Source organism: Grammomys surdaster, unplaced genomic scaffold (genome assembly GCF_004785775.1).
Source record: "Grammomys surdaster isolate TR1022 unplaced genomic scaffold, NIH_TR_1.0 62, whole genome shotgun sequence".
NCBI lineage: Eukaryota > Metazoa > Chordata > Mammalia > Rodentia > Muridae > Grammomys > Grammomys surdaster.
Genome location: NW_021604564.1, coordinates 29,917,276 through 29,989,364, shown reverse-complemented (window position 1 = coordinate 29,989,364; position 72,089 = coordinate 29,917,276).

The following is a 72,089-nucleotide window of genomic DNA, read 5'->3' as shown; positions in this document are numbered from 1 at the left end:
AGGTCGGATTCTCCCGAAAGAGACAGTTTATCATAAAGGCAATTCATTAAGCAACTTTTGTTAGCTGGGATGGTGGTCCAGGGTCCCCAGCACCTCAGTTTCCTTTTCCTCCTTTCCTTCTATTATGTCTCTTCCTACAGCCTAGTTCTACCATTTCCACTGTTCCTCTATTTCCCTTTAGAAAAGAGATGGCTTCCCAGGGATATCAAGCAAGCATGGCATAACAACTTACAAATACACTAGGCACATATCAAGGCTAGACATGACAAACCCAATAGGAAGAAAGGAGTCCAAAAGCAGACAAAAGAGTCAGACACCACCCCCACAAAAAGAAGCAGCACAAGAATAACAAGCTACACAACCACAATGTATATGCAAATGACCTAGCTCAGATGCAAATAGGCTCACTGTTTTTAGTTTCAGTCTCTGTGAGCTCCAGTTAGCCCTGGTTAATTGATCCTGTGGAACATGTTTTTGTGGGACCATTGATTCCTCTGGCTCTTACAGTCCTTCTTTCTCCAGTTTCAAGGGATTCCTGAGTCTCAACTAATGGGTCTGGATCTGCTCCATTCAGTTGCTGGATAGAGCTTCTCTGATTTTACTAGATTCCAACCTGTGAGTTTCGCAGAATAACATTAGGAATCATTTCCTTGAATTTTGTTCCAGTCGTATTTGGGTCTGTCTTAGGTCTCTGGGTTATCCAGCCTCTGGTTCCTAGTCCTCCAGGCAGTATCCACCATGGGCTTCCTCTCTGACATGGGCCAAAAATTGAAACAGTCATTGGCTGGTAACTTCCTCACATTTTTCCCAGCGCATCTTGTTGGCAGGACAAATTATAGATCAATGGTCTTGTGGTAGGATTGATGTCCAGGTCCTTAAAACGGAAGCCTGGTCTTGTTCCAAAAAATATCCTGTTTAGGCTCTGTAACCACACTACTAGGAGTGTTATCTAAGGTCACTCTCCTAGATTCTAGGGATTTTCTACTCTGCACTAGGTTTCATAATACTCCCTAAATGCCCCCCATAAATTCTAGTTCTTTCTCCTACCACATCCTCCCTCCATCTTACTCCTACCTGATTCCTCCTATTTTCATGCTCACTGACCTCTAGCCCACCTGTGAAGCCTGTTCTTTTTCTCCTTCTCAGTGACTTTGGATATTACAGTCTTTGTTAAAATATATTTGAAGGTATGTACTTTAACACATGAGAAAGCTTCCTATTAAACCACCATCATGTGACAGGGATGTGTGTACCTCTTCTAAATCCTGTCTTTCTTCTACACTCCTTCTGTACATATGGTAAAATGCCAACACTTTTTCTTGTATAGATGGAAAGCAATAATCATATGGGCTAATTCCAGGTGTCATTATATCATAATGATTGTACAAGTAAAAGGAACTGTTTGTGGCAAGGGTTTATGGCTAGCCTGTGAGTTCACAGTGGTGTCTTTGTGAGTGAATTGTTGGATCCTGAGGTATCATAGTCTGCAAGAAAATATCTGATTGACAGCAGGGTGTTTATATGTGTCACTTACTCACAGCCTGGAATCCTTCCCAGAAAACAGGCACACTGGCACATTGGAAAAGTTTAAGGATTTTGCTGTAGGAATGTATTGAAGCTTAGATGAATTCCCTCCAAGTCTGGGAAAATGACACTCAATTAGGAGCCACTGGAGAACATTATTTCATAGTATGGAACAGCCATTCAGTCTAGATCAAAATCCACACCCAGACATCCTTTGTCCTCTAGAAGTGTGTCTTACATACTAAGAAAATATACCATTAATCAACTCACTTTGTTTAAAATTAGAATTTCTCCATTAAAAAATATCTATGGATTTTTTTCCAATTAGACATAAACTAAACCTCTACTGTTAGGTAAAGTTTATTATATAAATTATAAGTCTACTGATAAAAGTGAGATTTCATTCTACAGATGCTAAGGTAAACTTGAAAAATAAAATAATTTCCCCTGTTTTCTAATGAAACAATTAATCTTCCAGAATATACTTAAGGAAAGAATTTCTCCTTTCAAAAAAATATGCTAGATGTCAAAGCAAAATGGAAACTCCCTAACAAGGCTACATAATTCATAATTTTGTGTCACAATTTACTCTGGAGAGTTTTGTTTTAATAATCAAATCTCAAACAATATATTTACTTGTCACATTGACAAAATTGTAAGATTATGACATGGGTTTTATTCCCAAATCAAACAGGTTAACCCTAGGTGTGATCTTTATACTAGATAGACACAAATATCTAGCTCATAACCATGAGTAAATAAGCTGATCTAAATGAAGAGATCTTGCATGTTGAGAAAAGGTGTAATAGTGTACAAGAAAACCTTGTCCCTTACTGGTGAGTTTATAAAGCAGCTATACTCCATAGCTGTAAAGAGAGAAGCAAAGAGGCATATGGACATACTAGCATTAGGGTCATTCTCAGGATGAACTAGAGTCCTTTTTCATGCCACTATGTTATAATTTCAGCATTAATGATTAGACTTAATATTCGCATAGTACAATCTGCCTAAGCAGATAGTCAATAGCTGAGCATACAAGGATGAACTAAAACAAATGGAATGAAAATTATGAGTTCTAGTATAGAAATGTAGTTTTAAATGATGAAATAGATATGCACTTAATCATGTATATGTTATCAAAAGTAATGTAATCCAATAATGTGAATGAAAGCTATTGTTTTTTCCTTCATATTTTCTAAAAATACCAAAACACAGAGAAATATTAGTATGTCTTATGATTAACATGTTTATGAAGAAATATTTGATTTATTTAAATAGACATACTTTTTCTCTCCATTACTCTCTAAATCATATAGTTAAGTGCTGGGGGCCATCCCCGGCTTGGTGGGAGGAGAAGATGCTTCTTCTTTCTTCTCCTTTGGTCAGTTCTTCTTGAGGCAGCCGAGGGGGATAGGAATTGGAAGAGCTTCGGCGGTGGTAAGACATGGTCTTATGAGATTCAGGGTAAGATTTTGGTCTTATGAGTTATTTAAGGTTGCCGTATACATTACTATAGTTTACTAACTAAGCTACTGTAGCTGACCTGCAATCTATTTGATGATCCTCTGAGGCCAGAAACTGTTTCTGGCCACTAGCACCTCTGCTCAGGGACAGCAGAGAATTAGGCAATGCCTTTGTTCTGTCTCTGTAAGCACTGCTAGACTCTAACTTAGGTCTGTTGGTTTGAGGTCGCAGGAAGAAAAGACACTTAAAGAAGTTATTGTAGTTTATTACTAAGTATAAAAAGTTTCCTATGAAACCTAGCTAAGAGACAAAGTAGGGAAAGGTAAAATATTCTAACAAAGGAAAAATTCTAAGTGGAGAAAATCTAAGCAGGGAAGAAAGAAGAGGGAGATAGAGAGGAGAGGAGAGGAGAGGAGAGGAGAGGAGAGGAGAGGAGAGGAAGAGAGAGAGAGAGAGAGAGCACTAGAAAGAGTGGGAGAGAGAAAAGTGAGTGAAAAAGAGAAAGTGAAGTGAGAGTGAGGAAGTGAAGTGACCTCTAAGGAATGTCCCTTTGTCTTATACATCATTCAGAGTACCTGATCACATGTTACAAAGTTCATCATAAGTTCACACCAAAATTCAAATCATAAATCAAAATAGAAGTTTACAACAGATAAAGTTTACATGTATATCCATTAGGAGTAATTATCTGACTAAACATCCATCACCTGTCTAGCTCCACAGGTTCACTGAAGGTTTAAAACTATAACTAAGAAATTAGTGAAGTTTTGTATAGATAAACCCAAGTAATATTTTCTCTTCTGTCATAGCACCTATAATAAATCATGAGTTCCCTATGAGTGACCTTTGGTTAATTTTTTTACAACCACCTTGGAATGTGCTCTGAGCAGGAGAGCGTCTGGTTACTATCTAAGTGCTGTTAACTGATGACACTTGGGAGACTGGCAGAGTTCTCATAGCAGTCGTGACTATCAGAAAGGGACATAATACCAGTCCCACTATAAAAAGAGCTAAATAATCATTGATATAATTTTAGAGATTCTTATAGGATCATCATTAAGACTTAAGAAGTCGTCTATTTCTCTATATAGCATCACTACAAGAAAGTACATCTTCGTGGGTCTGCAGAGATCTGCTCCAAAGGAGTGCTATTGCTTAGTGATTGTTATGCATGTTTAATAATAATAATAATAATAATAATAATAGCATATTAATAGCAGGATCTTTCCTAAAATATGTCCGGCCACAGCCTTGCTGATGGGGCACACTTGTTGCAGATTATATAATAATCCGAGGCAACCATTTCAGGATGATCAACTGCTAATTATTAGCTTGTCCCATTATGGCTCCTGACAGTTAAGATTAATAATTTTAAATTAAAACTTATTTTTTTAGTTCATAAATATGTTTTAATAAACAGAGAAAAATCTATTCAAGAAATAATCCATTGGTGGGGGCTAGAATATGAAACAGATTTTTGTTCTTAATGCACAGGAGAAAGAAGTATATATACAAATTACTTACTTTCTCCTTTGCCAAGGCAAAATATTTTGTCATGTATAAAATGATATAAATCATGGATTTATTGTTGAAGTAAGTACTTTCCACTAGTGCAAGGGAGCCATATTGGCAAAACCAGAAAGCATTTGGGTACATATCATCTATAGTTTAAAAAAGAGAGATAATGATGCCAGTAGTCAGGAAAATGTTGCTTTATATTCAGTTTAGAAAACCATTCCATGGAATGGTGATTCCTAATTTTAGAGAAAGCTTTCACACCATAACTACGTACTTTATTATCTAGTGACCAGGGAAAATCCACATACTACTTTGAGAAGCATAAATGAAAACTTTTTATGCATAAATTTAATAATAATTTATAAGATTGGGTGTCATTTAAAGCATTTTTATACAGAAGCTAGGGGGTGATATAATATAGACACTAAAAGTACTTGATTTGAAATTATATTTGAACTGTGGAGACATGATCATTGATCTCTGAGAAAATACAGAAATAAAAATTCTGATACATTTTGTTATTCTACCTTTAAAATATGGAACATCATCAGGTGTTTTATGATTATCTTGTTGAAATTAAGGTATATGATTACATGTATTTAAAGAACATGGTCATCATAATTTTGTGGATTGTACTGATTGTTAAGAATCTCTATAGCTTATTAAATATAACAAAGACTTTTAGTTTAGGGATTTGTGTATAAGGAAAAAATATTTTTAAGTTTCTAGCTGTAACTTTACCATGACTGAATTTTTTTTTTTGTAACTGACAAGTCATATGTATCCTAGAAGCCCATGCGACCATGTCGTTGAAATATGTCAAAGTTGAGAATATCCAGGCCCTCCAGAGCCATCTTATACACAATACTTTTCTAAAGGCCAAAAAAGGATGAAAAATTTTCATCGTTATTATCATTAAGTCCAATTATTTAATGGAGTTAGACAGAAGTATGAGCTGCCTTTTCTGTCTCTGGGATCAATATTTCATTACAAGTCACTGCTTACAGGAATACTCATACTCAACTCCCTTTAAATATCTAATTACTGTGTTGTAACAACTATATCATCAAGGAACGGCATGATTTCTAAGCAAAAAAAACCATAGGGGCTCTTATTCTATTTCCTCAAATCCCACATGCTATTCATAATGTCTTCTCACCTACAAAAATACAAGACATTCTTAAGAGCAATCGCGGGGCTAGTCCAAGTAGCTCTAGGCATAAGACAGCAAATTACTCTTTTATTTGATTAATAGAACATATCTACTTTTATATGTCCAGTCATTTGAAAGAATAATTTCTTTATGACTACTGATATGTCTTTATATAGAGATGGCAGCATTAGATGTGAAATTCATCTGAACAGAACTATATCTCTGTAGATTGTCATGTCCACAGACAAAACAGTCCATTGTCCTTGAATGATCTACTTCACATTTCAGGACTTTTCTCTGTTATGGCACAAGCTGAGTTCCACAAAATAATGGGCCACTAGAAGACTAATTTTATCCTTCATGTCTTCTATTTGTAGTAGATCCTGTACTTTCAGAAATTGAAGATTCAGCTGCTAGAACAGACAATGTAGCATTTAAAATTACAAGGGCCAAGAAGAACCTCCTAGAGAGGAGAGACTTTGGAAAGAGCCCTGATCCTCTGAGAGCCACTCCACTGGCTTAAAGCCTGTGTCATTGTGATCTTTCTCGTGCATTTGATGGCTAGTAGAAATTACAGAGCATACATGGGCTATGAAAGACATAAACACACTATAAAAACTCAGAAGATAAAACTCAGTTCAGTATTTACTTCACTAAAACTAAAATTATTTATATCAGCACTAATCTCCAAGCTAGACATTGTAGCAAAAAAAAAAAAAAAAGAATTCATGTAAGCATAAAAGCCAGAACATAAAGAATAGCAAGAAAATGAGGAATATGGATTCAATCTATTTTAAATTTCCTGGGAAAATATCACATAATTTGTAATGATATAAAGCTTGAAGTTCTTACTTTGTAACTTAAATTTTAGAGGTTAAAAAAAAACCCAAATTCTTTTTGATTAAGAAATAAACCAAGCAGAAAAATGAATGACAATCATCAACTTCCTGTATTCCTCTTCTGTCCCCTCTCTCTCTCTCTCTCTCTCTCTCTCTCTCTCTCTCTCTCTCTCTCGTTCTCTCTCCCTCTTTCCCTCTCTCCCTTCTTCCCTTACCCCTCCCTTTCTTCTTTCTTTCTTTTTGTAAACAAGGGAGTTTTAATGAAGTTATAGTGGTTCCTTACAGGAAATGGATGAGGGGTTACTTACTGGGTAAGACAGCAACATCATGGAATCCCAACCTAGCATGGATGATAGCTTATTGCATCTGTGAATAAGAAGTAAACTTAACAACTAGCAGCAGTGTAGCAGGTGAGAGAATGTCTCTTTCAGGTCCCCCAAGTACCCCTCTGGCTCTTCTAGATATTTCAGCATCTGTAAGAGTGTTTCTTGGCACTCCTTATATAGCTTATAGATACCTAGGTAGGAAGAAGCCTAGCAAATATGGTCAGTTCTCAGGACTCCCTGAACCTGTTGATATATTTACTTCTTCTGTCCAAAATCTTTACTGCAGTTTGGTTGTTTTGATTTCTTTAGAACATCCTATATTCACAAGTTTTATTTCATGATGGAGTATTTAATCTCAAAGAATACTTTTATACAACTCCATAAGATATTTAGTGTAGTGTAAGAAGATATAATGTGTATAAAAATATGTTAAATTAAATCAATATGCCATTTATATACCTTGTTTTTTAATATTTTTTCCTTATTTAGAGTAATTTTTACATTTAAATATAGTTCTTTACTGTCTCTAAATTTGTCTATATATTCTCCCATCCTTATTTTTCCAACATTAAGTTTTTACTCAGTAGACAAAAAAGTCAAGTAAAATAACAAAATACCCACAAAGAAAATGATATAAAACAACACCCCAAAACACCAAACTGTCAACAAGCAAAAGCACATGAAAATCTGGGGAGTCCATTACATGTTAATCGAGGACTGAAGATGAGCATTTCTCTGTCCTGGTTGATATGCTCAGTGCCACTCCAGTGGAGAAAACTGATTTCCCTTTCCCAGCACCTATAAATGATTGCTCAGTTGTTGACTTTACTTGGGTAGCCACATTTGCATTCCTTAATTCATTTATAAATAAATAACAATAAATTAACTAACTATAGTAAGATAAAAACAAGAATTATCATAATGATGTTGGGCAGAACAAACCAACAGAATAAAGTCAAAGAGAAGGCATAAGACTCAGAGACTCACTCCCTCACACACTCAGGAATCATATAAAAACACAAATTGTTTTATATGCATGCATGCTCTTATAGTCTCCTTGAGTTCATATGACCCTTAATATTGTTGATTTAGAGGGCTTTATTGTCTTGGGGTGTGTCCATCACTTCTGGCTCTTGGAATCTTTGGTATTTCTCTTAGGTGAATTATCTCAACTCTGAAGGGAAGGTTTGAATGGAAACATCCTCTTAAGTTCTTACTGTTCTAAGTTATCACACTCTGTAACGTCTGGCCATGGATCTGTATGTTTGTCCCCTATGCATAGTAAGAAGTTGCTCTGATGATGGCTGAACAAGACATCGGACTATGAAATAGAAGAAAACCATTAGGTGTCATTTCATCACTATGTTTTATTTGGTTTGCTCATTTTCTAAAAACCAGTATTATTTGATTTTACCCTCGATCCTTAGTCTAGTTTTGGATCTCTTGTTCTTAGTTACACAAGGAATGCCTGATATGATTTCTATCTTGTGGAGTGTGTTTTTGTTTTAATTTTGAGCTTTTATTTTAATTTTTAATATAAGTATTTTTTTACACTCCAGACTTTATTCCACCCCTCAGTCAACCCTCCCACTGTTCCACATCCCATACCTCCAACTCACCCCTTGTCTCCATGAGGCTATCCCCACCCCCTATCCCCTACCCACCTGACCTCTAAACTCCCTGGGGCCTTCAGTCTCTTGAGGGTTAGGTGCATCATCTCTGCTTGAACAGAGACTTGGCAGTCCTCTGCTGTATATGTGTTGGTGTTTCACATCATCTGATGTATGCTGCCTTTTTTGGTGGTCCAGTATTTGAGAGATCTTGGGGGTCCAGATTAATTGAGACTGCTTGTCCTCTTACAGGGTCACCCTTCTCCTCAGTTTCTTTCAGTCTTTCCATAATTCAACAAAAGGAGTCAACAGCTTCTGTTCATTGGTTGAGTGTAAATATCTGGATCTGACGCTTTCAGCTGCTTGTTGGGTCATCCAGAGTGTGATCAATGCTAGGTCCCTTTTTCTGAGTGTTCCATTGCCTGAGTAATAGTGTCAGGCCTTGGGACCTCCCCATGAGCTGGATCCCACTTTGAGCCTGTTGCTGTACCTTCTTTTCCTCAGGTACTTCTTCATTTCTATCCCTGTAATTCTTTCAAATAGGAGCAATTATGGGTCAGAATTTTAACTGTGGGATGGCAATCCCCTCCCTACTGGTGAGCATTTCATCTAAGGCCCCTTCTTTGTGGAGTGAGTCTTAAATTAAGTTATTGGTGGGATAGTCACATAAGCTTTGTCCCACCATTGCCTTAATGTATTTTTTAGACAAGGTATCATTATAGATCGAAGGATTTGTGGCTGGATTAGTGTTTACATTTCCTTTCTGATAGTGTGCATAGTAACTTCATATACAAAAGAAACTAGATTATAGGAGTTAAAGCTCTATCTAGGTGCTCTCTCAACATCTCAGTGTTCAATGTAGTGTTGTGTTCAGCAATATTCTTGACAATTTTGGGTGGTTTGGGAATTCCCAAGGAGCCAGCAACTCAATTATATGTAACCAAATTTCAGTATTGGAAGCTTTGTTTGGTTACAAGAGATATCCAGTTGTAACTGTGTCTTTTTCATTATTTGGTGATTTCATCTAGTTCTCGTTCACATATGATATATTTTAGGAAGTTTTTCTATATTATACTTCTATACTATCCCACACTTGCTCCTTTAGCTGTCTCTCGTCTTCTTCTGTTCCACAGTGAGCTTTGACTTTTTTCTACTGGATCATTCCATTCCAGCCTCCTCATCCCATTAATCCATAATTATCCATTCTATATGCCATTTAATAAGATCTAACCCCTTACTCTTTACTCTCTGTAGTTCTACAGATTGCAGCTTAGTTATCACAGAAAAGTGAATATATACCGTATTCATGTTACTAAATCCGAGATACTTCACTCAGTGTGATATTTTTTAAATTGCCTGCAAATTTCATTACACCACCTTTTAAGCCACTGAATAATACTATACTATATGAATGTATTACATTTTCCGCAGCCACCCTTATGTTGAGGCTCAACTAGATTGTTTCTAATTTCTGGCAGTTATTAATATAGCAGCAATGAATATTGTGGAACAAGTGCCAGTGTGATAGGATGAATCATCTTTTGGTGTTTCATGTTTTATGTTCAGTGGTATAGCTACTTTCTTATTAATCGGTTATTTATTTATTTATTTATTTATTTATTTTTACATTTCTAATGCTGTCCCCTTTCCTGGTCTCACCTCTGCAAACTCCTACCCCATTACCCCTCCTCTTTGCCTCTACGAGGGTGCTCCCCCACACGCCCACACCCTCCTCACTCCTCTAGCATCCCACTAATCTGGGGCAACAAGTCTCCACAGGACCAAGCACCTTCCCAGACATTGATGCCAGATAAGACAATCCTCTGCAACGTATTTTACCAGGAGCCATGGAATGACTCTTTGGTTGGTGGTTTACATGTTTTTGAGTTTTTAATTGTGTGATTAAATTGCTCATATGAGATATGACATATATATTATTAGGAATTAGATTTAATGGATTCCCAAATTACATGGGGAATTCCATGTTTGCTTATAAGACACTACTGGTCCCAGACCCCAGTTGCTTTTGATTGGGAAAAAGATCCCAACAGCCAATGGTTGGGCAGATAGCCTGAGGTGGTACCTAAAGATTTGAGTGGGCTAAGAAATGAGAGAAAGGAAGAAAGGAGATATTACCATGGGGAAAAGAAGAACAACCAGACCATAAGGTGCTCAGACATGTGAGATTAAGGGAAAGTGGCTACAGAGGACACTTCCCAAATTGTGTTAGAGTAGCAAAGATGAAACATAGGTTTTAAAAGATGTTAACTCATGAGTCCTGGAAGGGAGTGTTTACAAGAAGCAGGATGGATTAGAAACCCCCAGCAGAGGATGGCCTTATCTGTCATCAACAGGAAGGGAGGCCTTCGGTCCTGTGGTAGCTTGATGTCCCAGGTTATGAGAATGCTAGAGCACTGACTGATGCTGGAGCGGGTGAGTAGGTGGAGGAGCACCCTCATAGAGGTAAAAGGGAGGGGTGAGATGGTGGATGGGATGGGGGGGTTTATGAAAGGGTAGCCATTCCTGGGATATCATTTGAAATGTAAACAAATAAAAAGATTAATAATAATAATAATAATAAAGAAACATCCAGTCATTCAGCTTAGACTTCCAAATTACTATTCATCACCAAAGGATGTCAGGACTGGAACTCAATCAGGTCAGGATACAGGACCTCATGTAGAGGTCATGGAGGGAAGTTTCTTACTGGCTTGCTTCCCCTGGTTTTCTCAGCTTGCTTTCTTATAGAACCCAAGACTACCAGCCCAGGGATGGTACCACCCACATGGGGCTGAGTCATTGCTTTTTTCATATCTGTACTGGCTCGTTTTGTGTCAACTTGACACAAGTAGAGTTATCACAGAGAAAAAAGCTTCAGTTGAGAAAATGCCTTCATGAGATCCAACTATAAGGCATTTTCTCAATTATTGATATTTGTTATTTTGTTTTGTTGTTAGTGGTTGTGGGGTGTGTGTGTGTGTGTGCGTGTGTTTCATTTCTTTTGATTTTTCTTGTCTAAGATTATTTATTTTCTCTATTTTCCTTGATTTAGCCTCTTTAGGTGAACTTTATCTTTTAGTATGTTATATAAGGGTGGATTTATAGATAGATATTGCCTAGATTTGTTGTACTATGGAACGTCTTTTTGTTCCATTTACTCAAGGTGAATGTTTTGTTGGGCATATTAGTCTGTGCTAGTATCTGTGTTCTTTTAGAGTCTGAAAAACATTTATCTAGGCCCTTCTGAGTTTTAGAGTCTCCACTGAGTAGTCAGGTGTAATTCTAAATAGATCTGCCTTTATACATTTCTTGGTGTTTTCCCTTTGAAGCTATTAATGTTTTATCTTAGTTCTTTATGTTTAGTGTTTTGATTATCATGTACCAAGGGGATTTTCCTTTCTGGTCCAATCCATTTAGTGCTCTTTCCTTAGGTTAAAAAATTTTTCTTCTTTGATTTTGTTAAAAATATTTTCTGTGCTTTTTTCTTCTTTAATTCCTATTACTCACTGATTTGCTCCTTTCACAGTGTCTCAAATGTCATGGATGTTTTATACCAGGACTTGTTTTAGATTAACATTTTGTTTGACTGATGTACACCTTTCTCCCATACTGTCTTTAATATCTGAGATTCTTGCATTTCTTGTTTTCTACAGATGAAAATTACCTCTGTGGTTCTGTTTAAAGTTCTAATTATTTCACTCCCATATTTTCAGGTATTATTATTATTATATTTACACTTTTTGTTTTCTATGGTTTCACTCATATTGTTCCACTGTTCTTGAGTCTTAATAGATTTGTTTCTATAATGTTTTCATTTCCATAAAGGATATTTTAAGGTCTTTTGCTTGTCCTTCAGCTATGTTGGAGTATTTTGGACTTCCTGTGATACAGTCGCTAGGTTCTAGTAGATAAATATTATGCTCGATAATTTTATTGTGATTTTAAGCTGTCTTCTAAGCATCTTGGATTGGAAGGATTGTAATTCTAGATGCTGATATACTGATATATCATCTTATCTTTGTTAAGTGAATATTCTTTTTTTTTAATTTCTTGTCTGATTCTTAGGAAAGTGTGGTAGATTTGTATTAATTGGTAAGAATATCTGAATTCCTCATACACATCAGCATAGAAGTTTCATGTGAAATATCTTTCTGGCTATTAGTGCCTGTGACTTAGGAATCATAATGGACTGCAGGCAATTTAGGAGCAAGAGTGAGGGAATCAAGGAATTTTACATATATCTGCCTACTTACTCTCCTAAGAATGAAGGCAAAGGGTGAGGAGAAGCAACACCAGAAGATCTTCTTAAGAGCTTGGGATGAGACTGAGGAATTGGACTTGGAAGACTGGAGGGCAAAAAGAAAGTGTGCAGTTAATTTCATAATTCACTGGTCAGAGGGGCCTGTGATTTCGAGAGAGTAACTACTGGAGTTGGGTTTTGGTCAAAGCAATGGATAGAGGGAAGAGAGTATGAAGAGAAATACATGTGTGATCCACTGAAGAAGGAAAGATGATCAGCAAATGGTGAGCTGTAGGGAAGAGGGTGAGACTGGAGAAAAAGATTTGGAAGAGATGAGGGGAAACTGACGGTCTGGTGTTAACCTAATTCCTTCCCTTTCTAGAATGCCATCAGATTTTTTTTTTAAGTATTGTAACCTTCCCTCTTCTCAACAGGTTATAGATCCCTAAATAACATCTCCAACATCTTAATGGGCAAAAGACAACAACTGTCCAGTCTTACAAGCAAAGATCAGACATATCTCTAAAATATTATGTGATACTCATTATGCAAAAACTAAAATCCATGTGGTTGTACATACAAAAGAAGAATGGAAATATTAATATAGAAATGTAGAAAAACATTTTTATCATTAAATTATACTGTGTAGTTACAAGAATGACAAATAAAAAAGATAGCAACAGAGCAAGAGAGATGGCAACAACTAAAACTTTGATAACTCTACAAAAGTAGAATTTGTGTCTCAAAGTCACTGGCTGTGTCAAATCACTAAAACATCATCAAACACAATGCTTACATATCCCAAATAATAGATTTGTTAGTTAGGGTTACTATTGCTATGATGAAACAGAATAACCAAGGCAACATGAGGAGGACAGGATATATTTCATCTTACACTTCTGAGTAACCATTCAGCAATGAGGGTAGTCAGAGCAATAAAAGACAGGAACCAGGAAGCAAGAGCTGATGCAGAAAAGCCAATGAGGGTTGTTGCCTACATTGTCATACCATACATGGCTTGCTAAGCTTGCTTTCTTATAGAACCCAGGACAAAAAGTCCAGGGATGGAAGGACTCACCAGGGCCTGGACCTGTTGCCGTAATAATTTAAAATAGCGGCACGTGATCTCTCTTGTGGGTTGGGGCTGCCATCTTCCTGACTAGGCAATGCCTGTGTCCACAAGCAGAGGCATGGCTCAGGCTGCCAGCTGAGGAAGCCAGTTGAGGGGGGGCCGAGACACTGTCCCTGCCACCCATGAGATGCCAGTGTGGGAGGTGGCTCTGTCAATCTTCCACGCTGTCTCCACAAAGCTGAGCTGAGCCCAGACCATCCCACCATCCACAGGGTACCTGGTAGAAAATGAGACTTTAATGCTTAGATTATCCAAAGGCTTTATATGTTTGGTAATGCTCAAGAACAAGATGCCCCCACAATTGGAGGTGTTTCCCAACTAACTAACCTAGATATAAGTTGTTATCCAGGACTGCTCTCCATAATGCGTGGCTCTCCGTCTTCATGCTCCTGTAGCTCCTCCTCTTTCTCCTCCTCTTCCTCTCCTTACTCCTCCTCTTCCTCTCCTTATTCCTCCCACCTTAGCTCCTCCCAACTTGCAGGGAAAATATACTGCTACATGGATCCTCCCCTATTATTCACTAATTAAGAAAATGCCTTAGAGTCACATCTTATGGAGCCATTTTCTCAATTGATACTGTTATTTTTCAGATAATATTAGTTTGTGTCAGGTTGACATAAAACCAGCCAGCAGAATAGAGGAATGTTAAAAAAAAACAAAAAATAAAACAAACAAACAAACAAACAAACAAAACAAAACAGTAGAAACAAATCTGAATTTCTTATAAAAATTCCCAATTCCCTTTAAGATGACAAACAAATCGACCTATAATACTTAAAAAAAAAAGTTTTTCCTCGAACTTTTAAACAAAAGACTAAAGAAAGTATGACCATCATTCAATGGTAGTTGATTAGCATGGTTCAAAGACATATTTATTAAAATCTGAAATTGCTTTATATACATATATATATGCATATATATGCATATATATTATCTGAAATATAAGTATATCATATATAGTGAGAGTAAAGTTTCTGTCATATAGTCACTATTGTTACAAAAAATAAAATATATATATATGGGTATATGAATATCTACTTATATATATTGTATATATATACATATATATATATGTGTGTATATACATATATATGCTCATAAATAAACATACCAACATAAATGCATGAACTATATGTTGAATTATAAGCATATATGTCTATATATCCACTGAAATGGCCTACAAATAAGGAGGATAACTAACATCTAAATTTTGGTTTTAACATAACAGTCTAAAGTAAGGTAAAACTCATATAGGGATAAAGAGGTTTTCAGCCAAATTTACAGGTAAAGCACACTGGAAAATATCCTATTTTCATGGAATAAGAGAAAGTTACCAATAAGGAACAGAAAGCAAGAATGCATGAGTACTTGCATAGAGGAGAATCACATACTCAGACCTTGATCTATGGAATTAGACAACAATGATTACACCAAATTGTAGGTCTTAGGATAGTCAACATGCTTATCTCTGTAACTGTAGAAGCTCACATGAGTAGTATTGGTCAGAGTGTGTTTATTGCTCAGTTGTATATTCACAGTTACCCTACTACAAAAGTGACTGAAGCTTCCATCCTCATTACAGGTCAAGGTACTACAGTTTGAGCCACAGACCCCACTATAAGTTACATCATTGCCCAATCTTGTTCAGCAATCTCCACTCTAAATCACATTAAAGCCTGCTATAGTAGAGTAGTTCAGGTTGTAAATCACCTTACTACATTACCTAGTATGTTCCCACTGTAAATCACATTATTAGACAGTCCATTATATTCCAAGTCTCTTTGATGAACAGGGCACTTCCTTCAGCTAGACAGCCCAGAGAGTCAGAGAGAGTCTTGCAGAAAATTAAGACAAACTAGAAATCTTCTTGGTCAAAATAATAGCTCTGCTATATATCTGGCACTCATAAAAAGTAGTGTAGTATTTATTTAATAATGGCTTTATGGACCTAAATTTCATCCTGCTTTTTTATAGTAGGACAGTTTCATTAAGAAAACATGTGCCTTCTCTACTATGTTTTCTGAATCCCGTTGTGTACCACTACAGAGTAATATTTTTTTTCAGTCTGATGTTAGTATTTAAATAAACCTACTCTATCTAGGTTAAGAACAATATAACATTCCATTTTTACTACCTGAATTCTGAATGAGTGGTGTAATATATGCTATTAAATTGCCTAGAAATAAAGAGTTATATCTAATAAAATGTTGTATACTATATTTATTTATTTATACTTAGTTCTCTTTATAAAATTTTTGAGAGATTAGATCAGTAGTTCACAGAGAAAAATTATTATTTTTCACGTTAAAGCAGCCTCTTACAAGTCACAGTTAGAAAACAAACAACCCAACCCAAACCTTTGCTTAAATTTCAGCATCCAACATGAAACATGACAGTTTGCTTAGGCAGAGTCTATTAATTCATTGAAAATAAATGATCTGTGTCCAGTGACCCTGCTGGTTAAGTGCATTTCATGTATGATACTGGGTGCCAAGCTTTAAACCTAGTGTTTCATTTAAATGAATATTCACTGTTAGAATGTCAGCTTCTCCTGCAAATGATTTATTTTGAACCATAATTATAGGTATAAATTAAAAACTTGTTTATATTTACATAACATATTACTATATCAAGAAAAAATGTAGAATGTGCCTTTGTAAAACATTCTTCTAAAGAGGACATGTTATTTGGTCAAGGTGAGCACTTTAGTAGGGATGAATAAAAGCCTGAAGTGCTGTTTGTACACAGAATCTATACATTTAAAACACTTCCAGTAAATAGAAACCTTCATGTCTGGTGCATGACATTGCAAGTAATCTATAGCTTGAGTTTTTGCATTGTGCTTCAATTTTATCTATTAAACTGAAACATTAAGGAGATTGATATCTAAATGCTCATTAAGCAGAGATTCAGATTGCATCTTCTTGAAAGTATGTTTGTTTCTTTTCTGTTCTTGATAATTTTATAACATTTCCATCAAATCAATAAAGTATCCCTGATATTTCACAACTTAGTCTGGACCCTTCTGTTCTTGCTTAAAAAAAAAAAAAGCACACATATGGTGGAATTTGCAGACTATCCTGTCAGCTTAAGTCTTAAAACTCAATTTAATAAATAAAACTTAATTTAGCTGTCTACGTTCATAGCAATAATTTTTCGGAACTGTATAGACAGTGCCTTAATGTTGAAGAGTGTTTTATTCTGGTGTAGAAATTACAGAAATCAGTGAGAAGCATTAGATATAATTTGTTTATCTAATTTCTAAAAGGATTAGGAAATCTGTTGGTCAAAATTTAAATTTATTTATTAAATAGCATGCATCACAACGGAACTTTTTATTTTAAAGTCAATGTAAACATGGTAATTAAAATGTAAAGTCTTCCAAACATGTTTACAAAAGTGTTACAAAAATAAATTAGTGGCACTGGTCCTTTCTCAGGTTCAGGAATGTTGGAATTGCAAGTGGACATCTTAATGTCTTATAGACAAATTAACTTACATAATATCATTTTCCATTTTGTTCTATTTTACTGCTTTCTGATTATTTAATATAAGTGCACCTACACTTGTAGCTAAATGTATCTAATGTTACCATTTTAATATATGCAATATTAAAAACAGTTATTCTTTCTTAATAGGCAAGAATTCTAAGCTGGATTTTTAGAATATTTTCCTAATCCCCCAATGGGTAAAGTGTGAATTATCCTATTTAATAGTTTACATAATTATATTGTGTCAACGTTCATTACATACAAAAATTTTATCTAGCAATTTTGTTAGGCATACAATGTTCATGTGCCAATGCATGAACAAATAAACACTGCAATTTAAAAAATCTCCAAAAAGAACTAATTGGCTTTATCATCACATAGCTTTCATGGAAACATGATGGCATCTAAACTATTGAATAGGATAGCCAAATTACTTCATTTTAACTAACAATTAAATTGAAATAAGTTGCATAGGAATCAAGTGTTGAAGAATAAAATTCTTAAATGTAAGACCACACAAAATAATATAAAGAAAAATTATCTTAATTAAGACAAGAAATATTAGTTAACTAATATAATATTCACTAAGTTATATGCATTATGTACAGTAGATCATGAATTTTAAAAAGTAGTTGGCATAAAAATATATATTTATGGTTAGACTGTGATATTTTCATATATATATATATATATGTAATATGTGGCACTAAGATCAGTTTAATTGACTCATACATCACACACACACACACACACACACACACACACATATATATAATGAATTATTCTAAGCCACAGCTAGCTGATTTTGCAATTCTACATTGGAAGTTATTTATCCTTTCAAGAGAATCTCTACACATATTAATTATCTCCCCTTTCCACATGTCTTCTTCCATCCTTCCCACAATGTGACATTATTTAACATATACTATTCTATTGTCCACCTTTTACATATTAACATTTCAGTTCACTTCATGCCATCTACAAATCAAGATGTACAATTCTCAGCTCCTTCTCAAGCTGGAGAGTTTGCTCTGGTTGTGTGGATGTAGGAAACTCAGCAGGCTGACCGGCTTAACTTCCACCCAGGCCCAGATTCCAGAATTTAATTTGGCCCACCATAAAATCTACATTATCTATGAACTATTGCAGCATGTTAAAGGCTAGTTCCTGCTGACCCTAAGCTGGAGGGTCTCTATGACACAAGGCAACTACAGGATAGCTGGAAGGACAGCCAGTGAGGATCCAATGGTGATGGTATCACAGAAGCCAGAGACTTTGAACCAGACCAACAGCTCATTGCAATGAATATTTGAAAGTAAAGATGTGAGGACAAACAGTGAGACACTGTGTGACAGCATAAGATACACTACAGCTTCCATGAAAAGACTTTTATATGCTGTGTTTTGTTTATTTATTACTTTTCTTTGAGTATTTTTAGTTTCCTTTTGGGGGTGAGTTTGCAAGTGGATATAAGAAGACAGGGAGATGATTTGGGAAGGGGTGCATGAAGTAAAATTCACAAATAATCAATAGAATTATTAAAAAGATATACTAACATTTTAATTTCTATGTGTACGTGAAATTTGTTCCTATGTGTTGGATCTCTTTCACTTCACAAAATGCTGTTGAGATTCACTCAGATGTACCAAATTAGAGAACATCAAGCTTAATGACTTAATATTGTTCAATTTTGTAATAGTATTATATTATCTTTACATATTCTTCAATCTATGGACTTACTGGCATCTTCAGAACAGATTAATGAAATCTGCACAGCTAAGAGACAATCTATAGAGTTCACAGAAACACCTACAAATAACATATCTGGGAAATATTTAGTACCCAGAATACATAAGACACTCAAATAATTCAACACTTAAAATTAAGTTATCTGGTTTAGAAAATGTGGCAGCAAGCAGTACATAGACATGTGGATATGAACCATGAAAGTTCTCAGCATCACCAGTGATCTTGGAATTGCCATAGTTGATAGATCCTTTCCCAACTTAAAAAGCCGCAGCCCATAGAGCACACTCAAAAGTGTGGTATACAATGCAGAAAGTAGGAAACTTTCAATAAAGGTGAACTAGGAAATCAATATGGGAAACTCTAATTTTCCCCAAAATCTAAGAATAGAACCTCTATTTGATCCTATCTGATCTGTTATTCCCAGTATGCCCAAAAGAAAATCAATCAATCAATCAATCAAAAAAGTAAACTTTCAAAATACACATGACATAAAATTCAGAATAGTACTTGTTTCTGTGAAGAGGTCATTATAGGAGAAATTAAATGGATGTGGTTAGAGAACACAGAGTGACAATAAAAAATTGGGCTTACTGTACATGTTTCAAAGGCTACAGTTGTTTACTTTTTTCTATTATTTATATATCACTTCAGTGTCAGTGTTTTGTTCCTAGACAAAGTCTCACTTTAAATTACTGTGTTCTGGAACATATTGTGTCCTGCAGAATAGACTCAAAACCTCAATCCCACAGCCACAGCTGTCAAAGTGTCCTGAGTACAGGCACGTGACATCACACACCATATTCAATAAACTGATCATTTCAGAAGACAAGAGTGGAGGTTCAGGACAGTATCCTTCCTGGAGTCAGTAATAGTAGGTAAGAAGAAGAACTTTTAATCTAATTCCTCGAACCTAGCATGGAAAACTGAGCAGCTAAAAAAGGAAATAGTGGAAACCTTTTTTCTAATACATAATTTTATCCTATTCCTTTCAGAATAATGAGAAATATACCCTAACCAAACAGCAATGGCTTCTTTATCAATCATTCTAAAAGCCCACAAAGGCACAAAATATATCAAGCAAAAATCAAATCATAGTATGTTTCTCACGAAATCATTAATGTTGTTACATAAGAAAGACACAGAACCTCTTTGACATATCCCTTTTAATCTTGGATGGCCAAAGACTTTCCTGTATATATTCTTCTATAAATCACATAACATCAAAATAAAGTTGAACAAGAGTTACTGTACGTTACATTCCAAGCTATTTGAATGCTATAATAACATCTAACTTGTATATGGATACACACGCAAGGTTTTGTTGTTGTTGTGAAAGTGAGGCTGGGAAGAAAACATTAGAAATGGTAAACTTCCCCAAAAAGCATGAAATTTCTTGGCTTATACTGCTCATTGGTTTATTGCAATGCAGTTTCCCACTAAGACTAATGCGCTAAGAGATCTCCTGCTCTGGTGTTCCCTAGAAAGACCTTGAGTTAAGCTATTTCCTAGGGACAGGGTTCATAAGGACATCAGTTCAATACTTACATTAATCAAAGGCACAGACTTGTACAGATTCATATAATCTGGAGATGATAACCTTGCATTAACTTATTCTAGCTACTATTTAAGTGTATTATTTATTTTTAGGGAGTATATCAAGCATTAACTGAAATACTCATCAATTTATTTTAGTGTGTTTTCAGTTTAATGTTTAAACTGAAACTGTAAGTTGTTAGAAGTATTTGAAAATAGATTCTGTTTAGGAGTTTACTTTGAATTATTACAAGTAAGCAGGGTTTTTTGTATAACAAATATATGATTTGTGTGAGCACAATAAGAAAAACAAATTTTACCTAAGTTCTTTGACATTGTTAATGTTTTGCTTTGCACATATTTACTTTTTGTTCATTGAACTTCAAGGTTTTTCCTCAACATAGATGTAAATGATATTTTTCTGTTTTGAAGAGTTGTCTAAAAATCACTGAAAATTCATGTAGAATACAAGTGGGGTCCCTTTTTTGAGTGTGTGCTTTGTTGTATCTCCTAGATTTGAGTTTTACCAAAAAAAGTAAAAACTACATTAAACATTTGGAAGAATATTAGATTATAGATTTCTAAATTCTAAAATCACTCTTCTATAAAATTGGACATTGTACTCAGAATTCCATAAATCTGTTACCAGAGGATATACTAAATTTCCTGTAAATATATTATTCTATTTACTGCTTATCTGACCCTCAATTATGGGAACTTATTAATCACAAGTCAAATGTAGCCATTTATTTCATTTTCCTCTGTGTCTTTCTCTCTCCAGTTGCCAAGTGTGGAGACAGACAGGGAGCAGCCAGCAGCTCTTGCCGGGTTGACTGTCTGTAACCCTATCTGGTCTGGCTGTGGTGCTCAGCAGGGACCATGTGTTCCTACAAACTTTTTAAAATATTAATACATAAAATCGTACTGAGGTTTCTGATAGCAGAAGCCCGACTCCTCTGTGGTTTTCTGATTAGCGTTCTATTGGTGATTCCGAGAAGTCACTGGCGCCTAAATGGGTTAAGTCTAATGAGCTTTCGAAAGCTGATAGCGTAATTTAAGATGACTTTCAGTCTCTGAGCTATGGACCTATCCGACCCCAGAAAATTACAGTGTTTGTTAATGCTGTGCTGGAGACATCTTTGAATCAACCCAAACCAGATATATTAAGTGAAAAAATTGAGTTGTGGTTCTTTAAGGGAAGTTGCTACTTGATTCTGACAGGTCTACATTCTCAAGGCCAACTGAGATACTTCGAAATTTTGTTGGTAATTCAGACTTAAATGTGTATATCCACATGCAAACATACACAGAGATACACAAAGAGAAACAAAGAGAAGAGACAGAAACAAATACACAGAAAAATAATCAGAGCGACACACAGAGAGAAGAGTAAAGAGAATATTTTATCTGTAAGAATGTGGTAATAATAAATTTGATGGCCTATGGCTTAGACAGGAAACAGGAGAGGGAACATTTGGGAGGTAGAAAGGATTTTGAAATAATGCAATATGTGGAAGATTTGGCCAAGAAGGTGTGACAAGACAGACACATGATACCTGACCACAGATAACCAGCCACTTGGCAGAATGTAAGTTAGAATAAATGGGTTACTAAAAATTATGAGCTAATTAGAGAAGAGCCTAGCTATATGGGCAAGTTATTTGTAAATATATTTTAAACTTGTGTCTTATTCCTAGAAGCACATGTCTGGGAGGAAGAATCAAACCTAACATCTACAGGGAAGAGACCAACACACACTTAGAGAGATACACTAAGAGATAGGAGAGAAAGAAAGATATAAAGAGACAGAGACAAGAAAAAGAGGTAGAGGTACAGAGAGACAGACATGCACAGAGGGACAGAGACAAAGAGACAGAAAGAAAGAGAGAGAGAGAGGGAAAGAGAAAGAGAGAAAGAATAGTTTTATCCCTACAAAATGAGAATCCGTAACTTCTATTTTCTTAATCTTTCTTGTGCTGTGTACTTCTCATAGGAAATATAGTCAATAGAACCTGTAGAGACCTCTAGTAGAGAGGCAGTGGCTCCAGTTGAGGGATAGGGCCACACACTCATCTCAAATTATTTAAGCCAGAATTGTTCCTGTTTAAAGGAATTGAGAGACAAAAAATGGAACAGAGACGGAAGGAAAGGCCATTCAGAAAAGACCCCACTTAGAGATCTATGCCACCTGCAAATATCAAATCCAGACACGACTGCTGAAGCCAAGAAGCACTTGCTGACAGGAGCCTGGTATAGTTGTTCCCTGAGAGACTCTGCTAGCACCTGACTAATACAGATGCAGATACTCATAGCCAACCATCAGACTGAGCCCAGGAACTCCAATGGAAGAGTTAGAGGAAGAAATGAAAGAGCCAAAGGGAATTGAAACCTCATAGGAAGAACAATATCAACTAACCGGATCTCCCTCCCCTCCCCGACCCCAGAGCTCTCAGGGACAAATTACCAACCAAAGAGTATACATGGAGGGACCCATGGCTCTAGCTGCATATGTAGCAGAGGATGGCTTTATCTGGCATCACAGAGGGGAAGCCCTTTGTCCTGTTGAGGCTTGATGCTCCAGCATAGTAGGATGATAGAGCAATGAAGCAGGAGTGGATGGGTGGGTGGAGGAGCACCCTCATAGAGGCAAAGTGGAGAAGGGCTGGGATGAGTGATTTATAGAGGGGGGAGATTGGGAAGAGGGACAATATTTGAAATGTAAATAAGTAAAATAACCAGTAAATAAAGGAGAAAAGAAACTGTATGTAGAAACGAAAGTCACAAATTTCTCATTTTATAAATAGATAATAAATAAAATAAATTAAAACTGATTTGTAGGATGTTAGAATGAGAAGGCTGTAATTAGAAAATAAAATATTAAAGTGCAGATTTCTAAAATCCAATATATACTAAAAGAACTCTTGAAAGATAGGGTATTTTAGCTGGGAACACATATCATTATGCTGAATTAGAAGTATTTACCTTGTAAAGGAAGAAATTAGACACAGTTATCCTTGAAAGTTTTCTACTTTAGTTACAGCTTAAGGCAGTTATTACTATGAAATAACTATGAAATTTGGTTTTCTACCAAATTTCCAAAATATAATTGATGAACAAAGTAAAGCTCTGGATACTTTGTAAATTTAGAATTTCTGCATTAATGATGTCAAACTTTATACAACTGTAAAAGTAAAAAAAAAAAAAAGCTGTGTTTCTTCATTTTTTGTTTGATTTTTGAAGTGAAGTCTGTTTGAAGTGCTAGAATACTTATTTTTTTTCCTGTTAATCTTGTAACTGCATTCTCATTAATTGAACTTGCCAATTACCTTGCTACAGTAAGGTGGTAGTGACTCATGACTTTAATCCCAGCATTCATGTGGCAGAGGCAGTAGGATCTTTGTGAGCTTGGTCTACATAATATATTCCAGAATAGACAGAGCTCCATAGTGAGACTTTGTCTAGAAATAAAGAAGCAAACAAACAACATTAATGTTTCAAGTATCATGAATAAAATATCTAACCTTTTAAGGCAAATGTTTCTTCATTTCAAAGCTTAAAATTTAATGTATTCTAGAAAATGAATAAAATCATGTATTAGGTTGTGAAATTGTTAATAATCTTAACTTTATAAGTAAAGCATCTTTATAAAATTCTTGTCACTTAGGAATAACATTTTGCTTAAAATCGGTAATAGAAAATGAGCAATAATATAGTCAGTAGTTTATAATTAAAGATAATTTAATAATTCTTAATATTCAAAGACAAATTTATCACATTTCATTATTGAGACAATTCAATTGAAAACTATCCATTTAAACTTTTAAATTCAAAGTGTGATGGTTACTGTCAACTCTGCCAAAGCACCTAACTGGACATATAGGAAAGAGGAATTATAACAGAAGAAAAAAAAGTTACCCATAAGTGATGGGATTGACTATACCTAGTATGAAACAGATTCAATCTTAAGACTATCTCACCTATAGTTAACCACTACAGGTAGCAACTGCTATAGTTGATTCATCTAATTAGGATTTTCAAAGCCTATATTCCTCTTAGAATTTGCTCCCATTTTATTTATAATGTACAAAATCCAAATACTTCCAAATATTATCCTTGATTTTACTTTGAAAAAAATTTAGCTAGATAGATTCTTTACTTAGATTTATTTATTTTCTCTAAGTAGAAATCTATCTATTCCAAAGAAAGAAAAGCTTAAATGTTGAAATTGAATTTCATTTGGAGAGTTTATAAAGTTCCACAATATAATTGTTTCTTAATTTGTATGTCATATCTACTAATATTTATACTCTCAAATAGCCACCTAATAAGTGTATACATAAACACTTTATACTTTAATAAAATGAATCTATGATTTTATTATTATGAAATATTATCAGGTATTAATTTATGAGTGATTCAGTATCACTGAAACAATCATATCCTTCCTAATTAAAATAGATAAATGAGATAGTTTAAAACTGATTCATGATAATGCCTAGAAAATACATGAAGAAATTATTTGCTTTAATTCCATATCTAGTTAACATTTTGTTTCCTGACACTTTCTTGTTAATATGTAGTTACATTTTCTGCAATTTTTTTTTATTTATTTACTCAAGACATCCTAGAAACAGTGTTTCTTAAAATCAAAGAAGAATTGAATTGAGGATGTTTGTCTGGGAGGACTGGTCTGGAGGGGTGGAAAACACTTTATGTCTGTGATAGTGCTTAGATCATTAACCAACATCTCAGTAGAACACTTCTCTGAAAGAAAGGGAGATGGATGTAGTTGCCTTTCCTCTCCATTTATTTTTTATGGTTATTTATTCACAGATGATGTGGGTAGACTGTGTGCAGATATAAAGCTTGGGTAATTTACAGGCAAATGTGACTCTATTGGCTAGGATCTTCAGAGAGCTCTAAGAAATTAAGCAGAAAGTAGGTCATCTGAATCATACACTTGTTAAACATTTATCTTATAAATGAAGCTAATATGTACTTATTCTAAAAGTGCAGAAAAAATGGCTTTGAATAGGATAAAGAAGAGAGTTAAACAAAACAGAATTAATAAAGCACCCAGTTTCAGGACCTCTATAAGTTCAGTAGGTGGTCTGCTACTGACAGTGTACAAACCAGTGGGAGAGTTTGCTAATGAAAGACAAGATACATATGTTGACATAACATTGAATGACTGGCTGTTCACTCCCCCTGGTTCTGAGTTGTAGATTCTATGCAATAGTAGCACAAAGGAACTGCTTTTATCTTTTTGTTTCCTTAACTTTAGCATCTTGCACAAATTAACAGCTTTCAGTTTGTCATTTGCAAGTTCATTTCATGCCATGCTCAGTTAAAATTAAAATTGGACTACTAGTCACACACTTCAAAATGTAGTCCATCTGCAAAGGCCTGCAGTTTGACTTAATGAGTGTGGAGTGAAAATCTCTTCTTTAAATCAAATTAAATGTAAGCTATCCGTGTTCAATCCTGCAGAGGCATATTGTGTGTGTGCTATAAATTGAGAATACTCAATAGAAAGAGATAGTTTTATGTCTTCTTTGCCCAAAAATATGCAGCATGATTGGAAAGTTATGGATTTTTACTCCTGGTTTATAGCCACAGGGAATTTTTGAGTTATAATGCCATAAATCTGTGCCATTGTGTCACCAACACATACAGCAATAAGACTGAAGATCAAAACTTGAGTTTCCTTTTGAAAGGAGTTTGTTGCAAGAAAACAATTTTCTCCTTGTTATCACCATGGGACATAGCCATTGGCTTGAGAGACCAAATTGTCATTCAGACACTTGAAAGTCAGTGTTTCAGTGTAAGAGAATTATCAAAAGTGAAGCACCCACCAGAGAGTGATGCAATATATTGACCAAGATGGTACTATTACAAGGTAGAATCCAGACACCAGGGAAATAGTTCCAAAGCCAACTGAACTGAATGAGAGGTAATGAAAGTGTCTTTAAGTTTAAAAATTATTATCAACTTCATAAGAATATTCACACTTGGGCCACTGTCTAATAGCTGTATTTCAAAGATGGTATGTGAATATATCTTCTGGAATGAGAGTGACCTGTCTGCTTTTATTATTTGCACTGTATTAGGTATTCTGACTTGGAAAGATTTATTGATTGTCATTTATATATTATTGGAAACAAATAACTAAATTTTTTTATATTTAACCAAAATTTTTGTTCAGTTTTTTAAAGGATCTAAATTTTACTTTACTCCAAGAAGTCCCTTTATCTCAGCCCTCAAATAGAACAGCCTCCTGCTGCTAATTCAAGGTCCACTTTTCTCAGGACAACTTGTAGGCTAAAGGCAGAACTATACCTCTTATATTACTCCTAAGACATAATACCCCAAATTTCATATATAGCTATATAATAACCCCTTCCTCTTGGACATAATTCCCAAAGGTTCATAAAGATCCTATTTGCCAAGCTTTCTTCCCCCCCTCACTTACCCAGTACTTCATCCTCTAACACCTGCAGGCATTTCTAATGAAGATAATGTCTAAACAGGTCAGACACAGACATATAGGCAACACACAGACATCACACACTCCAGAATTCAGAGAGGAAACAGAAACCAAGGAAGAAAATAACAAACCCACAAAGAAATTCTGAGAAATCAGTACCTAGACCTATAAGCATCCCAAACCTAGATGAATAGATTTCAGTGTAAAAGTATAATCCGTGACAGGCAGGGAAATATGTCTCTATTAAAGCCATGCTACTCTAGATCAACAGGCCTTGAATATTCCAATATTAAATGAAACACAAGGAAAAGACCATAAAACCAACTATATGAAGATGGTATAAGTCCTTAATGATAAAATGAATAAATTCCTTACAAAAATCTACAAAATCAAAACTAATTGGAGGAAGTGAATAAATCCCTTAAGGAAATTCAAGACAATATAAACAAACTATTGAAAGAAGAAATAAAACTCTTCAAGACAGGAAATGGAAACAGAAGCAATATGAGAGGACACAAACCAAGGGAAATGAAAAATTTGGAAATTTGAACAGGAACTTCAGAGGCAAGGTTCACCAATGGAAAACAAGAAATGGAAGACAAAATTGGAGACATGGAAATAACTATAAAACAATGGATACATTGACCAAAGAAAATGTTAACTCATAAAAGTTCCTGACACAAATATTTAGGAAATCTAGGACACTATGAAAAGATCAACTAAAAGAATAGTAGGAATAGAAGGAGAAGATTCTCATCTCAGAGGCCCAGAAATCTTTTTCAACAAAATCACAGAAGAAAATTTTCCTAACGTAAAGAAAGAATGTCTATAAAGTTAAAAGAAACATTTATAACAACAATAAATTGGAATAGAAAAGAGAGTCACCTGACCACATAATAATCAAAACACTAACCATAAAGAACAAAGAAAATACTATTAAATGCTTCATTGAAAGAATTCCAAGTAACATGTAAAGGCAGACCTATTAAACTTACTTAGAGTCTTCTTAATGGAGACTCTAAAAGCCAGACAGGACTGGACAAATGTGCTGCAGATTCTAAGAGACCACAGATGCCCACTCAGATTATTCTACCCAGCAATGTTTTCAATCAGAAAATATGGGGAAAATGAGATATTCCATGATGAATCCAAATTTAACAACATCTATCCACAAATCCAGTCATAGGAAAGGTGTAGCTGCTTGTATTGGGAATGCTAATTGTGTTTTCCAAAAAACAAAACAAATCAAAACAACAACAAAAAAACTGTTGATATGAAAAGGTCTGCATATAATAACTTCTGGGAACCTGCCCCCAGTTTTGATTGTTAAGTAAAGGATGCCAACAGCCAAAAGGTGGTTAGGACACATAGGAAAGGGATTTTAGGATTTGTAGGCTTGAGTCCAGGAAGAAGAATGAAGATTTGATTCACCACACTGGGAGAATATTGAGGAGAGGAGAGCCCACATGTCTGAGAATAGTGTAGGAAAGAGGGGCATAACTGACATGTGAAGGAGCCACCTAACTGGGTCCAGAGCAGCCAGGATAGAATACAGAATTAAAAATCAGCAATTCAGGATTATCAGCATTAGCAGGAGATATAGATTCTAAGGGCATGAAGGGTTAGGCAGTGACCCAACTATCGTGCTGTTTAAGGCATATTTTAGCATGTTTCATTCCAGAACATAAACCATTGTGCTGGGTAGTGAAACTTGCTTTTAGGATTTAATTAATATTTAATTCTACAGGAAGGTTCTATAATAAAAACTCCAATCAAAGGAATTTAACAAGATTGTACTTCCACAACGAATGGAGGAGTACTCCTTTGCTCCATATCCTTGAGAATATTAGCCATTATGACATGTATAAAATGGAATCACAACATAGTTTTGATTTGCATTTCTCTGGTTGTTAATGTTAGTGTTTTCAACACTTATGTGAGTGCTTCTTAGCCATTTGAGATTACTCAATAAAGTTGGTGACCAAGAGGTATAGAAATTTGGTCCCAGTTCATCCTCCCAGGTCCATGCTCACAGAAAAAAAAAGTGAGATTCAAAATATATTTATAAATACCTAGACCATATACCTAGGATCTTCTCTGACTAGAATCGTAACTTAAGATAACTCATTTATTTTAACATACATTCTGCCATGTGGCTTATTACCTGTGTTCAGGTACCATATCTCCTCACATCTTCCATGGCTGATCTTCCCATTCCTGGCTATATCCCAAAATCCTTACTGCCTCCTGGATGCCCCACATGTCTAAGCCATAGGCCATAGACTTTTTAGTTAGCATTCATAGAACATACAAGATATTCTCTCTACAAATGGTTTTCCATGGAGATTCCCAAGCAATTCACTTTTGGCAAAGCAAAGGGTTGTTCTCTTCTAACTAGCATCATGACTCCAATGCTGGGAACCATACCCATGTAACTCATTGAACATGGATAAGTATAGCTGGTGCTTACGTGGAGCCTTCAGCCCAAAGTTCCAGTTTCTTTGGTCCATGAAGATACTTTCTAGACAACCAAAAGAGAAACATAGACACCTACTGCCCACAAAGTCTTTGACTTACAATATGTCTTGCCTTCAAAATATGCCGGGGCAATGGTGGCACATAACTTGTGGAATAGACAACAAATGACTAATTTGTCTAAATGCCCACTCCACAAGAGAGATTTTATACCTGACTTTGCTTGAGTAACCCAGAATTAGAGTCTAGATAGCACAGAAACCATACTACTAGTCAAAAAAGTATAAAAATATGACTCTTAATCAAATTCTTTTATTTGAGAAAAATTAGCCTGCAGTAGAGGTGGAGTCCCGGGGTGTTTCAAGCTAGCAGGTCCCACATACAGGAGAGGGTCTAAGATTCCAAAGGCTGGAGGCTTTGGTGATGGCAGTCCCCGATGACACAAGGAAGTCCTTGGTTCCAAAAGGGTTTTTTGTCATGGCGGATGGTGGATGGATCTGGAAGTACCCTCCTGAAACTCAGGACAAACGTGAGTTAAATAGGGAGGGAGAAAGGGACAGGGTCTGGGGAAGCATGCTTAATTTGCTCCGCCCTCTGGCCTTCATTAGTATGTAAATCCCTAGGGCCTGAGGCCTGTGGTCATGCCCTCTACCTGTGCACTTTGGGAAGGGCTGTAATGACCTACGTGACTGAACAATGTAGATCTTTGGAGATGAGACTGCACATCAGGACTCTGGGTTCTGGGGGCATGGCCGAACATCTGCTGTTTCTCACTTAGAGTCTCGGGGTTCCAGGCCCATGCCCAGCCATGAACCAAGATACTCTTATGCAGTCCCACACTTTTATACTCATAGATCAATCCCTTATCTGGTCATCATCAGACAGGCTTCCTTTGGCAATAGATGGGACCAAATTAGAGAACTACAGACAGACATTTTATTGAGAAAGACATTGGAAGTCTCCATGAAATCTCTCCTTTCAGATGCAGAAATATTATAAGGGCCAGATGAGATAGAAGACTCCAAGATTCCAAGGCCCACTGAATCATTAAGGAAGATGCTTATGAGAGCTTACAGAGACTGAAGGAGCAAGCATAGAGCCTCCTATATGGGTCTCCACCATGTCCTCTCCGTATTTGTTTTATCTTTCAGCTTACTATTTTTAAAGGACCCCCAGGTGCTCTAACTCTTGTGCCTGCTCTTGGGTACTGTTTTTAATCTATTGGGTTCATGTGTACAACTTCAATATAATTGCTTTGCTTTATTTTCTTACTTTTTTTATTCTGTCATGTTTGGTTATTATCTCATAGAAGCTTGTTCTATTCTAATGAGAAACTGAAAGGGAGTGGATCCAGTGGAGAGAGGAGATGCGTAGGAACTGGGAGAAGTAATGGGAAGGGAAAGTATACTCAGGATATATTGCATGAGAACAAACTCTATTTTCAATGAAAAATAGATTAAAAGGTTTATAATTTTGCTTTATGTATGCATTTATTTTGCCTACATGATACATGTGTGTCTATGAGCCACATGTATGCCTATGGAATATAGATGTCAGAAAAAGGCAATGCATCCCCTACAGTTTGTGTTACGAATGGTTGTAAACTGCCATGTGACTATTGAGACTTGAACCCAGGTCTTCTGTTAAAAAAAAAAAAAAGCTGTGTTTTAATCACTGAACCATCTCTACAGAACTCCCTAAAATTATTAGAGTTGACAATAGACTAACATATTTACAATTTATTTTGAACTAATGAGCTTCTTCAGTCACTTTTATATTTATTGGCTTTTCTAAAAATTATGTATCTATTATGTGACAGAAAACAACCTGTTGGCAAGATGTGTCAGCTGTTGCAATAATGACAGGAGAACTATAGTATAGCCTAACAATTTCTGATTGGATATGAAATCTTACCTATAGAACAGATTTCATGCCTTATACTGTAAACGTGGGTAAAAGATCTGGAACGATAGGTGGAGAGATAATATGACGACCTTAGGGGAATCGACTGTCTCTGTTTCATTTTGGATTTGAGTAGATGACAGGAATCACATGACCACTTGAGAGTCGGGTTTCATTCTTTACAATGAATACTTACTGTTTAAAATGAGTGATATTTTTGAAATCACTGAAAGGATATGATGACAGTTAATTGTTGCTAAAAAATTAGAGACTCATCAAATATAATGCTAACTATTTTAAATATTTTAAAGATATATGCAACTGTGTCCTATTGAAGAAAATGATAAAAAAAATGAGACTTGCTGACTCAGACATGTTAGTTTGAATTATATTCCAAAGAATATGCTAAATATGACAAAATGAGAGCCAGATAGGAGATGCAAATTAGATAATTGTTTTTAATGTAAAGCCAAACTAAATCTCTCATAAACACTAGATACACAAGTATATATAGTAGGAAAATCTCAAAACTATACTAAATGTGAGAACCAAGTTAGAAAGAGAACACATAAATGACAGAAATCAAATTAGTAGTACTGTCAGTCAATAAACCCTAGGAAGGCAGAACGATGAATGAGAAGGATTCACATGTTACCTATACCAACAGATAGTAGTGTCTTAAAGAAGTGGGAAGAGAATGGGGTGGGTGTCAGAAAGGAAGACAAATATATTTAGGTGGCTATTTTGCTAATTCCTTTATTATAGTGAAGCCTTGTATATAATCTAAACTTAACAAATTGTGTTATTATATACAGTATCATGTAACTTTCTGTATTAGTAAAATAATAAAATATAAAACAAAAAAGGAGAGACATAGAAGTTTCTAAAGTCCAATAAAATATGAAAAAGTAAAAAAAAATAGATATAGTTACGAACACAAATGGTAATTCTTTAAAAAGGAAACAATTGTTTTACAAAAGCACCGACATGAGTGGGAATTGAGGAGAAATAATCAATTTTTAAATTTTATAATTTCTAAAATTATAAACTTGTATCACATAGCTGTGGAAACCCTCCAAATCACAAACCTGTATGGAGGTATGGTACTCGGCTTGAAGCTCTTGTGCTCAACTCTCAACATCATTGTCCTTCTGTGATGCTTGATGTCTTCAGAGCTTCTCTTACATATTCATCTTGTCCATGTGTGCTTGTGGCTTTTTTCTACATGTTGAGTAGTGAACCTGGTTCCTGATATCCAACTCTAGCTGAAAAACAAAAATCCATTGTATGCAAGAATTCTAATGCATAATAAAAATGGCATGTAAATATGACAGAACTCAAGACTGGCTTCAGAGTTTAGTTTATATTGTGCAAGTTTGAAGCAGTTATTATTTGAGACAGGGAAGGATCCATAAAATATTCTTATGGAAGTAATAATTTTCTTTAATTTGAATTTCCTAAATTGGGTTACAAATAAAATGTACACGGTGGATTCTCTGCACAATTCCTAGCATCTTGTCAACAACAGACCTTTAAAATGTAGTGTTAGTACTCTTTTATTAAGAAATATTTTGTTAATAAATTGCAGTCATGAATGAAATACAAAACCATGTAGTATTGCTTCTATTTCTTTAATCTACTTATGAGTGACTCCATGATCTCACAACATTCAAATTCTTATTCACTTTATCATAATGATAAACAAAGTATTCTAGCAATACTCCAAAGGCAATCTAATGCTCTTGGCTGTAATTTGCATAGTGAGGTATGAGACTCAAATTCACAGTGACTCTAACAGAGTGAAAATTCATCCAATATACTATGTAAACATTTATATTAGTTATCTCTATTAAGTATGCATGAGGTCTTTATGGTTAATAAAATGTGGTAAATACTTAGTGAACAAGGTTAGAGAAATGTCTTTATTGCAGGATTTTTTTCCATCAAAAAGGCTTCCTAAAGTCACTTGCTTCCAAATCCCATATTCATCGAGCATATTATAGGATTAGAAATTAGAATTCAGATCCTGCATTAGTCCAAAGGTTGAGCAATCTCCAAATAATCTTTGTGACTTAAACGCTTAAACTTTTACTGGATCATATACTTAATTATTTTGTTTCTAATTTCTTAATATGATTCATGATATGATAATCCAAATTTTTTACCAATGCTAACTAGCTTAACAAAAGTATGAAGGGCCAAATAAAAAACCCCGATTTTAGATATTTAGGTTTTCATTCCAGTTTGGTTTTGTCTTTTCTTGTTTAGATACCACTTTAATTCTTGGCATTTTTGTAAGAAAGCTACCTTTTTATGGATGTTAGCAGTTTATTGACCTGATATTTGTAAATGGCCTGTTTGGATAGGTAAAATTATGTAACGCAGTGTTTGAAACAGAAGAAAATTATTTTCATTTACTTTTTTTTTTTTTAACTGTATAATGTTTCTCAAGTTAAGGGCAGTGTACTTTGTGCCACTGAATTTCCAAAGTGTACCTTTTTTTTTTTTTACTGTGCTTCAAATAAATAGAAAAAATAGTTACAAAAAATTGTAAAGTAATTAATTTTCACTAATATATGAATTTGTTTATACTTAAAAAAGAATGGATATGGTTGTTTGATTTTATATTTTTATTTTGTTCCTTAGAAACTTCCTGGACTTTTAAATTATTCTCTTGGCATATTGTCTCATGCTTTATCATCACTTACTACCATCTACTAAAATAGTAACATTTTGAGATAAACATTTTAAGTGATATTTGAAAATGTTATTAATATGTATGCACCACATACATTTTGTTCACCAATGTTATAGAAATGTCACACAAATCAGGTCACCAAGATGACTCAGCTGGTAAATGGAATGGCTACCAAGACTGATAGTCTGAGGTCTGTCCTTCAGAACTGTGTATTAGAAAGAGAACTGATTTCCATAGCCTCCTAGAACCACACTAGCACCAGTGATTTTCCATGCCCACACACATGATAAATCTGTGAATTTAGTGATTTTTAATATTTATAAAATAAAAAATATCAAGCTAATGAAAATTTATATTGACTGCAAGAAATCCCAGCCCTTAATAAAGCGGTGATAAAGCGTAAATATATGGGATATAGTGGTCCAGAACTGAAAAAAAAATGTTTCCTTTATTTGGATACTTAGTCACGATGGATCTTTGTTTCAGTTACCTCACTGGGGACTATGGAGATTTTCTTGTCATTTTGCTCACTGGATTCTATAGATCTCTTAAATATCTCCAAGTACATATAACCCATAAATAGGATTTGATTTGTTAGTTCTCATTTTTCCATGTGTCTCACTCATCTATCTTAAATATCTGTTACTTGACCAAATGCAAATTTCCAATTAATAGACACCAATCAGGGCTGGTGAGACAGTTCAGTGAGCAATAGTTCCTGCCACCATGCCTGAGGTCCTTAGTATTTTCGCGGTGAAAGGAGGGGAGAACCAGTTCTGAGTCTTGACTGCTTCCACTTGCATCTACCTGCAGAGTCATCTTAATCCCCTACTCCCCACAATGTGTATGATATTTCTATAAAATTCAGGGACAAAGAGTGGAGCAGAGACTGTCCCAACTAGGGATCCATCCCATCTGTAGACGCAAAACACAGATGCTATTGCTGACGCCAAGAAGCACTTATTCACAGAAGCCTGGTATAGCTGCCCCTGAGACGCTCCGTCAGAGCCTGACCAATACAGATGCGGACCTATGCAGTCAAACATCAGAATGAGTGCAGGAACCAAAATGGACATATTAGGGCAAAGACTATAGGAGCTGAAGGGGTTTGCCACCCCATATCCATGTCTCCAGCTGGATATATAGAAGAGGGTTGCCTTATTGGGCATCACTGGGAGGGGAAACCATTTGGTCCTGTGGAGGTGCGATGATGACCCAGGATAGGGAAATGCTAGAGCACTGAGGCAGGAGCAGGTGGCTGAGCACCCTCATAGAGGAAGAGGGGAGGGGGAAAGTGGTTTGTGTGTGGGGGTAAACTAGAAAGGAGTATAACATTTGAAATGTAATTAAATAAAATTATCAATTTAAAAAAAGAAAAGGCATGAAATGATGCTGTAGTATATAATTAAAAATCGGCCTCTGGCTCAAGCCAACTATCTAAGCTGCAGTGGCTCTGCCTACCCCAGCCACCATGTTTCTCAGCCTGAGGAAACCTGCGTGCTGCAGCTAGAACCACACCGCCAGAAACACCAGCCCTGCCACCCAATAGATGCCAGTTTGAGACATAGCTCTGCCAATCTTCCATGACAATGCCCAGACCATTCTGTCATCCATGCTAGCCCAGTAAGAGAATGAGACTCTAATTCTTATAGATTAATCAAAAGCTTTATATGTTTGATAATGATTAATAACAAGATGCCCATACAAAGAGAGTTGTATCCCAATTAGCTAACCTAATTATAAGTTTATAAGTTGTTCCCCACGAGTGCTCACCATATCTGTGTGGTTCTCCATCCTCCTATATCTCTGCCCTCTCTACCTCCTCCTCTTCCTTTTTTCTCTTCCTCTCTCAACTCCTCGTCTCCTTAATCCCCCCACCTTAGCTCCTCCTACAAAATGAATTTTTATTAATAACACTTTTAGCTATATTTTAAATAATGATTATCTCAAAATGCACATATCGTATTAAAGGCTATTAAATGACAATGCATCATTCAACATTACAAGAGGAAAATAATTTAAGAATACATGCCGTACTCACTCACAGAAACTAACAGTAAACAGAAATATAAAAATAATAAACAAGAGACAGAGACAAGGACACCATCTTTTGGACAGGCCATACTGGGGTATGAATGAAGCCATAATGAATCCAGATACATAGTGAATAGTAAAGATGATAAAAGAGAGTATGTGCTAAGAACTAAGACCATTTACACTCTTAGAGTTACTTCAAGTACGTGTACTGTTCTAACTCCTTCATCACTTGCACCTTATGGTAGAAAATGCTTGACCAGGAATTTGAGTGCTCCAAATAATTGAATTATATCAACTCTGTAGACATAATTTCCTTTCTTCAGTCGGACACATGAAAGCCCTATTTACAGCTTGTTTAAATTGCCTGCCTCCTGATGTTTAAATCACTCCTAACCAGCCACATCATCTTTATTACTCTACCCTAATTCTCTGAATGATTCTCTGTAAATTGAATCTCTGAGTCTTAATTAATGTCCGAACTTTGTCATTTACCTTCAGAAATGTGACTGAGACTATTTTTTATATTAAAAAAATACTGTTTTTTTCATTTTAATATATGTTCATCATTGAAATAATCTTACATCACTCCATCCTTTTCCTTTCTCTAATCCCTCTCAGTTAGCCTTTCTTGACAGCCTTCCATGTGTTTCCAACTTGTAAGTGGTTAAACTTTTTTAATAGTATTGATGTTTATATCATACATATCTATACATATATGTGTGTGTTCATAAATATGTATCTGTATATGTGTGCATTTTCATGTGTTTTGTGTTTGTGTGTACTGTCTAAGGAGTACATTTGTGCTACTTTTACTTATATGGCTTCAAGGCAAACCATTGTGTATTGGACAACGGACAAGAGAATTCATCAGTGGGAAAGGCTAATTTTCCTTCTCTTATCAATCATTATTTGACTATTGTTTCATTTTTAAGAGTAGGAGACTGTGAAATTTCCCTTTCATGTTAAAATGACCATTGATATTGCCTGTGTTCCAGGCTCATCTATGATGCAGTTTCTAGAAGAGACTGTTTTACAGTATCCTTCCTAATGTTCTGCCTCTTTCAGTCTCTCAACCCAATCTTCAGCCATGCTTTCCACATCACAGATGCAGGAGGCCTCTTCACAATCTGTTGATCTCTGTATTGTGTCTAGATATGCTATTTATATAAACTTAATATTAAAAGTATTACATATAAGTGTATGTATTTTCACCATTTCTGTTCATATAAAACTTGATAGGATCTAATGATGATATCTTTTTAAAAAACCTAGAAAAACTACTTAACTTCCAAGAAGTGATAGATCATATGTTCGTTATTGTTATACTGTATAGCTGAAATATGGGCAATTATAACAAAATAATCTATACATAAAATACTATTTTTCTCTGACCCGTTCTGTTCTTATTTACCAGGATCATTAGATATGTATATTTATACATTAAAATAATTGATATTATAATAATATTGTTCATGATATTTTGTGAAATATTGATCAGTGGTGGTGTTGTAATAGTTTTGTGAAGTTAGAAATTTGATATTTTCACCTCTTTTGTCAATAGGAGCTCACAGAAGCTTTTTGGTGGTAATACAAGTTCAGAAAATAAACTCCTTAACTGTCACAACTTTCTTTAGAGAATTAATGACTATATATTAAAAAGAGACACTGAAGTATTAAATAGTAGACAACTATATAAGAAAATAACTCCATACTCAAGTTTGAGAATTTCAATTGAATTTAAGAAATAACTATTTTTTTTTCTCATTTTTAACACACTCTCATATTGGTATCTAGATTGGCCTCAAACTTTTGGTGATACATGAACTTCAGCCTTCTGGATATTGGGATTAAATAAGCTCTAGAACTAACTGGTAGGAAATAAATGAATAAGATAGTCTAAGGTACAATATTTTATTAATGAACAAAATATAAAAGCTACATATGTATAACTGGATATTTTATCTTGGATGGGAATGAATGACAAGCATGTATCAAATATTTTCCTTTGTTTCTCTACTTCACTTTTACTTAACTTTCTCTTTTGTTTCCATTTTCATTTACATGCTGATTCTTATTCTCTGTTTACCTGCTCGACCCAACAGTTACGAATCCTTTTATGTAATGTTTGATATAATTTGTGCTGTTGTCTTAAAGCCAAGACTCATCTAACTCACTCACATTCCAAATCATAATAAAAAGTAAAGGGCAGCCAACACAGGGTTGCCATTTTTGAAGATAAATCACAAACGTATAGCCATAGAGACAAAAATACTAGGTTGGCCAAATTTGATTTCCTCTTTAGATATATGTTTCCTAAATTGTGAATACATGTGTGCAACAGTACTGATGTGTCTAGAAGATGCTATTTTCCTGTAATCATCTACCTCCTTGGGATCTTGAAATCTTTATGTTATTTCTTTAATGACTGCTGAACATTAGAGGTGGGTGTGCATTATAGATGTCTTGTTTATGGTTGACTTTTCCAAGATCTCTAGTTCTCTGCACATTTGGAGAGGATAATTAGTGTTTGAGGTCAAAATACTTTGTATAAAATCAGCATAGAATAAATAAAAGTGAGAACAAAGCAGAAAAATATCATCACTCTTAACAGTCATATTCTCAAGAGCAGTTTAATCAATTTGATCATACTGAACTCTACTATTAGCATTTTATTATTCAGTATTTTAATATATATGCAACACGATAATACTAGGAACCCTTTATTAACATTATTTAAGAAATTTGAAATACACGTGCATCATAAAATCCTATAATTATTAGATTCCTTACATTTCAGTTACTTTATAAAAATTTATTTGAACGTCTTTTGTGCACATAAATATGGGTCATAAAGTAGAACATTTACTTTGTGGAACTAGATTGGTTTTTGAAAATTAAATAAAAATTGAATACTATGATTCCTTGTCTCTGATGGGATAAGAAAAGGGCTGATGGTACATCAAACATATAAAACGTTTTATAGCTCTCAAAAGGAAATTTTTGTACTTCAACTTTTTCTTGTTCCTGTGATTTGTGAGTGGAAAAATGAAGAAATATTGAAGATAATGTAAGCAATGGGGATTATGAGAACAAAATTATTAATTAAATCGTTAAATTAAAAACTCATAGAAGCATAAATGCTTAGAGCAAAACATATATAGTTTAAGATATTTTAGAAATTCTAGCTAGCCTAAAACTGGAATATGACAGTTTATAACTTATATTTAATGTTACAGTAAGTTACTTCCTTTTTCTTTTCTTTAATTAATCATTTTGATCAATACTCAAAGAACAATGGTGACTGGGAAGGTGTATTGGACATATGTTCCTGACCCACCTTTGCTTGCCTATATCCCAGATAGGACAAGCTGCCTTGCCTCAAGGTTTTAGACCGTTGTGCGACAGAGAATCAAAAGGGGAAGCTATACTGACTCATGTATTTTTCTTAAATGTGACCTGTTATTGTAATTCAATCATGGACTGGTCTATATTGGAAATAACAGTTTTCATTTAGAAGGTTGGTTCTGGACATGTTCAGAGAAATATTTGGAGGTTAGCTGCAGTTCTCTATGACGCTATATTAACAAGAGATAAAGTTGGGACAGACTCTGGATTTCAAACAACTGTTAGTGCCTGTGTTAAGGCTCTTTTAATTGTCATGTTAAAAATACTTTTAGTTCTTTTACAGTATTTAATGTAAGTTCTTCTACAGTATGTAATGTAAGTATTGACTGTACACTTTCTAATTGTGTTAGTGCTTTGAAACCTGGCATCTCAGTTATGGAGTTCTATCAACCAATTTTTATTTTATTTCTCTGTGTATTACAGGATCTTGGTACTCTAAAAAAATGCTTGCAAATATTGGAAGAAGTGAGTCAGGCTTTAAGCAGAAGCAAGAGGGTAGTGGGTTTCATTATTGTTGGTATAACAGCTTTAATTATATTAATAGCTAGCAGCACTGCTTCTGCAATTGTTTGACATAAGAAGTTAAGACAGCTAGTTTTTAAAATCATTTAGAAAAAAATGTTACAAATGTGTTGATTATTCAAGAGGATTTAGGTAGGCATTTAGAATAATGGATTGATACACTTTATCCTATTCAAATTATTGGAAGTAGGTTCAGAGTTTACGAGTAAGGAGCTATCTTGATTGTCATGCCAAATGCCACTGGACTCATGTTAGTTCTAAAATTTACAGTGATAGTCATTATAATTAGGAAAAAGTTGAAGGATACTTGCAGGGTATTTGGCATAATTCTAACACCTCTCTGGATGTTTTAACTTTGCATACTGAGATTATGAATTTAAGAATGCTGATCTGCTGAGCTTTGATGTTGCAAATACTGCTGATAAAATTCTACATGGCCTAAGGTCAGTATTTCCATTTTGGTCAAGCTTGAAGAGTGGCATATATAGCTTGATCATGCTAGCCATTTTTTGTCCTGGGAATACTTTTATTCCTTACCATCATGTTAAGCTCGTCTTTAACAACATTAACATGTTGGTAACCAAAGTACATGGCTTGAAATTGAAAATGGACACCCAAATAGAATTATTAATTTAACAGGCTAGCAAGCCAAGGATGGGTGAGATTCTGCACAGAGTCTTACCAACTTAAGACAGATGTGCATTGCTTTTGATAATGCATATTCCACGATGGGTAAGGAAGGCATTCTTATCAGAATGACCTAAGACAGGCTCAGTCTTGTTTATGAAATAAAAAAGGGAGATATGTGGAGAGCTTTTGGGACTGCTTGGCAGGAATCTGACATTGGCCAAAGAAAAGGAAATGAGCTGCTTGGCAGGAATATGACATTGGCCAAGCACAAGGAAATGGGCTTCAGGCAGGAATCTGACATTAGGCTAGAACAAAGAAGTAGACTTCAGGCATGAAAATGACTTTTGCTAGGACAGGGAAGTAGGCTCAGATATTTTGGTCATCCTGATAAGCCCTTAGAAACAATGATCATGGGAGTGATCTTGGGACTTTGTTTATTGCCTTGCTTGTTCTTTGACTATTTGTGTTTATTTTCTTGCTTATTCCTTGACCATTTGCATCTATTGTATTGCTAGTTCCTCACCCTAAAACTGACCTGAATACTTGCATGTAATAATAATAGTATAAAGCTGATTGGAAAAAATAATTACATGTTCATGCTCAGCTAACATCTTAGACTCCTGAAATGCTTTGCATACTGATGAAGCAGTTTTTTGTAGACTAAGCCTTCATCCAATGACTTTTTCAATTCTGGATGTTCCTTCCTCCAAATTCCCCAAAATTATTTAATCCATGAATCACCCCAAGTAATGTTAATCTACTTCCTTTCAGCTGGTACTAGTGTGTTTTCTTCAACATATATATTCATAAAGTTTCTGAACTTCCTATCTTCTCTGTTCAATTTACACTCATGGGCCATTATCAGCAAATAGTCCCTGAAGGCAGGCAGTGTCAGCACTGGCCCCTAACATGGGATCCTAAAACATGGTGGAGATTCATTAGCACCCCCTTCAGCAAAGAAGGGTAGTGTCTTTTGGCTGACCATCTCTACCTGGGAATCTGTCATCTCTCTTTTCTTAGCTATGTTTAATCTGTGCCTTTATATAGGAGAGAAAACATTTTGCAGAAAATCTGTTGCTTCTTTGTCCTGGTGATGCCTCAATATTAGCTGTCTTTCCAGACCTCAACAGCCTGATTGGGTGTAGGCAATAACCTTTTATCCTCTCAGAAAAACCTGCCATTAGTAGGCATGAGGATAGCTTTTAGTTACTTAAGACTGATGCTCTTGGGGTATACTAATCCCTTGAGGGAGAGTGGCCTCAGGAATATTGACCATTTCTGGCAGAACTTCCTCTTTTTTCTGTTATAGGAGAAAACATCCTTTCAATATATATGGTTTTATCTTGAGGTCCTTGGTCCACTTGGACTTGAGCTGTTCGCAAGGTGATAGATATGGATCTATTTTCATTCTTCTACATGCAGACTCCCAGTTAGACTAACACTATTTCTTGAAGATGCTTTCTTTTTTCCACTGTATGATTTTTGCCTTCTTTGTCAAAGATCAAGTGTCCACAGTTGTGTGGGAGTGAGAAACTACTAGATCTTTGGACTTCCCATTCACAGCTGACTATTGTTGGGGAATTGTACTACAGACTGTAAGTCATCATAACAAATTCCCTTACTATATAGAGACTATCCATATGTTCTATGACTCTAGAGAAGAACCCTGACTAATGAAGACACCTTCAATATGGCAAAATGGCAACCTACAGATTGGAAAATGATCTTCAATAACACTATATCTGATACAGGGATAGAATCCAAAATATATAAAGAACTCAAGAAGTTGAATTCCAAAACACCAGACAACCCAATTTAAAACTGAAGTAGAGCTAAACAGAAAAATCTCAACAGAGGAATCTTAAATGGCTGAGAAGCTTTTAAAAAAAATGTTCAACAACCCTAGCCATCAGGGAGATGAAAATCAAAGGACACTGAGATTCCACTTCATACCAATCAGAATAGCTAAGATCAAAAACTCAAAGGACAGACCATACTCACAAGGATGTTGATAAACAGGCACACTCCTCCATTGCTGATGAGATTGCCAACTTGTATATCCTCACTGGAAATCAATCTGGCAATTCCTCAGAAAATTAGAAATAGTTCTACCTGAAGATCTAGCTATACCACTCCTGAGCATTACCCCAAAGATGCTTCTCCACAAGGACACTTACTCCACTATGTTGATAGTAGCCTTATTTGTAACAGCCAGAAGCATGAAGTAACCCAGTATCCCTCAACTGAAGAGTAGATACAGAAAAATATGGTTAATTTACACAATGGAAAACTGTTAATCTATTAAAAACAAGGACATCATGAATTTTCCAGGCAAATGGATGGAACTGAAGATACCATCCTCAGTGAGGTGACCCAGACTCAAAAAGGCATGCATGGTATGTACTCGGTGATAAGTGGATATCCAGAAAGTACAGGATACACATGAGTCATCCCACAGACCATAAGAAGTTTAACAAGAAGAAAGGTGCAAATAAGGATACTTCAGTACCACTTAAAAGCAAGAAGAAAATAATCACAGGAGGCAGAGGGAGGGAGGGACGTGGGTAGGAGAGGGGAGAGGGAGGGAGAAAGAAAGCAGGATCAGGTATGGAAGGAAAACAAGGGAGAAGGCTAGAGGGCCAGGTAAATGAATAGAAATGTGCAACTTCTGGGGGTGACGGGTGAGGGGACCCTCTAGAAAGTCCCAGAGACCTCAGAAGTGAGAGACTTCCAGGACTCAATGGGAGTGACTTTAGCCAAAATGTTCAACAGTAGGTAAGGGAACCTGAAGATACCACCTCCAGTAGATAGGTAGGGCCCAAAGTGGAGACGTGGGGTTACCAAGATACTTTCAATATTTCTGACTTAGAATTGTTTCTGTCTAAAAGAAATTCAGGGACAAAAATGGAGCAGAGAGTCAAGGAAAGTCTGTACAAGGACTAGCCCAACTTGTGATCCATCTTATGTGTGGGCACCATAGACAGGCACTGTTACTGATGCTATGTTGTGCTTACCCACAGGAGCCTATCATGGCTCTACTCTGAAAGATTCTACCAAAAACTGAGTGTGACAGATGCAGATACTTACAGCCAACCATATTACTGAGGTCAGGACACCGATAGAAGAGTTAGGGGAAGGATTGAATGAGCTGAAGACCAACAGGCTCAACTAATCTGGATCCTTGAGAGCTCCCAGAGACTAAGCCATCAAGTAAAGATCATACACATCCTGTTCTGAGGTCCTTGAACATATGTAGCAGAGGACTGTTTTGTTTGGACTCAGTAGGAGAGGATGTGCCTAATTTTGTAGCAACTTGAGGCCCCTGGGAAAGTGAGCCCAGTACAAGATGGGGAGCACCCTCTCAGAGGCAAAAGGGAGGGACATTAAGATGAACCGTGGAAAGGGAAATGAAAGGAGAGGCAACATCTGGAACAAAAATAAAATAACTAAAACAAAACAAAAAAGAGAAACACCCTCTCAGATTAGAAAAATGCAAGTGCTATCAAATTCCCCTATAAAGGAACTCACCCAAAAGCCATGCTGTCTGTGAATCTCAGATGTGCCTACCCCTATACCCCCACTAGACCTCTATCCAGCAAAGCTGCATTCTTGAGGAGTAAAAGCATAAGCTAAGGGCAAAGATGGTGCATGTAGGTCTCACAACTGCCCCTCTATTCCCCTCTACCTGTAGCCCTGCCAGGAGGGAATCTAGAGCCCTGAACATTCTCTTTTGATGACCACATCACCAGGACTGGATCACCACAAAGGCAGTCATCATTTTACACAGTTTTTCCACAGCTCAGTCAGCAAGAGAATACAGGTGAGCATAATTCTGACAACTTCAGGCTTGAGTCAGAGTGCTTTGCCCTCTGGATCTTGTGACCTCAACTTCGTCCCCTCTGGCTCACTCCAAGTCTGCTTTTATGGGGGCTTGGGAAAACAAAATGGTGTACCCATAGTGCAGGAGTAACTGCCCTCATTGCTGGGATGTGTCAGCATGCAGACAAGGTGAGGGAAAGAGAGGGGACAGGTGAGCAACAAACAAATGTGCCCATCCCCAGTCCACCAGGAGTATTCCAACCCCTGCAGAGTAACACCTGACCTATAGCAAGGGCCTGAAAGAGGAAAGTCAGAACAAATAGTGGGCAATGAATGGCAAAATGGGTTCTTTCTCCAGGCTTGGAGCAGGAAGGAACATCCATGACCAAATAGCAGTGAGAATAGCATATTGCAGGACAACCAAGCCTGTGAAAACAATCATTGTCTGTCTTATGCCCCCGATCTTGTTAAAGCATGAATGGCTCAGTGAGTCCTCTATCTCTATTCATAGCTGTACTGTGCCTCAGGTATTAGCTATCCCACAGTTCTCTTGTATCAGTATTGACTCTTCCATGGGCTACACTTTTCTCATTAGTTCATTATATCACCAGAAGACTCAGCAACATTGTACAAGTTTGCTCATCTGTAACCAAAACCAACAATTACATACCACATTTATAGGGATGCCTTCTGTACAGAGTGGCTTACTATGCAGGTTATCCTCCAAACCAAAAGAGATAGATGAGATATCACTTGAAAGATTTCCATATAGAAAAATAATACTGCAAATACCAGATACCTCCAAGAAATATGGGCAAAATGCTTGATGTATTTAAAGAAACTATTAATAATAAGCACAAAGAGCAAGGAACCGTGGCATATTTTTAATCCCAGAATTTGAAAGATAGAAACAAAAAAATAAATAATTCTAGATCATCCTCAGACAAAAGATATGTTGTATATTGGCTTGAGTTACATGAGACTGGGTCTCAAAATATGTAATCAAACCAAGTTAGATAAAATAAAACATAAATTAAAAAATTACAGAAAAACAGACAATGAATAAGAATTTAGATTAGCAAAACTTAACATGAGGGAGAAGCTTCAAAAGATATTGAGTTTATGCAAAGGAACCAGAGACCTTGGTGATGAGCAACTCATCAAGTTCAACTGAAAGAATATATACTTGAAACCTTCAAAATTCAAACCAGGTAAATCAGAAAAAAAGACTTTATGAACTCCAAGCCAGATGTTTTCAAATATCCTAACTACTATTTTTAAAAGAGGATAAATGACAAACTGAAATAAAATATTGAAATGCATGATATTCCACCAAATAAATCAATATTTGCATTTTCTTAATAGCCACAAGAAGAGACAAAGGCAAAATTGTAGACAACATCTCAGAGGAAATAACTAGGTGAAAGTGACCACTAGGTTGGGGAAAATATAAGCATCTAGAAACAGAAGATTCATAAAATCCAACATAGACATGAAACAAAGAATTATCCTCTCCATATCTTGGCCCTCAACTCAGTAAAAGTCCAGTGCTCTCTCAGAAGCCATACTGAGACACAGAATACATACAACACATCACACACAACCCATTAACATATCTTAAAATCTGCCCAGAAGTCCACAATATCCCCTACCCTGATCTCCATATCTGGTGTCTGGCAGAAGACCTGTTTTACTTGAGGCCAGCTTGTCTGTACTAGGAACCCTAAGTAAGGTGCTACCAATCACCTGCTAATTCTCCTCAAAACCTTGACACAGTAATCTGCAAAACCATCCAATCTTCTGGAGTCTATATCCTGGCCCAACCACATAAATCTCAAAAATGAAAGAAACTTACAGAACAATATTGTTCATGAACATCGATATAAGAATAATTAATAAAATAAACAAAAAATGAATCTAAGAATAAATCAAAATAATTATCCACCATGATCAAGTAGGATTGATCATGTAGACATATTAGAAAATCTGTCATTGTAATCTACCACATAACAAATTGAAAGGACACACACACACACACACACACACACGATCATTCCATTAGATATTGAAAAAGCCATTGAGAAAATCCAACACTTCTTCATGATGAACATCTCAGAGAGATCAGGAATACAAGGTGTGTACATAAACGCAATAAATGTTATATATAGCAAATCAATGTACAGCATCAGAATAAAGGAGAGAAACTCACAGCAATTCAAGTAAAATTGGTACAAGACAAAGCTATACATTCTCTCCAAATCTATTCTATATAATACTTGAAGTTCTAGCTAGAGCAAAAAGACAACTATAGCAGATCAAGGGAAACAAATCAGAAAAGAAAAAGTCGGAGTATTGCTATTTGTGGATAATATCCTAGTATACATATGTGATCCTAAAATTATACCAGAGAACTCCTACAGCTGATAAACACCTTCAGCAATGTGGCTGCATATATATATATATATATATATATATATATATATATATATGTACAATTGATAGGATGAGAAAGAAATTAGGGAAACAACACACTTTGCAATCACCTTAAATAATACAAAATATCTTGAGGTAACTCTAGCTAAGAAATGAAAGACTTGTACAATAAAAATTTTAATCTCTGTAAAAAGAAATTGTAGAAGATATGACAAGGTGGAAAAATCTCCCTTGTTTATGGATCAGTAGGACTAACAGTAAAAATATCCATCTTACCAAATGCATTCTACAGATTCAATGTAATTCACATTAAAATTTGGCCACAGTTCTTTTGAGACCTTGAGACAAAAATACTCTACTGCATATGAAAAAACAAAAATCTAGAATAGCTCAAACAATTTTGAACAATAAATGAACTTCTGGAAGTTTCACCATGTATGACATTAAGCTTTACTACAGAGCTACTATAATAAAAACTACATGTTATTGGCAGAAAAAAAGAGAAGTGGATCAATGAATTTAAATCAAAGACCCAGAAATAAAACCACACATCAACAGATTTTTGACAATAAATTCAAAGATACACATTAGAAGAAAAACAGAAAGCATCTTCAGCAAACAGTACCGGTCTAACTAGATGTCACCAAGTAGAAGGATACAAATAGCTTCATATTTATCACCCTGCACAGAACTCAAGTTCAAGTGGATCAAAGCCTTCAACATTAAACCAGATACACTGTACCTGATAGAAGAAAAAATGAAGACTACCCTTGAACTCATTGTCATGGGAGATAATTTCTCAAACAGAACACCAATAGTGTGTAGCCACCTGTGACTTCGGATCAACTGGATGCTTCTGAAAGGAAGGCTGGAAATGAAGAAAAGGATGGAGGGCGAGAAAAGATGAAGCCAAGACAAAGTTCTCTGATAAAGGCTCTAAGTTTTAATGTTCAGCTCTCAATTTAAAGGGAAAGGCCCTACCCCAACCCTTTCTTGATGGGTGGGGAAATCTGTTCTTGGTCACAGCTGGCAAGCACAGGGCAGTTCTTCTAAGTTCTGTGCAGCCAAGGTGGGTAACTCCACCTAGATTCTATCACTTAGTCTATTGTGGTAAACAAGGTCTTTCAGACCTGCGCAAGGCTGCGGAAAGGGCACAAGAGAGTACTCTGTTCCCTCAACCCTCAGAGTCAGAGGCAAGAGATTAAAGGCAGTGTCCAGGTCATGTTGCAAAACATGTTGAGTTGCAGGCCAGGCAAGGATATAATGAGACCTTGTCTCAAAATGGAAGCAGGAAACAAGAAAGCAAGCAATCAACAACAGTTTTAAGAAGAGATCAAAAGGGACTTTATATTGTTATTTCTTGTTGGTTTTAATTTTTTAAATATAAAATCTTTGTAACATAAACATTCATTAATGTTTTTGTTAATGAATAAAGCCTCTAGTTAAGTATTTGACAGTAGACAGGATGTGACCTGTTAATTTTTGCAGTGCAGTGCATATGCATGCAACCTGTTTTATAAACACTCTCTGTGTCCTGATTTGGGCCCTTAGATATAATAATGCAGTAATATAATACATGACACTTAGAAGTTCAAGGAAATTAATGTTTCATTTTCCAGATTTATAAGTATCTTTCTATACAGTTCTGAATTTTGTCTAGATGCTTTTATTGATACTTAGAATTTCTGTATTATTTCATGGAGAAATTTGACAGCAAATAACTCCACAAGGCAATTGAAAGTTTTGTGTGTTTGTGTGTGTGTTTGTGTGTGTGTGTGCTTGTGTGTGAAAATATCGGATACATGCATGTGGCTATGGAGACCAATGCTCAAAATGTAGTGTATTCTTCTAGTATTATTCTTGACATTTTAGATATCAGCCCCTTAACCTAAATCTTACTAACTCTCCATGTGATTGGTGAGCAGTCACAGGAGATCCCTGTAGCTTCACTCTTCCTGGTATGAGTGCTATAGATACTTGCTACCAGATTGTACTTTTATGTTAGTTTTGGGGGCGCAAGAACATTTCCTCATCCTGGCACAGAGAGTAAATTTATACATTTAGCAAATGTATAGAAGAATACTAAATAAAATATATAAGTATAATCTCTTAATATCATGATTACTTACCATAACACTTAATGATATTGTAATTTTCAAAAAGGATTTATATTTTGAAAAATTAATTGTTATTGTGTTTGAGTGGCTGATAAGAATAATATGGCTGATGTATTCTCAGTTTTCCAGTAGATGGTAGTACAGATGTTCTGAACAGTACACTTCAGAGACTTCATTTCAAAAAGGATAGACATCTTTAAACTTGAAAAAGGTATATTACATAAGGCCAAAATAAATTATAAAGGTCCAAAACGTAGAAATAAACACATCTTTAAAACCTTGAAGTTTCAAAAATCATATTGAGGTATACATGTTACTTCAAGATGAAATATAGAATGTCCATTTAGTTTTATAACTCACATGAAGTATAATCTTAAATTACATATAACCAATTTTCAATTACTTTTAAATAACAGAACATTGATATTTTATAATAATGAGGATGTTCCAGAGTAAATACTTTCTCTCTACATCTGCATCTGTTTATAGTTTCACCGAATGACAGTCTTCTGTAGTTAAGTAACATGAATATTTCAAATCCTTAACATCAAAAAGATAGAATAATCTGAAGTAATCGTGGGGTTATATATATATATATATGTGTGTGTGTGTGTGTGTGTGTGTGTGTGTGTGTGTATCATATGTATAATTTATATAAAATTATATACAAAATATTTATAATTTTAATGCTGAAGAACTGTTTCTTTTAGGGAAAATACAAACAAAAACAGAATTCCTTAATCTGTGGAAACTTTTCAGTGATTACTTTAGTCATATGGTTTGTATAAATATTTATTCATCTTTCCTTTTGTCTTACTTTGTTATTTGATTGATTTGCAGTTAAAATTACACCAAAAGAATAAATTTCAACAATTTCTTTCTTGGGTATGTCTTTTGTAGAATCATTGGTGTTTAATTAGGCTCCAGCTGGAGTGTGTGCTTAAACATTACTTTGCAAAAATTACATTGATTCAACTCTGCACTGTGACACAAACCTGATTGCCCTGGATTAATTATAAGCAAGTTGCCTGTGTAGAGCAAGATGCACACAATGCAGTTTTGCTGAATACCCGCTATGGGTATAATACAGTAGCTCCCATGGGACAAGCTAGCATGAATGTCACAGGATAGCATCCTCTGGCCACACTCCGATGATGTGGCTTTTCAAAAGGCACAGAAAGCACCTTAGACTTGCTACAACCTTGTGCAGAAAACTTTAGCACTTTTGGGTCAGGATTCAGGAGTTTGATAAAGCATCTAATAATACAGTCATTTTAAATTACTATATTGGTCAAGGCATGTGCTTTAAATTTTAAGATGTTTGCTTAATAAGAATCATAGTTATCTAATGTTGTTATGTAGTTACTTAATTGTGTGAATAATGTTTCCATAGTATTTTGAAGTCTATAAACCTCACTTGAATGAAACTGTACTAAAAGATTAAATTTGGCAAGAATTTTATTAAATTATTTCCCTTTGTTCTAATCATCTGTTAATTTTAATTTAAAAGACTTATTTTCAAGAAACCTCAGTATAATAATATTAGTTAATAATATTTTTAAATGTTCTTGTTTGCATAATACAGTGTCTTCTACTTGTAGTGAGATTTTTCCTACCACACAGGTGGTTTATAAAAATAATTGCTGTGTTTTGAAATTTACTCTCCATATATATGTTTATTTAATTTTTCTCTACTTTCATTCATACGTTATCACTATGATATACATATATACAACAATGTATGTTTGGATATATATGTCTCATTTTTGCTGAATTTTAAATACTATAACTTGTTCCAACACCTTGGGAATTACATCCACACTTTCTGAATTATTCCAAATATCATACATGTTATATATCTTCATCTTCTTGGTATTCTCCAGGCAATTCTAACATATTTACTTTTATTTATCTATACATATCTTATGTACTCTGCCTAGAATCCACAGGCTGAGTAATATATTATCCATACTTTTGTGTCATAATCAAAAGCTGTCCTTTTGCAACCCTTCACTGAATCTATGCCATGTGAAAACATTTATCACCTTTGATATCATCAAATCACAAAGGGTACCATAGATTTCGGTCTGTATGCACTTCACATACTATTGGTGTTTTAACTCACATTTATTTTATGATAAGAGTTTATGGTTGTGAGCAACTTTTAGTAAGATTTTGTATTTCTCCTAAAGAAAATACTGAGAAAATATATGTTTACTAAATTCATAAATGTATATTCACACTTATATCATTATAAATCCAGAAAGTCAATTTGGCTGGATGACAGAAATAGTACAAATGATTCTATAAAATGGTTATATATATATATGCATGAGTGTGTATCTTTGTATAAATGTAAATCATATCTTTTTACACCTATGCATTCTTATTTTTATCCTTTATGCATAGTATAGTGAAATATCATGACAAAGTTTCATATAATAGTTGTTTTTATTGCATAATTGTAATAACGACAGCAGTTTGTATTATTTCTATTATTTCTTTATCAAATCAAAAATAAATACATGCCTGCATTAATGTTGGATTTAAATATAAAGTGAATTTTAATAGGAAAAATAGAATTGATACAACAAATTCTCTTCCATTGTAGCTCTTGTAATTAAATATTTAGTTTCTCTTTTGTTGCATTTTTATTATTCATATTTTTCTGAAGGGCATGCATGTGTTTCCTTGATCTTTTGGGCATAAATTTGTGATTTAAAAGTCACATTTATGACACTATGAATTAATTGCTAGAAACATGTTCTAATTTCACTGTATGACAGAAGCATAGTTGGGGATATTAATCAAATTCATGATTATATATATGAAAGAGGAACTTCATCTCCATGAATAATTTCCTGTATAAATGCTGGCTTACTTCAAAATATGAGTTATGTTTCCTGATGGAATAACTGTCTAATTCAAATTATTTATAAAACATATTATTGTGTAGTGAGTGTGGCGTTTTTATTGCTTTATGTCTAGGATTACAATGTTGGCCTCAGTCAATTTAGCTCTGTCAGTGGATTGGCTAACAAGTAATAATTTTTCAGGACAGGCATTAGCCATTGCCACAGTTACTTATGAAACGTATCAAGTGTCCAAACAATCAGAATTTAGGAGACTAATAGAAAACATTGTGACGATTTATGTTTAAACCATAAAGCCTGAAGTTTATACAAATATGAGAAAGTGGATACAGTGACATCTCAACAGTTAAAAGGACCTGATGATATTGCAGAGGACCTAATTTGGTTTCTGGAACACAAATGGTGGTGTACATAATTTCAATGCTAAGGAATCTTCTTGCCTTTTCACAGGGAAGGCGCCCACATGGTGAATATACATACTTACTGGCATATAATTATATACATGTTTTAAAATAAATAAATCTTTAAAAATAGTGAACAGTATTGGAAAACCTAAATTACAAAGAGAAAACAAATAAGAGTCTGACAGTATGGCTGAACAGTTAAAACTGCTGGCTTTACTTGATTTTATTTTCGGGGGCAATGGGACATAAGGACAAACAGATTCCAGCACATTGTCTTCTGACATTTACATTTGTACCATGGAATAATTGTTTATGTGCATGCACACACACATACACATACTAAATATATTTTAAATATCCTCTTTATCTGACTTTTCTGCTACTATAATAAATATGATTAAAAGGAACTTTTCAAGAAAAGAATTGGATTATAACATTAAGTAATAGTTCATCACTGGTAGAATTCAGAGCAGGAGTTCAAGTAGTAACTGAAACAGAAACCATGGAGAAATTTTGCTTATATGTGTGTTTTCTCAGGTTTATTTAGCTTTGTATCCATCCGACAGAGCCCAGGCCCACCTACCTAGGCATGGTTCTGTCCATAGTGGGATAGGGCCTTTCATTCATCAATAAAGACAATTTACTATATATGTGCCCACAGGTCAATCTGATGGAGAGAGGCCAGTCTTCAACTGAGGTTTCCTCTGTCCAAAAGACTCTAAGTTGACAAAAAAGTATAAACAATGTACATAATACATGGAAAACTTTATATATTAATCCTTGGACCAAACGATAGATACACAGAGATATTCTTGTTTATAAACCATGAAAAAAAATTATACAATATATTTTTATCTTGATGTTACTCAGTGTAGGAGAGAAAGTAGGATTGCGTATAAATGTCAGAGTGAAACCTATTTATATGTACAATTAATATTCATTAGTCACTGTTAGATAAAGAACAAAAACGAATTAAAAGAAACAGTATCTTGACTGTGATGAGGCACTAGCTTACAGATGACATTTCTAAGATAGAAATCTGCTTTGCAAAATGTTACTGTAATGTTATTAGACCTCAAATAGATAATCCCACTTATCAGTGCCTAACCTTTTCACATAGAGAAAGTGACAGCAAGCCCCTGTTTCTTTAATCTGCTAACTTTATGAGAATTTGTTTTGCGACATAGAACATGATTTTCCACCTTTCTATTAAAGAGTATTCCATTGACAGTTCACTTCAACAAATATTCTTGCTTTCTGCTGAGCATGCCAGGATCTTGAATCAAAACATGATCTAAACCAAGACATTCTTTTACTTCTGCTATGAAACTTCATCTACTTTCCAGGGTCCCTGTGTGACCAGCACGCTCTATGACTAACAACCAGCTAACAGTTCTGCACATTGATACAAATTGTTCTACCAGTCTCACACAGGACAGACAGACAGACAGACAGACAGACAGACAGACAGACATATGTGCGTGCATGTGTGCTCATGCACACACAAGTGCACACGCGTGCATGCGCGCACACAAACACACACACACACAGACACAAGCCAAGGGTGATATGAAGTACTTCTCTAATCTCAGGTTTGGAAGGGAGTGCCACTCCAATTATTCCTCTGAAATATTGAAAACAAAATTCAAATTACACTATTGTTTAAAGCAATTAGAAACTATCCATGTCTACTTAAGTTCTTGAGTATCAAAACAGGGTAAGCTTGATTTAGGATATTACTGGATTCTGTGGTGAACCCTGGCTGCATGTGTATACTAAATTGTAGAATATAAAAATCCAAGTACTTTATGGTTTCCTGGGAATAGTGTCACAGACACAACTGTCTGACACTTTATTTTATTAAACTTTTCTTGTGTTTCCAGAGATCAACACAAGGTCTACCTCATGGTACGACCACACTGTTTTTCTGTCTTACCCCCTTACCCTGGTGATCTGTATTTCTCTTTTCAGCAAAAGCCACAGCACTCCAGATCATTCTGTGGTGTGTTGTGGCACCTTCAGTAAATTAGTATCTTTTACCAACTTGCTTAATTTTAAGGCTCTCGGGTGTCCTCAAATCAAAGTACTTTTAGTCTTTAGGAACTGCACATTCTACACTGAAGATAGTAAAAAAAAAAAAAAAATTGCTTCTGAAGGTCAATCATATTTTCAATGTTGATTTTAATTGAAGTGAGGGTAGATGAGGGTTTCTGTTTGTCTTCATTGGTTTGATATGATCCATTTGAGTTCAATTTTGCCTCCTTCTCTACTATGTCTAACTCTTTCCCTATCTTCAGAAGTATGGCCTCACAGTGCCTTCTGAATCATCACATACACAGGAATCAGCCCTGCACAGACTACTACATGAATTCCTAGCTTGCATTCAGTCTGATCTTCACAAAAATTTCTATCCTGTATATTCCTAACTCTCATACTCCATTCACTATCAGTTCAGTTTCTGACAGTGTTGGGCATGTTCTTCGTAAATGTCACTAGCTAATATAGACTCAATATGAATTATGTTCTAATAGCATGTTTGTATCTTATTGTCTGTGTCCAGTACTTAAAATTATGGAATGACCATACATTGATATTTTATAGAATTTGACATGGATTATCTGTCTGTTTGTCTGTCTATCCATGTACCATTTTTCTCCATAAATATACTCCCATATAACTACCATTCTCTGCTCTTCCTTCAATTCTATGGACTTCATTTTTATTACCTATTCTTTCTGTCACAAGAAAAATCCATTAGCTATATAGACTTACCTATTATCTTTCTATATGTACATTTGTATATGTGATCCACCAGTTGTCAGTTCCTCTTTAATTGGGGATCATAATCTCCATGTCAAGATATTTTTCAAGTCTGTCTCAAGGATAGCATGAAGGTTCTATGTGGCAATTAAAATAGTATGTAGCTAACAACTCAGGGCAGACACAGGTGCCACTGACTTCTTGTAATGCAAATATATCCATGTTTTATTTTCCCCCAAAATTTTCTATTCTGTTCCATGTTTCCCACATGTAGGGAGAAAAGATAATAGTAGCACTTAAAACACAATGCTTATGTGAGCATATTACCACATGAAGCAGAACTCGAATTAAGTTAGGCTATAGACTGATAAAGTGAACATTCTGGGACAATGAGTAGGAAAAACCATCAAGAAAACATTCTGATGAAATATGATGTGAAGGGGAAACTTAAGTGTTCTTTGGAAAGTCAGTTCTGTTGGATGGTGTTTTTCTGGGGCAAACATGTGAAGAAACGTTTCACAGAAGCAGACACAGGTGTAAGGATGTTCTGATAAAGCAAGGACATGAAAGGACATGTGATGAAGGATTCTTAGCTAATGACATGCATGCATTGGGCCATCTTACATTGAGTAGTTGAGCTCCATTGTAAAACCTCTATAGAGAGAAAGGAACCAAAAAGCTTCTGGTGGTATGCTGCAGTTTCTTGCAGCTTCTACAGACTTGAGCCACCTAGTGATGTCAGCTGAGACACCCATGGAGTTTTGCTAAATAAGACTCACCTGCTGAGACACAACATGTGCTGAGGCAAAACCTGTGAAGATCATGTGATTTTGGAGGGAGTGTAAATAGGAATCAATGGACAATGATAGAGGCTGAGCTTGGCTTGCTTGCATAGCTAAATGCTTTTTTTGTGTTGTCTTTGCTGAACTTTGCTTCACTGAGAGAGGCACAGCCTAGAACTTTTCCTGGCATTCCTGTTGTCCCTCATCTCTCCTGATGAATGGTGGCAAGACTGTGGCCTAGCTCTGTCTCTATTAGCTCATGCCACAACTGCTGATTCATGATTGCTATCAGAATCTATCGAACTGGACTGCTGGTATATCTGAGAAGTGTGTGCAAGTGTATTGAACTGCTGCTGATGACGTATGAACTGAACTGTTCATTTCCTGACAATGCAGATGGAATTTGTTCCATCAATTCTAAACGGGTACACTTCCCCCATATCCTTTCTTTCCTACTACTTCTGGTGGGTGGTAGGGTAGAAGAGAAGATAAAGTATTTAAAAACCATCGTTAAAAGTAGGCATTGAAAAATTAAAATTACATTGGTGAGTAATTGGGATTACAGTGCAGGTGTGATCCCTATTGTCAATATTCTGAAGGGGAGTCTTTTGGATTCTTATTCTTTCACTACAGAATAGAAATTCCAAAAAGGCAAGACCTATAGAAACTGCCCCTACTTGGGTAGAGAAATAAGTCTCTATGTACAAATTCAACATGCTTCAGTGTGAAATAGGTTCTTATAAACTTAACATAGAATGCAGGGTGAAGATAAATGACAGATTTTCAATAGTTGAAGTCCAGGAAATGCAAATACACATTAAGTTATTAAAGATCATTGCATTAATTTAACGACTAGTATGGAGAAGCCAAAGCAAATGTACTCACTCTCAAATTAGATATTGTTCAATCACCTACATGTTGTCAAGTTCAATTCATAAGGTATTTAGATATTGCTGTTACAAAACACACATCCATATCATTAACAGTCACAGAAATACACACCATAGAAATCTGGATATGCTATTGGATTTGAATTATGCCAAATTTTGAGTAAACTATCTTCCATTCTGTGTCAGGCTGAGCTATTTAGCAGAAAACTAAAGTCACCTCTCAGAGATCTGTCTTTGTATAAGCAAGTTTGACAAAGCTTTAGGGAGGGGCACATGTCCATTAGATGAGGCAGTGAAAAGCTCATTTAAGAAGATCAATCAGGAAATAATTAGCCTGAGGATATTTGAAAGTGAAATAGCCTGTTTAGGATTAGAGCTGAGAGAAAGTGGGGCTGTTGAGGGGGGGGAGGTCAAGGTCCCTTATAACATTATCGTCTCTAAAACTTTTGATTTTGTTTACAAAGAATATGGCCTAACTATCATATTAAATTTTAAAGTACTTTATCATATGCAAAACTTTACTTTCTTTTTGTTAGAGAAACAAAAATGAGCTGTTTTATGTTCTGAATTATGTCAATAAGTATCATGGCATATTGTGTTATGAAGCTGATTACTTTTCAGGGGAAAATAAGCTAAAAAAATCAAGATAAAAGAACAGAAGCTTAAATTTTGAATTTTATATGACATTTGTAAATAAGTGAACTTGTTTAAAAAATGCCTTTAATCCAAGTTTTTATTATCTTAAAAGTATACATATATACATATATATTCTATATCCAGAGCTTTTTGGCATCTGAACAAAAGTGACTTCAGTATAAGCAACAATTGACACCACTACAAGTTAGACTTCATCAGAGCATCTGAAGTTATCTTTTGTGTTTCCTTAGATAGTTCACCTTTTATTCTGTATTTTTCTTATCCTTATGTACTTTCTAACTAACATTTTTGTTACATTTTTTTCTTCTCTTATTTTTCTATGTCTTCATTTCACATTTTTTCAACCAAGTTCAGATTTAAGTACTACTTAGTGCACAATAGAAGTACATTTGGACACTTATTGGTAATTCTTTAATCAGTGCTGGTCATTAAAACTGTATTACATGACTTTAGTCTTTCAAATGCTAGTTGTGATGGGAGAGGGAATGCATGGAAGAATACTGATAGTTTAATTTAGTGATGAATTTTGCTCTTAATTTTTGTATGTATCACAACAAATTTGTACATCATCTCTAATTGCACATTTTCTAATCTCTATAGATTGTGACATTTATCATGTAGACTGAACAGAATTTGAAGTTTGACTTAGCTTTATTCTTTCCTCATTTAGAGATTAATTGGTGTCAAATTTGATGCAGAAACACATTGACCACAGTCACTTTTACTCTTGGTATAACCTTTTGAATTAAAAGTCAAAGAAACATGTAGCATGTACTTTATACATGCTACATTACAGAGTTAAGAAATCCCTATATTCAGATACCAATATTGAATCAAATATCTAGAACATTTGTTCACTATACTACCAAGTGCTACTCTCTAAATTAATAAATCAAATGGAGTCCTTGCTTTTACTATCAGGAGCATGGTGGAGTGACTCAAAGGCACAAAGAGTGAAATTTTGACAGAGGAATGATGCATATGCTACAGTTATCCATATGGAGATGGATAAATTAAAACTGGAGAGAGCAAACAAAGCCTCCAAGTAGTCTCGTAATTGTGTAGAGAAGAAGATGACGAGGGAACACTAACAGAAAAACAAAACAAAACTTGAGGAAGGAGTCGAAACAAATAAAAATCAATTACCTACTAGAGACAGGCCTTAAAAAAACAACACTGTGTTCTTATTTGGTGGAAATACAACATAAGAATGCAATAAAAACAATGTTATATAAAATTAGGCTGTGATACTATGGTCTCCAAGGAACAATTCCATCTTTGTGCTCTCCTGTGAGATGTGTTGGGCTCTAATTGTGCAAACTGCTTTTCTTCTTCCTGAGCTACAATCTTGCTTAAAACAGGAACTGAGTGATTCAGAACGCCAAGGGAAGGAGAGACTTCTACTTTCTGTATGCTTTCTGTGACTCCCCAAAGTACTCTGTTCTCTCTTTAATTCAAATTCAGCAGCATCTCCTTCTCCTTCTTTCTCCTCACTCCTTCAGTTTTCTCTTGCTTTATTTTATCTAGCCTTACATCTTCCTACAGTGGTCTGCTCCTGTTTGTATCCAGTGCCATAGTAGGCTTCCCCCTATCCTTTGTGCTGAACTTGAACCCTCCCCTCTATTCTCAGCTCCAATGTTTATAGATACGACCTACTATTTCATCTCAGTTTTTTAGCTCACTTATCCTCTTTTCCATGCTGTTAAAGCATCATAACATAATCTCAAATGTACAACTTCCTGAAAGTGTAGCAAACATCCAGCTTTAGAAAAATGAAGCAAGTAGTGCTAGTGTTTGTGAAGTTTGGGAACCACAATTGCTGGTTGGTTTGTTGTTGTTGCTGTTGTTGTTGTTTTTCCTGCTGTTTGTTTTATATTGTATCAGTGTCCATTATTATAAATAATTATTTTGTTTAGGGACAGAATTGATTCCTGTATTCATTAACTGGATCAGAACTATTGAACTGCTTAATATTGTTTATAACTAATATATTTATGCTAATAAATATATTATTTATCTTAGATTCATGATGACTAAAATTTCAAAATATATCTAGAAAAGTATTCTTGAGAATACAAATGAAGCTGAGGTTCATATTCAAAATTCTCTCACATTGATAGGTGATTGCAGCCTGGTCATAGAAAACCAAATTTTACAATATGAGTTTTTAAATACGAGCTAATTATAACAAATTGTGATACTTTATCAAGTTGATTTTAGATTGTTAATAAAATGCCATATACAGTGAAGTTATAAATAAATTTAAGTATCATTCAGTCAACTATAATGGTTATCTCATCATGCATATTATCGCATCAGAATCTCAAATCCAATATAAAATGTAGCTGTTGAGTTGTTATGAATAAACGTTAAGGAATTGCTTGGTAATAAATAAAGCACTGTATTTATTAAATTAATTAGTAAATTTTTATTTGATAAGCAATCTGGTTTTCTTTATTCCAAATTTTAAAAAAGCATTAGATTTAAATAACAGAATCAATCATATATATATTTTTTTCAAGTGGTTATTTTCTTTTTTTATCTTTTCATTCATTGGATATTTTCTTTATTCACATTTCCAGTTTCGCCTCCAGAAACCCCTTATCCCATCCATCCTTCCCCTGCTTCTATGAGGGTGTTCTCCCACCCACTCACCCACTCCCAACTCCCTGCCCTAGCATTCCCCTACACTGGTGCATTGAGTCTTCACAGGATCAAGGTCCCCTCCTCTCATTGATGCCTGACAAGGCCATCTCTACTACATATGATGCTGGAGCCATGTGTCTCTTCCTGTGTTCCCTTTGGTTGGTGGTTTAGTTCTTGGGAGCTCTGAAGGGTCTGGTTGGTTGATATTGTTGTTCTTCCTGTAGGGTTGCAAATCCCTTCAGTCCCTTTAGTCCTTTCTCTAATTCCTCCGTAGGAGATACCATGCTCAGTCTGATGGTTGGCTGCAAGCATCCACCTCTATATTTGTCAGGCTCTGGCAAAGCCTCTCAGGTGACAGTCATATCAGGCTCCTCTCAGCAAGCCCTTCTTGACATCTACCGTAGTCTTTGGGTTTGGTGTCTGTATATCGGATGGATCCCCAGGTGGGGCAGTCTCTGGGTGGCCTTTCCTTCAGTCTCTGCTCCACACTTTGTCTCGTATTTCCTCCTGTGAGTATTTTCTTCCCCATTCTAAGAAAGACTGAAGCATCCACACTTTAGTCTTTCTTGTTCTTGAGATTCATGTGGTTTTGAATTGTATCTTGGGTATTCTGAACTTTTGGCCTCATATCCACTTATCAGTGAGTGCATACCATGTGTGTTTTTTTTTTTTTATTGTGTTACCTCATTCAGCATCCATTTGCTTAAGAATTTCATGAAGTCATTGTTTTTGGTTTTGTTGTTGTTGTTGGTGGTGGTGGTGATGGTGTTTGTTTTTGTTTTTGTTTTTTTTTTTTTTTGTAGCTGAGTAATACTCTATTGTGTAAGTGTACCATATTTTCTGTATCCATTCCTCTCTTGAAGGACATCTGGGTTTTTTCAGCTTCTGGCTATTATAAATAAGGCTGCTATGAATACAGTGGAGATTGTATCCTTATTACATATTGGAACATCTTTTAAGAATATGTCAAGAAATGGTATGGCTGGGTCATCAGGTAGTACTATGTCCAATTTTGAGGAACTGCCAGACTGTTTTCCACAGTGGTTGTACAAACTTGCAATCCCACCAACAATGGAAGAGTGTTTCTTTTTTTCCATATCCTCACCAGCATCTTTTGTCACCTGAGGTTTGATCTCAGCCATTCTGACTAGTGTGAGGTGGAATATCAGTGTTGTTTTCATTTGAATTTCCATGATGTCTAAGGATGTTGAACATTTCAAGAAAATATTATAAAATAATTTATATTTATATTATTATACTTAGTTTTTAGCAAATTGTAATAATCTTGACACTACACTTCTATTATTTTTCTAAAATTAATTAATGCCAAGGTTTGAATATGCTTGTCCCAGGAAGTGGCATTATTTGGATGAGTGGCCTTGTTGGATTAGATGTTTCACTGTGGGCATGGACTTTAATATATTCCTCCTAACTATGTGGGATCCAGTCTTCTCCTAGCAGCCTTCAGATGAATATGTAGAACTCTCAGCTTCTCCTGCACCACGCCTACCTGAAAGCTGCATGCTCCCACTTTGATGATAGTGGACAGAACCTCTGAACCTGTAAACCAACCCCAATTAAATGTTGTCCTTATAAGAGTTGTCTTAGTTATGGTATCTGTTCATAGCAATAAAACCCTAACTAAGAGGGAAATTGGTACTGAGAGTGTGATATTTCTGTGATACAACTGATCATGCTTTTGTTAAGAGGAATGTGGATTTGGGGACTTGGGAAAGCATCAGAATGCTTTAAGTTGGGCAATTAATATAAATTATTTTTTTGAATTCCTTATATACTTTGACTATCAGCCCTATGTCAATAATAGGTTAGGTGAAGATCATTTCCTACTCTGTAGCCTGCCATTTTGTCAATTTGATGATGTCCTTCTCTTTACAGAAGTTTCTCATTTTCATGAGGTTCCATTTATCAGTTACTGATCTTAGAAATATTGGTGTTCTGCTAAGGTCATTGCCTCCTGTGGCGATGCATACAAGGCTATTCCCCATTTTCTCTTCTACCAGGTTTAGTTTATCTGCTTTTATGTTGAGGCTTTTGATCCATTTGGACTTGAGTTTTACACAGAGATTGGTATGAATCTATTTACATTCTTACACAGGCAGACATGTAATTAATCTAGCAACATTTGGATTCTTTGTCAAAAATCAAGTGGCCATAGTTGTATGGATTTACTTCTGGATATTCAATTTGATGTGTGGTTATTATAGGTTTAGGTTAATTTCTGAATTTATCTGGATGGAGGGTTTTTTTCTCTTAGTTTCATTTTCTGCTTTCTCACAGTCGTCTTGACCTGAGTGGCCTGGGGTTTTAGTGAGAAGCCAGTCTTCAGATCTAGTAAGGTGTCCCCACTGGTTTTTGTTTTTCTGGGTTTTCTTTTGTTTTGTTTGTTTGTTGTTTTGTTTGCTGTTGGTTATTTTGTTTGTTTAGGTGGGGTTTTTTGTTTTGTTTTTTGTTTTTGTTTTGTTTTTTTTGGTTTATGTGGCCGCAGGGTTTGGGTGTTATTGTTGTCTCTGTGGTCCCCAGTAAATGGACTCAGAGTATTAGGTGTAGATTTCTTCTATTACCATTTTTAAAAATTAAAAATAACTACTTATGTTTGAATTGCTTAGAATAATAAAACAAGATTAACTTAGTAAAATAATTTATCATAATTTAAACTATGAACTGTGTGTTTAGGAATGCAGACACACACTCACAGGCATATTGTGTCCATTTAAATATATTTTAAAGCTAATAATGTCTTTTCTTTCAAAGTATAAAGAGAGAAGTTTATGACATTTACCATTAGAGAACAAAACTAAAGAAATAAATACTTTCTAGTGATTAATGGATGACACTTGCCTAAAACAAACTATATGCTGACTTTACACCTGGACTCTCTCCTAGAAATCCATTTTCTTTCATTACAATATTTTTCATTAATACTTTGCTCAGACTTTTCCACTTTTTATAACTTCATCTTTTAAAAAGTCACTAAATAAATTGACAACAATTTATTGAATTATTACTGTTATTCTGACTTCTAAGACTCAAGATTGAAATAACTCTCAACAGTATGCAATAAGATAAAGAGCCAAATTTGTTCATAGCAATAGAGTTCATAACGAGCAAATTCTAGTAACAAATGAAATATTATATAAATGCTAACTTTATTTGCATACAAAGGAGAGGAACAAAGCATCCTAAATTTACACATATGAGTATTACTACCATAAGGACCTGATTACAAATTTTGAATGTTGTAGCCTCCTCATGCTTGTTGTAGCTGTCTCATGTTTGGGGGTGCGGGGGGCACTTTGTAACGGTGGGGACAGAGATGCGAAGAATGGAGACAAGACAGGTAGTCTGGTCAAGTCTCGTTTATTGGAAGGAAACCTTGGGTATTTATACCCTTTACCAGATGCCTTGCCCTCGTGGACAAGCACAGCTGAAGGTAATACGTCATGTGCCTTGCAGCTTGGAGACCATGTGCACCTAGCTAGCAGTGAGGAGATCACATGTGCACCTAGCTACTGGCGGCACTAAACAGCAAAACAAGATATGTGAGAAAAACAAGATGTTTATCAGAGCGTGTTCAGCTGTTGCGGGCTGTTGAAAACAAGTCTCTTGTCAGTGTATATGGCTCGAGATGGCTGCAAAGATGATAGCCGCTTTCAGCTAGGTGTCGGCTTCCAACAGGATGTGGGTTAGAAATATAATATTGGAAAGATTGACTTTGTTCTTAGTATGGAATATACATCACCATGAATGAGCTGTTTATAGGTTGAGTTGCTCTTGGATGTGACAGTAAGCCTGAGACTACCTGGCCACATCTGGATTTATTTAGAAATAAGAAATGAAAATCACCCAGCTGATACCCTGTTCTGAAAGATATCTATATTCCCCCTGAACACCCACGATCCAGTGTCATCCCCTTCCCCATGTCCTGCCTTTTTGTGTTTATAACCCCTGTGTGAATGAGTATAAATTACAATTTGAAAAAAAATAAATTATATATATATATATATATATATGATAAATAGATATGAACTAGAGAAAACTCAACACTTTTAAAACTTCCCCTCTAGTGACCTGCTTTATCTTGCTAGATAGCGTATGTTTTAAACATATACTATTTTATTTGAGAATTTCACACATGTATCCAATATATTTTAATCATGTAAACTCTATTCATTACCTCACTACTCTCAGATGCACACACACACACACACACACACACACACACACACAATTCTTTCCAGCATCTTGCCCTGGATTTTTGCTTTGTTTCTTATTTAAGCCCATCTAGCCTAGACATTCAAGTGTGATGCTATCCACTAAGGTATTGTCCACCTATCAGAAGAAGCGCACTTAAAGAAAATTGACAGCCCATACATCCCAACTTAGGAATAGTAACTCATGATATTTTCTCACTCAAAACTAAAATGTTGATTGGCTTGACTTTGTGCAAGGCTCATGTGGGTTACCACAGCTGATGCAAGTGCACAGATGCAGCAACTCTGTCATGTCCAGGAGGCAGGGGCTCACTCACAACTTCCTTGAAGTCTACTGCAGACTTCTGCCACTCTTCTATTATGTCCCATGATCCTTGGATGAAGGATATTATAGAGATGTCTCCCTACTGACCTAGCATCTTTTTGAGAAAACTGAAAAATACAAAACGAAATAACAGAACAAAATAGAATAACAATGGGGACAAAAAGAAAAACAAAAACAACATTTAAATTATTTTCGGTTTGACTGGTTGTTAGTTTCTTACAATATCACTACTCAAAGAAACTTATCTGATGAGATCTGAGAGCTGAGTTTCTTACAGGTTAAACAACCTCCCCAAATGTTGCAAGACTGGTGATCACACTGTCAAGCAAGTGAGCCTGTAGAAAGTACTTGACATACAATCTGTAAATGAAGAGTGCTGTAGGAAGTCATTGAAATTAGCACTGAATGCACAAAACATGCTTAACAACCTTTATCCTGTCATGGAAACTTGAAATCAATTACTTCAGGTATGGAAATTTATATGTTAAACATTTGATCTTTTCAAAATTGTGGTTTCAAATGTTGAAGACTATTTTACTATTAAGGTATTAAACTCATGTTCACTGTGATATAAGTCTTCTCCTAATTTTGTATATTTATGGAATAATCACAAAAATATTTGAATTAATAAAATCTCACCTATAATTAGATGCTTTATTAGATAGAACATTAACCAATGTCTGATTTTTAGAACCAAATGAAAAAAATAATTTCTGTTACTTTTCATTCTATCATGTTATCTGAAAGAACATTATGATTTAAGTGTTACTGATAGATTTTTTTCCATTTTAAAATCTAGAATTAATGCCAAATTTTAAACATGTACAAGTTAATTCAAATATGTTGTTAAATCTTTGAATACATATTCTTTTCATAGTATAGCAATAATAAAATTTCACTATAAATAAAAGTGCACAAATTATAAGCCTTTCCTTAGTATGACACATATTTCTATATTTAAAGGTGAAGCTGAGCAGCATAGAGTTCAAATGATTTGTAAATATTTATTAGCGTCTTTTAGAAGATGGAACTTTTAGTTGTTCACAAAAGGCAAATATGCTAATATTTATCAGTTACAGTAAATTAAAACATTAATGAAGAAACAAGAAATAAAAGCAGTCTATGTTTAGAAAAGAAGTTAACTATGGTTCTCCTTCAATAGATGCTATCTATCATAGACATAACACCATAATAAATTTTCCATGTTCATCCTACTTGTTGAAATGTTTCCTTAGCTCAAAAAAAAAAAAAACCAAAAAAAGGATTTTCAGTGCATTAGTTCATATGATAGTGCCTCTATCTAATGCTAGAAAAGGACTCTCAAATCCTGAGATTACAGAACTCATATACAGAGAAAAGCACTTTGGGTAGTTCCTCATCAGGTGCCATTTTAGCTACTTCTTTTTATCTAAGAAATATGAAGTAATGTACAGAAATGAATATATCACATAATTCCAGTAATCTCTAGTGTAGGCTAGCATTATGATTGTAACTATTAACACTTTAAGTTGTTGTAGGTCTTGTAATTACTTAAGTTTACTTCACTGTGCTTTCCATATACCTCAAACTAAAATTCTTGAAATTCTCTATCAAAATACCTGATATCCTTTGTTATACAGTGTCTATGATATTATCCTTATGTTATACATGAAAATGCTATGGTTTTTACAGATTAGAGACATAGCATATTGGTTTTAAGCACTGGATGCAGATTCCTAGAAAATTCACACCAGTTTACAATAGTACTTAGCTCTATTATTCAAGGAATTTGGTGCACACTTCTGTCTTCTTTCAGTAACTTTCATTCATTGATGCACTGACCTATATACAGGCAAAATACTCACACACACACACACACACACACAAAAGCAAAGTAAACAAACAAACAAATAAACCACCTCTGTTTTCTATCATTTCCAAGTGATTATTGAGCCTCTAATTCTGATTCCTCAGTACATATTTTACACTGTATTTTCTATTATCTCAAATGCTATACTACTATTGCTATTTTGACTGATTTAAAATTTTTTATTATAATGAACATTCACATTTTACTCTTAACTAAAACTCACATAGTAAATGTAAAATTGTAAGATCATTTTGCTATATATAATATTTTCTGAATTTTAAGTAATAAATTAACCACAACAGGACAAGAAAAAATTGACTATAGATGTTATACATATTTTTATCAGAAGGGCATATGTAGACACAGGTAAATTCAATGTATTTTAGCCCAGGAAATAGCAGCTGCCAGTTAAGATTGGAATAAAGAACACTAGTTTCAGTTAATGAATTCTAGCGCTGTTCTTGAGGAAACCTGCTTAAATAAAAGTGCTTTGAGCATTTTTTCCCTCCTCAAGAATGTCCTGCAGCTAAACCTCTTACTCACTGGAACAATTCCAGATCTTTTTATTGTGTCTAATAAAATCCTAGAACACTCTACACTAGTACTTTGGAATAGTCTTCATTTCTTTCTTTTGAGGTTTGCAATTATCCCCCACAAGTTTCTGAGGCTATTAAAAATGAATAAAATCAATGAAAAAAACTATAATATAGGGCTCCCTTGTTGCCCCCCAAAAAGAGAATGAACCCAAAACCCAAATAAAGTCAAATAAGGAACCAATATAAGTGTATTAATAAAAAAGAAAACTATTAAATACATATTCTTTCTCTATGTAAATATGTGAAGGCAGCCAAAATTTAAATATAATGTTACAATGTATAGCAAAAAAGGAATTTTAAAAACGATTCCAGTGATTTTTGTTTATTTAAAATTATTAATTATTCACAAAATATGCTTTTTCCCAATAGTCACCAAAATAATGAATATATGAATCTATATAAACAAAAATACTCATATTAAACCTAAATACCAATATATAATCAATATATAATTATTTTTTCCTAAGGTACTTTGTCTAGACCTTTGAATTCAACAATAAACTATAGGAAAGCTGTTATTTTTGTGGTCCTGTGTGACCTCTCTCTGTCTCTCCCTCTCTCTCTCTCTCTATCTCGCTCACACACTCTTACTAACCACATTTATCCATTACAAATTGATTATTTAAACATAGTCATGAAACATATTAGAAATGTAAAAAAATAGATAAGCAAAAGGTGCTATAGTCACAACCAAAGTTCATGTATACATTGGTACTTCAATAAAGATCATTGGCATTTATATTTTTAATCATAAACAAAACTCACATGTCATTGTATGACATCTTAAAATATATAATCTATTTTTTTAAAAGAAGCTGGATAGATATATTTTAGTAATATTATAAATATTTTCTTATTTAATTTTCAGAAATGTACTTGTATTATTTCTTATAAATTTAAAAAGCATCATTTTTTTCTAGATGGTACTTCAGATATGAGAAATATATCTTTTTTGTTGAAAATAGAATTTCTGCCAACACAATAGTTTCAATAATTATTTGGAAATTTCATACAGTGAATTCTGTCATATTCGTGTCCCATTCCTTTCATGTCTACTTTCTCACCCTGTGCCTTCTCCTCACCTTATCTCCAAAAGAAAGAAAGGAAGGAAGGAAGGAAGAAAGAAAGAAAGAAAGAAAGAAAGAAAGAAAGAAAGAAAGAAAGAAAGAAAGGAAAGAAGGAAGGAAGGAAGGAAGGAAGGAAGAAAAACAATCAAGTTTAAATTGTGATATATATATATATATATATATCCATTCAATGACCAACTGATTCTTTCCCCTGTGCACCTCCACCTCTGGTCAGAAGACATCAACTGTGAAAATCTGTACTTCTGAATCTTTACCACAATATTAAAGGACCTCTTCAATACCTTCCTGGATGGACTGTTTCTTCCTTTGGGGGGAGGGAAAGTTGGATGAGAATGCTGTCACAGAAGCCCTTTTAATGTCTTTCATTTTCATTTATGACTCTGCAGTATCTATACAACTGCAAAAGAAGCTTCCTTTTGCCCATAGTAGCTGATAGAAGCACAGATCATGGACTTTTTATTTGGTTTCAGGTAGCAGCAAGAATCACAGACATAAACATATCCTCCAGTGGCAGCCGTGGCCCAAAACATTGAGGTGGCTAGGTGGTGGCTGAGGTCTACTAGCGATCATAGGACCAATCCTAGTCAGCAAAGGCATGTTCCACTGTATGTCACAGCCATACATGAAAACACCTTATAAAAATATCTTCCCTTAAGACCCACCACATGTGTAGTTATTTTGGAGATGTCATGTGCTCTGCAGGATCATCTTCCATGTCCCTACAGCATCTCCATGGGTCTCTCAGGTTTCTCAGATAGGTATTGTGGCCAGTCCTGGCAGCCCCAGGTGTTTGGAATAGAAAAATATTTTTTTATAATTTTAATGCATTTCATTATGTTGCAAAATTTGCAAGGGTAGTTTGATACACTTATTTTTAACTGCTCCTTCTACCTTATCACATGAAACTTAATATCAAATTATCATAATCATATACCAGAATATATTTTAAAAGTTGAAAATAATACCTTTAGGTTGTTTGTGTTCTTCTATCAGCACAATCCATTCCATTGTGTTATAAAACAGGCAAAACCTTTTTTTTTTTGAGAACAACCTAGGCACAGATTTTCATGTGCAATCTCTCTATTTTATGGTATGAGATCTATCTCCTGTGCTGCTGCAGTGAAATGCTAATGCATGATAGTTGCCTGAAGGTTTGTGTTGACCAGGTCAGCAAGAAGGAAAGGGGGAAAAAATCTTATTTTAAAACACTACTTGTAGTTAAAAAGATTTGCTCAGAATGGAGAAAGAGTTATTCACAGAAATATAATTAACCTTTGTTGAAATAGCAAAATAAATAAAAGAAATATTGATTCAAGTATTTGATGCTAAAAGAATATTTTACCAACAGCGGAGACATTTAGATTAATAAGAATTAAATCCTCTATGAAAAGTGGAATTTTGCACATGATTTTTAATACCTGTTAAAACACTATAGGTGTTTACTATGATGCAAGCACATATGGAGAGTAGTGTGTAAGGGTGGGGAAGTCTTTCTTCCATTCTGACCACCTGGGCCCTTAGACTTTAAAAAAGTGGTTGATTGGCAGCTTTCAATTTGAAGTCATTTCTGCTGTGCTGTAATTATGCTTTTTTGCTGTCAAACATTCAGTAATGATTTGTCACCTACACCAATCATTTTCAGAGATGCTCCAGGCCATGCAGGACTTAATACACAGGGCCAGAGTTTCACCTGTTAGTACATGCTGAAGAGAGGCTTCATATCACCATTCAGGAGGGTGATGGAAGTATGAAAAAGGTGATGATACTGAGCTCCTCCGAACCAATAAATGCCTTACTTATAAATATGACAAAGGAATAAGGAGAGGAAATCATCTAGTAACATGAAACATTTTCTAAGGGATACTATAATTTTCACAAACAGATGAGGATGTAATTTATATCAGTGAAGAATCATTTTTGCCTATTTTCTAAGTATTTGTAGAGAAAAGTTTCATAAATGAAAGAAATTTACCAAAACTGCACACACACACAAACACACACATATGATAAGTTGAACAATGAATTTATAATGAAATTGAAAGCATGAATTTGTCTCTTTGTAATGAAAAAGAATATGAACAAACTGAAAATGTGTTAAATTTCTTGTGTTAAATGTTTCTATTTTTATTTTAATTTATTTATTTATTTTTGTGTTTTAAAGATAGGGTTTGTCTGTATAGCTCTAAAACTCACTCTGAAGATCATGCTAGCCTAGAACTCAGAGATCTGCTTGGTCCTTTAATCTGCTAAGATTAAAGGCATATGACACCCCTACTCAGTGTAAAAAACTGAAAATGTGTTATATTTTAAGAGTTATTTCATGTAAGCCTAACAATATATTGCTATACACTAAGTTCAGCACAGTATTAATGAGTAGAACACATTTTCAATTTAGCTTTTCAGAAAACTAATCACTTTAAAACATTTTATGTGCTGAAATAACATGGTTTTTTTATTGTGTAATTATTGGGCATGGCATGGGAAAGTCCTCTGGGCACTTTCATGATTCTCATGTGTGCAATAGACTGCAGCTCTGCAGAGAATCAACAATGAGATACTAATACGCGTTTCTTTTTATCTTTTCTCTGGAAAATCTGTGATTTTTCCTTTGGAAAATATTTAGAGATTATAAGATTGTTTGGATGATAGCATGAATCATTCCAATAATAATGCTTATTGATCCATGTCTATGATCACTATACTCCGAACTGTAAAAGTGACTTAAAGTATCCTCTTAAATTGGAGAGCTGTTTCATAAAGTAAAGAGCAGGGATTACTGTAACAGTAATATATATATATATATATATATGTGTGTGTGTGTGTGTTACTCGTATACATATATTCATATGTTTGTGTTACTATTATATATATTCATGTATATATGAATGGGATGGATGAATGTTTATTATTTACAAAATAAACTAGGATCCTCAAGGTACGTTCACTATTATTTCTAACAGCACAATTGCGATTGATGTTTAAACTGCAATAATAATTATTAACCATATGCTTTATAGTCAACAATTTAAATTATTCAAGTGAAGAGTTTCATCTCTTTCTACTTCACTTTTTTGCAAAATTATAGCTAACTTAGATAAAGAAAATGGAAGATTAAATGGAATGTATCATCCAATGATATGTACATATGACAGATAAACTAATATTTGGCAGCATAGTTAGCAAAGGAGGAAATCCATCCAAAATTCAAAGCAATCTTTCCTGCCTATCCCGCAAATACCCTAGTGAGAGTGTTCAGCCACAGAAACAGTACTGAAGCAGCAAAGTATATGCCTTTATAAAAGTCACATATATGCCTGTGAAACAGAAATATAGTAAGGTTAGTAACTGTAACTCAAATCTGAAATTTTAAGTTTATGGGAAGTAAAGTTGAAAGAAAATAATTTAAAGGATATAACTCTCATCCACTTTTTACATTAAGATAATTTTCAGAGTTGATTTTCATTTTTAAATGACTAATCAGTAATTAAAGTAATTAGGATAAAGAAAAATTCACGCATAGCTACAAATTTTCTTTTATGGTGAAAGTGTTTTGTTTTTAGAATTTTAAGTATTATTCATACTTCATTTTGTTTTCTATGTGTGTTTAAACGTATTTGAAGTCATTTTAGCCATCTCTTTGAACCACTGAAAACCAGATTAAACCCAAAGGCAGATGATACAGACATATTCTTCATTGGTAAACTAACAGTCATAAATACATGAGTAAAAGCAGAAAAATCAATGTGGCCACCACAAGGCATTTATGTGTGCAGCGGACAACAGTGAGGAGGAATAGGCAATGTGAGAGAGAAGACCAAGGCCAACTGTTAATGTCTGCTGACAGGCAAACATTAATGGTTCAGAGCAATAAAATTTTACAATG